Consider the following 72,089-nt stretch of genomic DNA (forward strand, 5'->3'; position numbering starts at 1 on the left):
AGTTCACTGCAGCACAAAGCAGAAGAGGACAGTTCACAGCAGCACAGATCAGAAGAGGACAGTTCACAGCAGCTCCAAGCAGAAGAGGACAGTTCACAGCAACACAGATCAGAAGAGGACAGTTCACAGCAGCACAAAGCAGAAGAGGACCGTTCACAGCAGCTCCAAGCAGAAGAGGACAGTTAACTGCAGCTCAAAGCAGAAGAGGACAGTTCACAGCAGCACAGATCAGAAGAGGACAGTTCACAGCAGATCAAAGCAGAAGCGGACCGGTCACAGCAGCACAGATCAGAAGAGGACAGTTCACAGCAGCTCCAAGCAGAAGAGGACAGTTCACAGCAGCTCCAAGCAAAATAGGACAGTTCACAGCAGCACAAAGCAGGAGAGTCCAATTCACAGCAGCACAAAGCAGAAGAGGCCAGTTCACATCAGCTAACAGCAGAAGAGGACAGTTTGCAGCAGCACAGATCAGAAGAGGACAATTCACAGCAGCTCAAAGCAGAAGAGGACCGGTCACAGCAGCACAGATCAGAAGAGGACAGTTCACAGCAGCTCCAAGCAGAAGAAGACAGTTCACAGCAGCACAGATCAGAAGAGGACAGTTCACAGCAGCTCAAAGCAGAAGAGGACAGGAAACAAGCATCTTAGGACCTGGTTTGGGCTTTCAGCCCTCATCAGCCAGGATAGCTTGACTCCAGTGGCATGGAGAGCACAGGACTCACGTCTGAGCATACCCGTCCCACTCGGGGTGACAAATGCAAAAAGAAGAAAGGGCCGGAAACCCAAACCCGGTCCTAGGATGCTTGGTTACGGTCCAGAGAGGACCTGGCTTGGCAGTTCAGGCTGGACCGTTCCCATGAGGCACAGGGTCAAGGCTGATTTGCATAGGGCCAGGTCTAAATTGGGGTGGCATGGTGACCAAAAGAATGATGGATTAAACCCAGATCTCTTGACTGTAGGTGAATGTTTTGATTTGCTCAGCATTCCGTCTATCAATTGCGTATCTTTTGCTTTCTTGCCCTAAGTTCGCCGGGTATGCCCAGACGTGGGTCCCGGGCTCACTGTGCCACTGGAATTAAGCTATATTGGCTGATGAGGGCTGAAAGCCCGAAACCGGTCCTAGGATGCTTGGTTCCGGTCCAGGGAGGACCTGGCTTGGCTGTTCGGGCTGGACTGTTCCCATGAGGCACAGGGTCAAGGCTGATTTGTATATGGCCAGGTCTAAACTGCGGTGGCATGGTGAGCAAAAGAATGATGGATTTAACCCAGATCTCTTGACTGTAGGTGAATGTTTTGATTTGTTCCGCATTCCGTCCATCAATTGTGTGTCTTTTGCTTAAATTCTTCTTATGACTGCACGTACATTAGCATGTGAATTCATTGTGCCTTTGAAACTCCAAACTACCACATTTTTCATCAATAATGATATAGTTCAGCTGGGTTGCGCTTTCCTCTGCGCTTGTTAAGTAACGTCAATGATACTTTGATCTGAGTTCATATGAACCAATGAGGCTGAGTTGCTCACAAAGATCGATGTCCTTAAATAATTAATCCTTGCACTTTCCTGGAGCTTTTGAACAAGCAAGCCTTATTTTTCTCAAAAGAGTTAATTGTTTTTGCAAAGGCTATTCAACATTTGAAACTGGAAGCAATTAACAGGGTTCACTGGTGAGCATGACAAATCCACATTATTGGAGCTTCTTGGTAAACATGGTGAAAGATAGTTAAACAAAAGTCACTGCCATGAGAGACAAATGAATTCACGGTAGGGGAGGAGTGTGGCGCAGCGGCCTGAGCGTCTGACTCAGGAGCACAGGGCTCACAGTATGATCCCTGCCGGCAGTTCAGCATCATGTGACTCTGGGCAGTAGCTCACTTAATCTCCCTGACGGCCCCCAGCGCCTTGAGACCTTAAGGGTTGATATGTTTGTGCTTTACAAATATGGATTCATTTTTTTAAACAGAAAACTGAAACAGATATTTCTAAGATAAAACTTTGATCTTCCCAAAACAAACGGGCTTCCACAGCGCTGCTTACCGCGCCTTACAAAGGCGAAACAGAGGCCAACAACTATAATATCTTCAGAAAGAAACTCAAAACACACCTCTTTCCCAGATAATAATTCCCTTCACCTGACCATCCCACCGACTACTGTCATTCTCAGCGCCGTGACATCCCTCGGGATAAATGTTGCGCTCTATAAACAAATAAATAAATACACTCGACAGACTTAGAGCGACTTGGCTCCACAAGGATTCTGAATGTTTGAGAGATAACAAACCCTTCATCCAAGGTTCCATGAATACAATTTAAAATCATAGAGAGAGCACTCCCCTTCTCCGTCCGTCAAAGGATTTTCCGAATGGTAAGGTTTGGTCACTGGGTGAGGCTACCTTATATAAAGGAGACGCCCAGCCAGGTCGGGGCAAAGGATCATTGTGTGTTTTCTCCTTGTCAATCAATCAATCAGGACATTTTTAAAGCGCACCCGTGTAGGTCTCAAGGTGCTGTGGGGGGGATGCCACCCCCCAGCACCTTGTTTATTACCCTTGTCCATGGGGATACACATGAAATGGTCATCTCATTCCAGATCATGACATAAACATTAACTTTCAGTTTGATGTTGCATGCTTGTTCTGCAGCATCCCAAAAGACTTGGTGCCAGATGCAGGTGGGCAAATGCCGGTCGGTAAAGCCGAAAGTCGGTAAATTTCTGTTTTACCAACCGGTATTTAGCCCTGTGCGATGTACGTATTACCGATTGCCTTCCAAGGGAAACAGTTACAGATTCCTTATTTACCGATCTGTGAACACCGAATCAAAGAATACCGAATCAGTAAATAACAAATCGGTAAAAATTCCGAAATGCGATGTAGCAAAATTCGGTAATAACGAATCTGACCAAAATCGGTATTAACGAATCAGTATTTACCACTGATACGGAGCAGGTGGTAATCAGGTGCAGTGCATAAAAACAGCCCCAAAATGCAACAGTGTAAACACAATGGCGGGCCTCTACCTCGTAGCAAGGCGGCTACGTTTGAGAGCAGGAGGAGTGAGGTTTTGGAGACGGGAAGAGCGTGTGTACAGACTGCGTGTCACACTGTTCTAATTGACTGAGCCTTAAATCCATGACAGGTACAGGCTACACCCACACACCATCCTTGACCTGATACGGGACTTGAAACCATATCTTGAGCATCAGACACCAAGGGCGCACGCAATACCCACCCATGTACAGGTGCTCTGTTGCCTACACCTCCTGGCATCAGGAAGTTATCAGGGTGTGATAGCCACAGTAGGTGGTGTGTCACAGAGCTGCCTATCCCGTTTTTTCAACACCTTCCTGGACGCCATGATGGACAGAATGCATCATTACATAACCTTCCCCAGCACACAGGCAGAGCTGCAGAAGACCAAGCTGGATTTCTACCAAAAGGCACAGTTCCCACACGTAATAGGCTGCATCGATGGGACCCACATACCAATCTGCCCACCAGCAGCAACAGAATACATTTACTGCAACCGCAAATCCACTCATTCCATAAGCGTGCAGGTGATATGTGATGCAAACTTCATCATAACTGACATTGTTGCCAAATTCCCAGGGAGTACCCACCACTCCTACATATTCAGGAACAGTGGCATCTACCACGTCTGGCTGCTGATGAATTCGGAGAAGGATACCTACTAGGTAAATCAATGTCACATACCCTGATGTATACCTTGGATTAACCTATTGGTGACACAAATTAATGGCACTTTCTTTCACATTTAGGTGACAGCGCATATGCCCTCCGGTCTTTCCTACTCACCCCATATCTCGACCCATCCACTCCAAGGGAGAGGAGATACAATGTGGCACATAAGGGTACACGCAACGTGGTGGAGCGCACCTTTGGACTTCTAAAAAGCAGGTTCCAATCGCCTCCACAAAAGTGGATTTGCACGTCAGTACAGCCCCAACAAATGTTGCAAAATAATAGCAACATGTGCAATGCTACATAACCTTGCCACAACAAAAGGAACAGCAGTGGAACTAACTGACTCTGAGGACGAGGGTGAGGACAATCCCCAGACAGACCCTGCACAGCTGATGTGGCAGCAGAACAGGATGGGAGACACAGACGGGCTGAGATAACACGCAATTATTTCTGAGTGAGTAAGGCGACAGAGCCAGTTACTGTATTTGTGTGATGGTGTTTAATAAGCACACCACCAGGATCAAAACCAGTGTCCATACAGACATGGGTTACATCACCCATCAAATGAGTCCCAAATCCTAGTTGGATCTATTTCCTGCGTCCACGCGCTGCATTTCTACGTTCCTTGGCCCCACTGTCTGTAATGCCTGTATGTTCCTGGGCAGCGCTGTGGCGTTCGCTGCGCCTCCTGCTCTAGGTGGGAGGGGGTGTAATGCTACTACGGCCAGTAGCTTCCTTACTGTCCCCCCCCCTGCTTCCATAGTGGCCACATTCTCATTCTGCAGCAGTTCCAGTGCAGAGGTCATTGACACCATCCCCCTAGCCACATCCCTACTACAATGTGCCATCTCCTCCTGCATGGCTATTGACCGTCTGCACATTAGGGCGGTAGCAGTGGACAGCCTGTTCACGGCCTTGGTATAAGCCTCAAGTCTCTGCCTCTCCCAGCGCCTAGAAAGACGGTCCTGCTCCAACTGGCTGCAGAGCTGGCTCACAGACGTCGCAACGTCTCTCATGCCCTCAGACATGTTGTTGTTCATTGCACTTATACCCTTTTCAATTCTGTGCATGTGCTTGTTCATGTGAGACATCTCTCTATGCATTGACCGCATCACTCTCCATTGCAGGGGCTGGACCTTAAGCATGTTCCCTTCGAGTCCAGCTAACACACTTTCACCCTGCTCTGAGGCTTGAGGACTGGCTGGCCTTGCCCTGCAGCGTCTTGAGGATGTGTGGGCGCGCTCTGATGGTGTCTCAGCCCTCTCCATGTTGCCGTCCTGATCGACTGGAGACTGTTGGCCCCCTGTGCCCTCCTCCTCTGACTCCTCCATCTGCTGGAGGGTGGCCACGGCATGCCTCCTGCCTGACTGTAGTGGTGGTGGTGATTTTGGCAGTGGGGATTGAGTTGGGGGAGATGGCGGCATTGTCTGGTGCTGTGGTGATGGTGGGGAAGGAGAAGTTATTGTTGGTGGTGCGGTGGTTGTGTGCCCTGCAGGCGACCTCGCATCCTCCTGTTGTCTCCCCTCTAGCCTGGGTGCCTTCACTCTGCTCCCCTCTGCTGCACTGCGAGATGTCTCGCCTGTAATGACAGAATGTAGATATACTCACTTCTCTGACTGCATATGCATTGCATTAAATGTCATGCCTGCCAATCACACTGACTGTCCTCTGCTTGCTAATTGCTTAAACATGCAATTGGGTTTGCTAGACTGACTGTTCTGAACATGTGTTTCCTAAGACTACATCTCCCACAATGCATTGTTGGTAATGATAAAAACAGGGCTGGAGTGGGAGTCCCTATGCCTCTATGGGGTGGGGTTGGGGAGGGGGAAGCACAGCATGCTGGGCATGCATCTTACCTTGTTTCCTGGCAGCTCTGGCAGAGCTGTCTGCGTCTCCCACGCCACTCACACTCTCCGGCTGGAGGGTGGACTCTACCATGAGTTCCAGTGCTGTTGGTGCAGGTGCTATGCTCTTCCTTCCACCAGTTTTGCCAGCCTGCCTCTGCCTCTCCGCCATCCTGGCCTTCGCTGTCTTCCTCAGGTCGTACCACCTTTTCTTGATGTCCTCAATGGAGTGCTGGGTGACCCCAATTGAATTGATTTTGCTCTGTATCCCAAGCCAGATCTGTCTCTTCTGAGACTCAGGCACATGGAGGGACTGCTTTCCAAAAAGCTTCTCATGGTTCTTGTTCACGTCTTGGATTAGGACCTCCAGCTCCTTCTCGCTAAACTTCATCTTCCTTTTTCTTTCTGCTTCCTCCTTCTCTCTCTCCTGGCTTGCCATTTCCAAGGTTCGTTGTTTTTTATTTGAAGATGAGAGGCTGTGTTGCTCCTGGCTCCTCTGCTCAGCTATCTGCCTCACAGTCAGTTCCAGGTTTAGTGCAGCTGCCTGGGTGTGTCCACTTCTGTTTCGAAGGTAATTGGGATGCACAAGATTGGCTGATTCATCAAAAATCAAATTTTTGAATTACAGATTCGGTATTTACCGATTCGGTGATGGATTCGGTAATAACGATTCGGTATTGGTGTTTCGTTTTTTTTTTTACAGATTGCTTCCGATTCGGTATTTTTTACCGAATTTTACTGAATCAGTAAATTTGACTGAATATTTACGTACATCGGAGATACTGATTCCTTAATACTGAATCTGTAAAATTCGGTATTAAGGAATCGGTATTTCACGTTTACCTCCATCTGGCCCTGAGCTTGATTCAGCACCCACTAGAGATGTGACAGGGACAAAGACCACAAGCTCACGGCTCCTTTTCCTGCCTGGAAGTGGAGCCAACACCAAGTGGGTGTGTTTAAGATACTGTTTATTCCTGTGGTGCGGGTTGTGGTCCTGGCCCGATGGGGACCAGGACCACAACCCCAAAGCTCCTTTTCCCGTCTGGAGGCCAAGACAATGGTGAGTAGGTGCATTTCAGGTAGCAATGATTCCCGCAGCACAGGACATGCCTGGGCAAAGACCAGGCCAAGCGCAGTCCCATCTGCACTCGTTGGAGCCCGGAGGAAGCTGGGTTGAGCCCATTCTCTTTCCTTTTTGACCCTGGTTGAGGAATGGCTGGCCCGTAGAGGTAACTTTTCTACTTTTATTTTTAGCAGCCTTCCTCAAGGTCATGCTATGGTTGGGTCACATTCACGGCCCTCATCATGCCTGACCTGTCTACCAGATGCAGGCTCTTTGTAGGGCCTCCATAACCTTGTGAAAAGTAATTGCCGCCACACTATGTGCATTCGTTGCCCATCACTGGCCACGTGCCATTGTCATGCACCTTGGATCCACAGTTGCCGACCGATGTCCATGCACTTGATGACAAGATCGCTGAGACATGCACAGAAAGTGTTGACAGACTCCTCCATGCCCTCCTGGGCCTGTCTCATAATGAATAGTGATTTGAGGCTCCTGCTGCCTTCTCTTAGCCTTTGCCTTCACTTTTTTACAGAAAATTCTGAAGTAATTTTGAAATCCCCTCCTCAACATAATGAGGGAGCAGAGAGTACTTCACCCCCATTTGTCTCATGAAAAGCCTTCTGAAAATCATTGCATCCACCCAGCATGACCCTTCACCTCAAGACCTCAACCAATGGCGCCTCCACCGCGCTGAACAATGGGAAAAGCGAGGAGCACAGGGCCGTCAGTGGCATCGCGCTGGGTAAGACTTCAATTCCTTTGGGTTCCTGCCCCATACTCTCCTTCTCTGGCCTTAAGCACCTCACAACTCAAACGTACCGCGAGCAGCATGCAGTCCATTGGCCGGCAGGGAGTGTGGTGCAGCTAATTCGAGGCTAACCTATCAAGAGGCGGGCGGCTTCACTCGTGGGCTTCAGCGGGAGAGTCCATGGTACAACCCACAATTGGTTGTAGCAGCCAGATCTGTCCCCGTCTGTCGTCTTAGGGTAATTAGCTAGAGTGGGGGCTGTGGAGCAGGGGGAGACACGCTCAGCGTATTTGCTCAGCTGGTAGCCAGGTTCCACCTGGTAACCGCAGTGATGCAGGATTTCTGCTCTAAATACGTTATTCTAACACAGGATGTATGCCCAGCGGCAACCCGTCCATCGAGGGAGAGGAACATCGCTCCGCTGCTGCCAAAGCAGCAAAAGATGATAAAATAAAATGGTAATAAAATGAATTTATTATCATTTTATTTTTCTCTTTCCCAGCTTCAGCCATGTTTGGGGGCGGGACCACTGCTGCTGACTGGCAGCAGGGGAATGGTGCTCACTCCACCACTTTACACTGCGAATGTCACTTTGGACAGTTGTCTTGGGACAGCCAGGCTGACGTGCGCAGTGTAAAGCTCTCCACCCAGATGCCTAAGGCAGCTAGGCGGAGAGCAGGCGCAGTCCCCCAGTGCCTGCAGGAACGTCAAGGAAGCCCGCTCCAGCCAATCCTGCTGCTGCTCTCATGCTGCTACCATTATCAGCAGCATGAGAGCAGTATTGGGATTAGTGAGAACTGCTGCAGCCTGCACTGAGGGACTGAAGCAGAATGACCGGAGGTGAGCCAGCTCATGCAATGGATGACTACATATTTATTTTATTATTCTTAATCCAATGATACCAGTGGCGGCTCCTCCATAATGGCGGAGGAGCGTCTCCCCGCTGGCTGGCGCAGTGCCAGCAAAATAAAAATAAAACCATGCAGCATCATTGTTTTATTTTTCGTTTGCCGGCTCTGAACCAGCTTGTGCATGGGGGGGCGGGGCATGGGAGGGAGCAGACCGGGCTGGAGAAACCCCACAGACTCCATGACCTGAGCAGAGCATCTGTCCTGCCCTCTCAAGCCAATCCCAGCGCTGCTCTGCAGCATGGGGATTGGATGGCAGTCTGTCCCAGGGGCTGCTGGGACCTGGAAAAGGCCAGCGGGAGGTAGGCGAGGGCATCAGGCAAGTTTTTTTAACTTTTCTTATTCTTATTAACAGGTCCCCCCTGCACTAGCTCTCCCCCTGTGTGCCTCCACACGCCCCCCCACCCTTTGTTAGTGGTGGCCACTGACTGATACATTGCAAGACTCGCACTGCCTTCTGCCTCAACACCAGAGTTCTCAGTCGTGGTTCATTATAAATAGGCTGTGGGGTTTTAGGTTTAAACCTATAATAACTGATAAAACCCCACTGAAAGAAAAATAGCCCCCACCGGTGAAAACATATAAACACTGAAAAAACACCTGCACAACCACAAACTAAATGCCATTCAAAGAAAGGAAAAAGAAAGTGAAAGAGTCATTTTGTTCTTACTGAAGGGGTCAATAAAATTTAACTTTGTTATACAAGCTAGTAGTAAGAAAGACTGGCTAACATTATTCTGCTTGAGTTTTGTTCTTTAGGGATGCCACTAAAATATTGTTTCTTCTTCCTTTTACTTTTTTCAGTTTTATGGCCTTTGGTCTAAAGATGCAGGGTTTAGTTTCATGTTTTAGGTTTAGTTTAATTATTTTATAAACTGTAGAGAATCAGGACATAGGAAACTCACATTTGATGTTTTGGCTGCATTTGATTCTCTCACTGATAGGTAAAACGGCTAGTTTCATAAAAATCTTTCCTAATGTGTCATCACATTTACCCACAGAGAATGGGTAAACACCCTTAATACATCAGACCATAGTTTCTAGTGGGAGTGTATTGATAGTAGGTGAATTGCCAACACCTCAGGCTTTAAACATTAAATGCAAGGTATAGTGACAAGTATATATATCACCAAGCATCTGGGATAGTTGTGAAAACGTGATACCAGACTTTTGGAAAACATGGAATGCAGTGTCACTTGTTATGCTCTGCAAAAAAGGTTCTTTCCAAGTTCAACAAAGATTGGAGTGATATTGTTTGTATTTGTAGTGATTCAGCTACGTATATAAAAAATGTGTGTGATTACCTGTCAAAATTGATACCCGAGCTGAAGTGATTCCCTGTAGGAGATCCTTGCCACTTGTTAGACGATATGCTGAAAGCATCTTCACAATCTTCAGTTAATGAGGGATACTATTGACTTTTTAGTCCATTCTGGTGCACTGTTTTCTTATGCCCAGGAACTAAAACGCAAATATTTATCAATTCGTGCTTTATGTGGCATCAAAGAAAGAATCATCCCAACTGTGTCCCTTAGCTGACGGTTCTCAGCCCAAGGGGCTATGAATGCTGAGAGGGCCTTTTCACAGAAGTTTACATTGGAAGGAAAGCACGAGCACACATGACCAAAGACTCACTGAAGAAGTATCGTATGGTGTACTACAATAAGTTTAATTTGCAAAAAATCTCTTTGGACCTCATATACGCTATACGTACACTGTCTATATACCATGTTTTTTCAGTGCAGAAAGCAAGCAATGATAAAAGCAAAACGTTCCATAAACCCCGGAAAAACACTTTTTCTGTTGTTTTTAGTGGCGTGGAAATGTGTAACCACTGATAACAACTGTTTTTTAAGATATTGAAAATACTGAAAAGACCCCACCAGAATTTACCAAAAATAGAAACTGAAAACAGGACAGCCTAATTATAAATTGTTTATAACGAACAATGACAGTTTTGGCGATGACCAGTCACTGCCGGTCTGTGATTGCCTCTCCAAATATTTAGAGTGCCAGCCGCCACTGTGTGTAACGCAGGGAAGGGATGAAAGGCAGCCCGAAGTCTACTTAGGCCTGGCCCGGTAGGTAAACCCTAGGCAGAACCAGGGGGCTCAGGAAGCTAAGGCTTACAGAAATAAAAGAGAAATATTGTTAATACGAAATTCTGGTAAAGGAACGTAGTGTTCTCAGACATTTGATTTACAACACTGTGCTGCAAGAAGCAAGGGCGGCATGTGGGGCGTGGCTAGCCAGCCAATATGGCGGACGTGTTCAAGTGAGGCTCCGATGTATAGCCCCTAATTATCCTGCAAACTTACCCTGCGGTGACGTTTCTACAGCCCGTGTTGTAGGGGGCTGGTGCTGGGACGCTGCGGGGAGACGGTGGATCCTCCCTTGGAGCTGCGGCGGTGGCTGAGGCCGTGGAGACTGCCGGCGGGCAGCGGCACCGAGGCCCGCAGCGGAGTGGCGCGCAAAAGGCCGGGCGGCCGTTGGTGACGTTGAGCGCTGCAGCGGGGCGTCGGGCGTTGCTCTGAGTTCTGACGCCCTGCGAATACCGCTCCGGTGCTGCCGGGGGGCCCCGAGAGGCACGGGGGCTGGCAGAGACTACTGTGAGGGGCCTCGCATGAATAAGAGGCGTGGCGGCTTCTGCGGCCGAAGGAGGCGGAGGCCCGGTGTTAACCCCTGAGGCGCCTAGAATTGGCGGAATCCTGCGAGCGACAGTGTCGGTGAGGAGGGGGACCAAAGGCGGATCCGGGGAGCCCCGTGGCAGTGTCCCACCAACCTGAGGGGCTGAAGCGGAGACAGTGGAGGCGGGCGGACTCTGGTGGTGACCTGGGTGCTTGGGGACTGAGGAGGGCTGCGGTGCTCTCCCCTGACCTAGACAACGTGCTGCATGAAACAGTGGGCTGTGGGGCTGGGATTCTCCGTGGCATATTGTGACTGGCAACACTTGGCACCTCTACGCTGCAGTATTCTGGGCGGGGCTGCATTGGACCTGGGCGGCATTTTGTCGCCAGCGCCATCTTGTCTGCTGTGGGCCCTGGGGTGGCCATTCTGGGAGCGTGCTTGGCGCTGCGCCCGGGGAGGATGCTGGGTGCCTACGATTACACGAGGCATACTGGACTTGATCACTGTAGTATCGTGCCCTCTGTTGCTGGGAGCCGTCCAAGAGTCGAAATTGTCGTTTGCTGTTGAGAGGGCACTGGTGTGAAGGCAGTTGGAGGGATGGAGGTGACGCACCCCTGCTGACTGGTGCGGTGCAGGACAGTTGATCGCCGGAGGCGCCTTAGGGGCAGACGAGGGTGGCTGGACGCCGAGGTTCGGTCTGTGCTGGCGCTTGATCCGGACTGGCGGTCCCCCTTTGGTCACAACTGGTGGCATCGGACTGGTGAGGCGTCCTTTCACCTGTGATCTTGGCAGGGGCCTGGCGCTGGGTGACTGTTGACTGGCGTGGATGCCTTCTGCGCAGCAATTGGCGATGGGCAGGCTTTGGGATAAGTCCCTGCAGAAGCAGCAGGCAACTGATGAACTGGGCCCCCCGCGTGGATCGCAGTGTGACGGCCTGGGCCCTGCGGCGGCTCTGGTGGCCAAGATGGATACCGTGTTGGCAGCAGTGGAGCGCATCGGCAACACACTGGAACAAACAAAGGTTTCTCTGGTGGCCCGGATCGGCAAGGTCACGTCAGACTTAACTCTGCTCCATGCCGATCACCGCAAACTGGTGGAGTCCGTTGCTGAGCAACGCCAGTCGTTTCAGGAATTGCAACCCGTGGTGCAGAACCATGGTTCGGCACTTCAAGACATCATAGACCGGGTCCATGTGCTGGAAGATCGCATGGAGGACGCGGAAGGGCGCTCCCGGCGCAACAACGTCAGGGTGGTTAGACTGCCAGAAGGTGAAGAAGGGAAGGACCCGGAGCGGTACACCGAGAATTGGCTGAAGGACCTCCTGACCCCTGAGGTATTGTCGCCGCACTTTGTGGTAGAAAGAGTGCACAGGGTGCCGACGCAGAAGCCCCGGGTGATGTTTTTCCCTGATTATACAGCGACAGTGCAGAGAAGGAAGAGCACCTACATCGCGGTGAAAAGGCAACTGAGAGACTTGGGACTGCTGTACTCCCTGCTGTTTCCCTCTTGCCTCCGAGTGATCACCAAGGAGGGAGCCCGCTTCTTTGACGCGCCGTCAGACGACTGGGAATCGCTGGAGGAGACAGGGCAGTGGAAAGGCGCACGACCCGCAGGCGCAGAGGAGGGGGAGTGGTAGGTGCAGAGAACAGGGAGACGCAGGAGACGGGGCGCTCGCCATGGCCGGTGCCCCGGCCCACTGCACCCAGCCTGGAGAAAATGCGGCTGGAACGGCAGGAAGCGCTTGAAGCGGTGGTGAATCTGGGAGCAGAGCAGGATGCGGCCCATAGGGCCTCTCAGAAACGCAGCGAACCAGACACGAGCGTCCCGTCGTCCCCATCTACAGTACTCTCTGAAGACGCGGCCATGCCGGTGGTGACGCCGCAAACAGCCAACCTCCTCATGTGATGGACCTTGTGGTGGGCATGCAAAGGCCTTCATTTTTGCTTATCCAATTGACTGGGATGTATTTCCCATGTTCTTATTATTTGCGCTGAGGTGCTAAGTTTGCTTTTTTCCACACGCACTTGCGTCGCTGCGGCAAGCTGCGAGGTGGGTTGAATGTGGATATTGTTATAGTGCCGGGGCTAGCGGGTGCTAGGTGCTTGCTCCGCTGGCGGGCTCCCCTGCAGGCGTCCCGCACTGGCCGGATATGGCTACAAGCCCTAGATACTCGAAGCATCTTCTGCACTTCTAAGTGCTATGAATTAGGGGTATATGGTATTACGGTTGTTGGCAGCGCACACACCCAAACAGCAGCCGCTCTGAGTTAGGCCTCCATTGTGAGGTGGATCTTGTTGAGGTTTGGACGTAAGCCCTGTTGGGGAATGGCCCTTCTTGTTATGCTGTTCACGATTGTTTCTACGTTTCAGTTGCAGCACACTGACTCCCCTTCCCTGTTGGCGCTCATTGGCCCTGCAGCAAGAAATCCACCGCGCTCTGACACACCATTATAGGCAGCTGTACCGGTCCCTCGGCACTGGCCCTCGGCATGCACTAGGCGAGTTCCTGGACGCTGTCACCTTGCCGGTGGCGTCGGAAGAACACAGGGGTGAGCTGGAGGCCCCCCTCACCCTGGAGGAAGTGGGAGATGCGATCCGGGTTATGGCGGCCGGGAAAACTCCCCGGCCGGATGGCCTACCTGCTGAATACTACAAGGCGAATAGGGATGTTTTGGCGCCCCTGCTTCTCCAGCTGTACAATACCGCTATTGGTGACGGCTCGTTCCCTCGGTCGCTGCAGGATGCGTTCCTGATCTCCTTACCCAAGCCTGACAGGGACTCTACTGCTTTGGGTTTGTACAGGCAGCTGGTAATTCTTAATGTGGACTATAAGGTCTTCGCCAAAATTCTTGCAGAGAGGCTTGCTGCAGTGGTCCCCCATCTAGTGCACTCGGATCAAAACGGGTTTGTGACGGCAAGATCCACATCCCTGAATCTCAGGAGGTTCTTTAGGGTGGCGTCTGAAGCGACCAAGGAATGGCCTCGAGCGGGCTGCCTGCTAATAGACCTGGAAAAGGCCTTTGACTGCCTGGAGTGGGGGTACCTAGCGGAGGTGCTCTCGCGCTATGACCTTTGTGTGGGTTTCCTACAGATGGTTCAGCTCCTCTACACTAACCCTGTGGTTCGAGTGCGGCTAGGGCCATATATTTCTGAGGCAGTGGCGGTGGGTCGGGGCACCCGGTAGGGATGCCCTCTGTCCCCACTATTGTTCGCGCTGGCTGTGGAACCACTGGATGCGGCACTGCGGTAGGATCTGGGAGCAGGAATCCCCTTGGGAGATGCGATCCACCAGGTTTCGCTCTATGCATACGACCTGCTGGTGTTTGTTAAAGATGTGACGCACATACTAGAGGGACTGGCCCCTTTGCTGGAACAGTTTGCGGTTGTCTCAGGCCTCCGGGTCAATGCGGGCAAGTCATCCCTTTATGCGTTTAATGCTGCGATAGAGGATCCGGGGTACTGCCTTGGCGACACGAGGGTCCAATGGAAGGCCGATACCTTCAAATATCTCGGGATCCAGGTCTATAGGCAGCCGGCTGATCTTTTTGACAGCAATTTAGGAAGAGCGGTGGAAGCGTTCCAATCCCAGATCCGCTTCTGGTCCTCCCTTCCGCTAACCACAACGGGCAGGGAGGCTCTCGCCAAAATGGTCATGCTTCCCCGACTCCTGTACTATTTTGTCAATCTGCCCCTCTATGTCCCGGCCTCCTTCTTTTCGTCGCTCAATGCGACGCTGCAGGATTTCATTTGGGGCACGTCCCGGCACCGATTGGCACTGGCGAAGCTGTTCCTGCCGACAGATGGGGGTGGGCTAGCCGCTCCCTGCATTGAGCATTAATACCTGGCTGCGCAGCTCCAATGGATTGCCCGCTGGCTGGCGGATAGAGGTAGAGACGATACTGCCACAGTTGAGCTGCGGTATTCCCTGGAACGTGTCGTTAGGCTTTTTCACCCTCTGGCAGCCCCTGCGAGGCCCACTCCGCTGCTGCTGGCGGTGGCGTATAAGTGTTTCCGCAGAGCCCTCTTTCTTACCTGACGGGTGAATCCGTACGCGTCGGCGGTACCTTTGGAGGATTTTCTGGGAGGCGAGGGGGTCCTCACGCGCCCTATGTTGGAACACTGGAGAGAAGCGGACATCCAGACGTTGGGTGACCTCTTTCGAGACGGTGCGTTGGTGGCGTATGAGATGCTCGTCTCCGAAGATGGGCTTCCTCCCCGGGGGTTCCTGTTACATCGCTCTATAGTGGCGAAAATGGTTGCCTGGTGGGGAGACGTGACCTCGGAGCCTGAACAGCACTTAACCCTGCAGTGCCTACATGTCAGGGGGAGGGGCAAGCACCTGGTCCATTGGTTTGCCGATTCGTTAAGGACACACACAGGGGTTAGCTTGGCTCAGCTCAGGGGTAAATGGGAGCGAGATTTGGGCCGGCAACAATCCGTTAAGGAATGGGAGAGAGAATCCTTAAAAGACCAGTGTGCATCCCTAGAAATCTGCGCTTCCGCCAGATACAACTTTATGTTGTTCATAGGGCCTACCTCACTCCTGCACTCAGTAATAAATACTTCCACCACGCAGATGCGTCCTTCCCCAGATGCATAGAGCTAGACGCAGAGATTCTTCACCTTCTATGGCATTGCCCTAGGTTGGGCACCTACCGGAGTGTAATAGGCGAGTTGCTTCGCAAGTGCACTGGACGCATTATACCCTTTGACTGGCCGGAATACATCGTGCATCAATTTAAGAGGCCGCCCAAAGACAGGGCCCCTTCCCGTTTTTTTAGACATGGGGACGCGCCTCCTCACAAGGCGTTGGAAGGCGAGTGACCGACCCCCCAAGTGTACAGGCGTGGACCTCCTCCTTGCAGGCATGGGCCCGGGCGGAATGGACGGCCATACGGAGGGAGGAAACGGTGGGGCTCCGAAAAGAACCAATTGCGGAGCGTTGGGAGCGCATGCTAAGCATCTTGCAGTCGCCTGGAGAGGCTGGGGACATGGGTGCTGTGGAGAGCTAGGTGGCACCCTCTAGGACTGAGGTGCACTGTGGGCTTTTCTCCTGGTTCAGTAGGCGGTTGCTGCTGTCTTCATCTTCTGGGGTCATGTTGGTTTCAAGTGCAGGCCCAAGTGTGATTGGAATGTGTGTGTGTGGCGGGGGAGGGTCGGCGGTCGTGGGGGTGGGGGAGGGGGGAGGGGACTGCCATGTAACAGTGCTGTTGATTATGCCGCCATTGTTTTCTTCCTTTTTCCTTTTCTTGCTTATTTACAGGTGTTGTAGTAAAGTCATGTTTGTGCATAAGTCAGGTGTTGGGATGATCCACCCCCAATTCAGCTAATGCCAACAAGCTTAGCGCGTGGACACTCATGGACCTAATTTGGGGCGGCTGCCCCGGCAACTTGCGCCTGTGCCAGTACTGGGCGGTTATCCTGTCTACCCATCACGCCCGTGACATAGTATTCCTCATTTGTATGTTATGATGTTGCTGGCTGTGCATTCATCATGCCCAATTACTGAGCTGACTCTGTTGAAATGTCTAATGTGCTGTGAACCTTTGTTTGAAATGCCAATAAACAGATTTGACACAAAAAAAAGAAGCAAGGGCGGCACGTATCAGATGAACTTGACTTTTTTTTAGTGGACTCTTCTATCCATAGGTAAAACAGAACAGTACTGGCTGCAAGCAAAGGCCTCTGTTTTGCACGAGTTGGCTATTCACATGATTAATTTATAGGTGATGCAAACTATCTAAGGCTACGAACCTTTTATCCTCAGGCACCAAATTAAAGCAAAAAAGAACTCTTTAACATGAGCAGGAATTACATTTTATGTGAGGCACTCTGCTTAATGTGAGCTTGACCTCAGGCAGCAAAGAGCAGCGCCATTAACGCAAAGCCTATCCGTTTAAAGTGACTTTAACTTTCCCGGGCATTCGTTTCAGGGTGATGCAATCCTCTTAACTGTAACCTTCCGCCCCCGGCAGAGCAGCAATGAAAGAGGGCGGCCGCTGCCTGCAGAGTTAAAGGAAAGTACCTGGAGCGTGATAACCTAGAGCGCGCCAGAGTTCTTTACGTCGGTTCTGAAGCGAGGAGACTCAGGATTGAAGCAGTACAGTCTTCCTGCAAGCTTCCTGATTGATAGTCCTACAGATGGAACATGATCATAAGGAAAAGCTAAGGGACCCGGATGCAGTCAGCTACCCAGGGTTACATCAAAGCCCTCCGCCTTCCGGGCTAGGCCAGCAGCTCCTAATCTAGTGCTTTGAAGCTTCCCTCATCTTTGTGAGGCGATGGAGTCGCTCACCTTTATTCACAAGACTGTGTCTAGTCTGAAGACGCTTGCCAAGACGCGATCTGCAAGGTTTGTTAAAAGGGGCATGTAAAAATATTCAGACTTTTAAGAAATTGGGTTAGTTTGGTTGAGGGGGTTGGAGCGCCACTTACGCAACAGCCACAATCCTTGTCAATTCAATTGTCTTTATTCGATCTTCCGAAGGCAGATCATAAAAGATACACACAATAAAACTAAACAACCTACATGGTGTACAAACATGTTAAAAAGCAACAACCCCATATTTAAAAATGATATAATTAATTGTGCAAATTTACGGTAAGTACCAGTCCATAAATTAAAGTTCCAGGTGTGTCAAGTCGAGTATAATAATAGATTACAAACGACCACATTTTTGCAAGAAAAATCGATATGTTGGTTTGCATTGAATAAAGTGACAGTGCAAAAGTTCTGAGTCTAGGGGCATCATAACTGGAGTAACAAAGTGCCTAGTGAATACAATTTGAGAGCAGCAATATTCATTTAAAAATGCAAGGTCAATGATTAAATTTAAAAGAGAATATAGAGGCTTTTTTAATCAAAAGAGCTAATTTTTCTATAGCACCGCAGTGGTTTCGTCAAGTAAACGCTGCACTGAGTCGGTTCCTCTGGGCCGGGGGAGTGGCGAGAGTAGCTCTCCGCACTTGCTTCCTATCTACGTACTGCGGGGGCCTGGCCACCTCTGACATTTTATCATACTATCAGGCGGCGCACCTATTGGTGCTTAACGACTGGTGGTATGGGGATCGGAGTGACCCGACCTACGCCCTGGAACGGTACTTGATGGACCCAGACACAGTACACACCATTCTTTACTCGGCGGCTATCAGGAAAAGGCTCCCCATGGTCACTCAGGTGGTCTTCCGTGTGTGGCGCGCAGCTCTGCGCCGCATGGGGTGGTGGAACAAATTGACGAGGGAGACCCCGCTGTGGCAAAACGGACGACTACCGGCGCTGGCGTCCCTACAGGGATTCAAGGGCTGGGACGCTATTGGCATCTCTACGCTCGGCCACGTCATGAGGGGCACCACCCTTAAGTCTTTCCAGATCTTGAGGGAGGAATATGCCATGCTCAAGACCCAATTCTTTAAATATCTGCAGTTGCGCCATGCACTATCTCCCTCGCTGGTGGGACTAGAGTACCTGCCCGAGTTTAGCCCCCTGGAGGCCAAGGTGTTTATGGGGGAATTGGAGGAAAAGAAAATTTCCAATATATACCAGACCCTAGTCACACACTGCTCCTCCTCCCTGGATGGACTACGTGCTGCGTGGGAGAGAGATGTTGGAGCTCTCGAAGAGGAGGACTGGAGGGAGGCCCCTAGGGGGGCTGCCATTGCGATGCGTCTCCGCTTTATTCAGTTTAAATACTTACATAGGGCCTATTTTACCAGAGAACGGTTGTGGAAAGCAGGTTTGATTGCCTACCCTGAGTGCTTGAGGTGCGGACGGGAGGTTGGGACGTTTGTCCACACTGTGTGGTCGTGTGCAAATCTGGCGAGATACTAGATGGGTGTCTGGGACTGCTTGGCTGAGGTCTTGGGCTGGGACCTTCCCCGATCACCGCAACTCGGCTTGCTGCATGTTATGGATCAGGTGGGGGGCAACATATACAAACGCCACCTACTGGTCTTGGGCCTGACTGTGGCTAAGCGAGATATAGCCAGGGCCTGGAAGGACCCCAGGGCCCCTTTACTGGAAGTTTGGAGACGGGGGTTGGACTTTTGCATGGGGCTGGAGCGTCCTGTCTTTGAGGCCAGGGGATGCCCTCGGAAACATTTTAAGATATGGAAAAGATGGGCGGACTACAGAGGACTGTGGCTGGAACCACCGATGGCCCAGGACACTGGAGAAGATCTTTAACTGTTGTACCCTGGGCGGCAGGGAGCGCACACGTTTTGTATCATCTAGCTTTATGCCTTGAGACTAGCAGACACTGTGTAGGGAACGGGGTGGGACTGGGGGGGGGGGGTGGTAGGGTGTTGGGGGTTGGAGGGGCGGATAATTAATCCAGTATTGTTTGTACTGACTGCATATCCTTTCCATGCCTGAGCTCATTAGTCCTGCGTTGTAATGCGGGACGGTGTCCCCCCCTTGTGTTTTGTCGGTACTTCAATAAAATTTTGTTCTGAAAAAAAAGAGCACATTTTTTTGTTTTACCTAAGATACACTTCAACAAACTAGCAACTGCATAGCAAACATTACAATCGTTGAGTTGCAATAAATAGAAGAGGGCGGCTTTGCACTTGAAGAATTTATGTCTGCGCAGTAACAGTAGTCCGAGTGTATGGCAGATAAAATTGACAAAAGAAAACAAAATGTAAAATGCTTTTGCTAGACTGCTCATCGCATGGACACATAGCAATAGTATCTGAGGAGTACTGGCATAAGGGAAAACATATCAACCAGCGAAAGGAACCTAGCCGAAATCTTGCCAACAGTGTTCTTTCATAAACGTTGCTTGCGTATAATAAATACCTGGCAATTGTTGGAACCGCTTGAATAATACAGTAATCTCTGACTGAAGGTTTAGCCACTTCTGTTAGCTCCCTGGAGGCTTCGGTGTGCTTACAAAATCTGTCCCACACCCATTTTCTGTCCTATTTTTGGATAGAATCGGGAAGCTCAAGCTAAGTGGCACAGCCAAGTGCCAAGAAGCAATTTTTTATTTATTGTAACTATGGAATGGCCGAACCATGAGCACAGGTTATGCAGTCTCTAGTGACTGCCCGATTCAATTTGGCTTCTTTGTTGGACGAACCTTGTCAGGATGAACCACAAAAATCGCTAAATTCTGTGCTTAACTCTCTGGTAGCTTGGCAGAAAGCAGTCAAGCTTAACTTAGTGTAAAGTACGTAGGCAGAAAACAAACATTAATAAAGTAAAAACATGCAAAAACAATTTAGAAAAATAGAGTACATTATAATAAATAAAATGACACCAAAAGGAATTAAATCCAATAAGTTAGGACCGGAAATATTACATTTAAAAAAAAGTTGTGAGCATAGCGCCTAAAGGAACAAAGCACTACTCATGGTCATCTAGTTGCGCTAGATGGGGGAGGGGGATCGTGATAGTATGTGGGCCGGATACAAGGACCAAGTTAGTCCTATTGAAGAGTAATCTTCTGAGCCGGTGCGAAGAGTTGCATTCGCGGTAGAGTAGACTGCGAGGAGCAGCGAGAGCATCCCGGATGGTCCTTGCTGTAACCTGAAGAGCAGGCTGGGCGTCGCCGGCTGTCTTGCTGTACCATGAAGAGCCGGTCAAGCGTCACAGACATTTGTTGATGGTGCTTCATGTTGGCAGTTCCCGTGGGCTGTTGTTACTGTAGCACGGAGTGCAGATCTTGCATTGCCGGTCATCGCTGGCGGTTGCTGTAGCACAAAGAGCAGGTATCACTGGAGCTTCCCATTTGCAGTCATTGTGGGCGGCAGTATTGGTGCGAGGTGGCCCATTTGCGGTCACAAAGAGCACAAACTTCAGGATTTCACCTTTTCTTTCTTGGAGCTGCTTAAACTGATGCCCGATAAGGGCCCAGGACCTGCGGGGCACCTCTTGGGGATCCGAAACTCACTCCAGCAGAGGCTATCAGGGCTTAGGCAGGTCTTGCTGCAGGTCCAGAGTAGCTGGGCAGTTGCAGGGAGGCCTCTGGAGCTTGCTATGTCTCTATAGCCCACACAGGAGGTCAGCCACGTAACCCTCGGAGTCATTCCGATGAGTCTGGGATGAAGGTAAGCAGGTCCAGTCTTTCTGCTCAGACAACAAGGCAATCCTCATGCAGAAGCGCATTCCTCTGCAGCAGGGCTGTTGATCTTCTGTAATTTCCTTGTTCTGAAGAGTGGCTATCAAGGTCCAAAGTGTTTACCTGTTGCCAGCCTTTGTGTGAGGGGATTCCCTGTCCTACCCCCCGCCCCCCACATCTGGTTTGGTAAAGTTCTTCCCTAGTCAAGGCTCCAAACTGTCTCAGGTGAAAAGACAGGGCAGGCCTGGTGTCAGATTCCTTTGTCTGTGTAGGAGGCATAACACTTTGAAGTGTAAATGAGGCTGGGTACAGCTCCTCCCAGACATTCTGCCACTGTGCCCTATCCTGTCCACACCCAGGCACCCTCTGTGTTACTGTCTGGAAGCAATACACAAATTCCAACAGCAGAGCCATTCACAGTCATGTGACCCAGGACACCGAAAGAAGGCACACATGGTGAGGTTAAGCGAATACTTTCTCAAAGTGGCATTTTGAAAATTGTTGTTACTTAAAAACTTTACCTTTAAGGAGGATTTTAAATTACAATTCATTTGGGTGTAAACAGAACATATCTATCTGCTCCAAAGCCAAGGTTATCACATATTAAATGTAATACCCAGTGTTAGTCAATGGGATGGATAGACCTTATAGCAGTGAAGAACGCCTTTAGGAGTTTTTCATTGTTAGGACATGTAAAATGTAAGCACACATGAGCCCTTAGGGCCTACCTTAGGGGAGACTTACAAGTATTAAAAATGAAGGTTGGGAATGATAAAAGGTTTATTGTGCCAGTTCAAAATGTACACTACCGGCTGCAGTGGCAGGCCTGAGACATGTTTTACAATTAAAGGTTACTTTAGGGGGTGGCACAAGGAGTGCTGCTGCCCACTAGTAGCATTTAAATGACATGTCCTGGGTACACGCAGTATCATTTTCTAGGGACTTACAAGTAAATTCAATGTAACAATCAGGTATATGCCAACTGGACCATGCTTTCAGGAGAGTGCACATGCCCTTTGCACCACTTAGCCATGGTAAAGAGCACAGGGCCCTAAGGCCAACAACAATTAATTCAGCAAACAGGAAGGGTGAAGGCAAAAGGTTTGGGGGACTACCAGACCAAAGATGCCACATCTCACACAGTACAAAGAGAATAAAAGCAGCGACCCAACAAATACACTTTACAATGCAGTGGGTAATTCTTATGATTCTTATGATTAGATAAAAAAATGTGATTGGACTCAAAAGTAACCCTGGGCGTAGCACTTCGCTACGCCCACGGAGTGGACGTAGTGTTGCCTACTTCGCTCGCCAGAAATGCACATGCACGTGCGGCCGCGCATGCGCATTACTATCAAAGACGGCGGCGTGAATAGCGCAATGACGAGAGGGAGCGCCGGGGACGCGGCGGACAAGGTAAGTGGTTTTTAATCATTTTCTAAAATGCAATTTAAGTATTTCAGGAGGGAGGCAGGTGACGCGTAGTGGGGCCACGCGAAGTGCGTAGGTGGACGTAGTGTCTCACCCACTTTGCGTAGCTTCGCGAAGCCCCACTACGCCCATTACGCCCACCCTTACTCAAAAGCCTCGTAACCCAGAGAGTAAACCTTCTGTAAATGTGCCTGTGCATCCCTGAAAGTAGAAATATGTGGGTCCATAAACAGGCACCCCTGGAGTTTGTAATGTGCTCATGGTAGCCATCCTTCGCACTGGAAGGTCCGTCTATATTAGCCCATCCATATTTTAACTACATTTGTACATTGACTGAGGGACACCTTCAAGGCGCTGCACTGGTGTTAACCCCCCACCGCATCCTCTCACAACACAATATTTCTACCATCTCATCTACCTTTCTTTGGTAGTGCATTGCAGCTTTTGACCGCAACACCGTCGACCAATCATGCATGTCCCACCCAACAACAAATCCAACAAGGAAATATGAGGAAACATGATTGGGGGCCAAGGGTTGGAGAGATGTGGATGGAAGAGTGATGGGGCAAGAGTGATGGGGCAGGTGATGCAGCAGGATACAGGAGAAGGCTAAGAGAGTAACAGGTGAGGGTTAGAAGGTGACACCATTTACACAACACATATTAGAACATTGGAATGTTGGGAGCGCCATTGAAAACAATGGAGTGCTTCGGGCTTACAATGGCTGGTATAAGCCCGGAGCTCCAACATTTTAATGTTTCTTTGTTCACAGCTCTGGCTATGAACAAAGGCTTCAGGGAGCCTGAGGGGATTCCAATCCCTTCGCACTCCCATAAGGCTTTGTTCTTTCTTGTTAGAACATTCTGCCCTCTAGTGGCAGAATGTTCTAATAGCTTTATAGCCCTTCGTAGCTGGGCTATACCGGCTATTAAAGTCCTGCTCCCTTGTTGAAGGCCCTCACCTTCGGCTCGGGCCTTTAACGCCGTAGAGGGCCTTTAATAGCCGATATAGCCCTCTACGGCGGGCTATAATACAAATACAAGGAGAACAAAACGCAGAGTTAGGGACTTGCAATGCAGTTTCACGAGAAAATGGATTAAACAGACGCCACAAATCAGAGATGATCATGTAACACAGCATTTATTAGATCAGGTTCATCTGATCCGAGTCAGGAGGGTTATTTACCAGTCTGACATTCCTCAGCATAGGATGGAGCTCTCAGCCTCTTCTCTCTGGTGGTTCCCTCCTTCGGCTGATCATTTAGGTAAAGATGGAGCTGCGTCTCTTGATATAGGTCTGTCGGTCCTGCTATTCATGGCTGGTGGAAGCTGATCGATTTTCGCCATGTCATTTAACCGCTGAAACCTGGAACGCGTGCGCCAAAGACCAGTCTTGTCATCCAGAATTAGGCAATGTTCCATGACATGGAAGTGTACAGCCTCTGCTTCACTGGGCATCATGTTTGCACAGCCCGACAGGTAACCAGCCTCATCCCCTGCCTCCTTCCAACGCCCTGCAGCCGGTCCTTTCATAACCTTCACTGTGATGGGTGCAGCTGGGATGCTGCTGAGGGGACCAAGAGGAAGAACATGAGCGAAAAATCAGAATCAGCAAATGTCAGTGAAACAATTATTCAATAAAAACATGCACACTTTGACAACAATTCTCTATTGTCCAAATCACAAGAAACACCGGATAATTTGTTTAGTGCACAACTCTTGGCATGATGGCATTTAGACAGGAGAAGTAGTTATTATTGGCTGAAAGTATGAAGAATGGAAAAGATGAATCACGAAAAAAGAAAGGTTTTCCTGGGTTTCCTGAAATGAAGCGGTGAAGGTTGGTTTCTCAACTGGTTAGGTAGCGTTGATAGAGTGCGCAGGACCACTAACTCAATTTTATCATACTCACCTGGGCCCATAACATTCACACTTTGGATTAGTAGTCTAGTCTGTTTACTACTAACAGTCTATCAGTACTTGAGTCCTTTAGGACTTATACCTGTAAACCATGACTTACCAATCCTTGTCACCTTAGCTATAAGTCCTGTGGATCGAATTGGGTGTTAACATAAAATAAGTAGCATTTGAATAATGTATCCTTCCTGAAATAACCACACACTCAGGGAAAGTTTTAAAGCTTATTATATGCAAAATTTAAGTGAGTCCTTGTAGGAAGGTACATCCTGACTATGGTTGCCCCCAACTTTTTGCCCTGTGTTTTAGCTGGTTTTGGACATAGTCGACCTGGGACCCTGCCAATCAGGACCCCAGGCCTACTGCTCTCTCTGTAAAATGGATTCCATGTACCCTAGGTACATTTCCAATTGGTACTGGGCCACCCTATCAGACCCTGTAACTCAGGGCATGGGTGTACCCAGGGCTGCCAGGGGCTGCAGCATGTATTATGCCACCCCTGGCTGGCCTCCTAAATTTGACACAACTGGCTGCATGACAGCTGGGGCAAAGTCGTGTAATCACCCTTTGCTGTAGGTATAGTATACCTATACCTAACCCTAAAATGGACACACAGATTCCTATCAGTCACTCCTATGGCAGGCCTTGACAATCCTGAAGGCAGAGTGCTTGGAATCGTGTGAGATGGTGCTCTGGCATGAGCTGAGCCTGTCTGCAGCTTGCGGAACCAAGTCCTAATAGCTGTTCCATGATAACGCATACCATATACTCTTAAGTGCATTATAATCCTCGCGGTTAAATGCTAACTTTGGTATTGCTTTATCAAAACATGCCGAGTAAGGTGTCATACGAATTGGAATACTAACCCCTCGCCAATTCTGGCGACGGGGTTAGCATTCCACCCTTCTAGAGGGACACGACATGTCCGTAACTGTGAACCCCGGGTAAAGTTAACTGAAGCCTCAGCTCCACAAAATGGATGCTGCCACCACAGACACGAGTCTGACCCCCTGCAGCTGGGAGTCCTTCCAGCGAGGGGAGCCTGGACAAAGGGTTTCCTGTCAGGGGCGGTGCTAGCACCGTCCCAGACATGGTTTTGTGTATCCTGGGTAGGCAGGGCTTTACAGGAAGGTGACTGCTGAGTGGCACCCCGGTGCTCACTACGCATAGGCCGGTCTGAACCAGTTCCAGGGGCACACCAGCCCCTGGCCTGGGGAAGCCCGGCATGGCAGAGGGGTGTAACCACCCCCCTCCTAGTCCCACCCATAGGCAGGACCTAGTCACCGGGTCAGCCCCCTTTTTTAGTATAAAGATGGGAGCGGGCCCCCTGTTCAGATTAGATCATCTTTGGAATCAAGACACGACTTTCTTCGAAAGGACTTCACGATTTCTTCATCAAGATTCTCCCTTGTGGCTAAGGAGTAGTCACCCTGCATCCGCAGGCACCATCCTAAAGAACACTGCGGTCTGCTGCAAGTCCTTCATCACGAATCCGACGACCCAGCTCGACGAGACCCGGCTTCCCTGGCACCTCTGACCTCTACTCACCTCTACAGCCAAGCTGAGAACCGTGAGTGCGACGAGACCTCGAGGGACCGACGATCGCCAAGACTGCACGACCTCTTTACAGCAAGCCCACCGAGTCTTCCACTGGTGAGTGCTTTGGGGTCCGAGAAGCCCCAACCCTGCGCAGCTCCAGCACCCAAGATCAGCCCCCCTGCATCTCCACGATCGGCGTGGGCCCCTTCTGCTGTTTGCTGTGCACCGCGTGGTTTGGCTACTAGCCGGCTGGCTTGTGGCCTTCTGAACGACGCCCGACGACATCACTGCTGCTGGTCTGGTTGCTCCAGACTGGCCCTTGCTTCCTTCTTGAAGAGAGGCACCCCAGGCCCTCCTGGTCCACTCCAGACGCCATTTTAGGTCCACCGCGTGGGCTTGAATTTGCCGAGGCTTTGTTGCCCAATCCTGGGTCCAGCGACGCCGACAGCTTCTATCTTCGTGGGACAGCTCGATCCTCCTTCCTGGTCACCGACAACGCCTCCTGGTCCGTGAGATCTCCGAGCCCAGCGTCACCCACACGCCTTGTCGAGGTGGCTACCATCCGGTGCCCTCCTGGTGCCCACTGACTACTGGCTAGTAGTCTCGAACTTGGTCCCCTCTGCTTTCAGGTGTCATCTTCCATCGATCCAGGCTTGGATCCACCGAACTTTCTTCACTGGTCGCCTGCCAGCAACTCCTTTCTTCCAGGCTCCTGGTCCGTCAACGAGGATTCCCGACGTCTTTTGAGTCCTATGCAGCTGCAGCCCCTGGGCTAGGTAACTTCGGCATTTCGGTGCCCCAGCATAGCCTCACTATCCAAGGGTCAGAATCTACTTTCGTTTTCTCCCTACCAGGTCGGGTTCGCCCGAGAACACTAACTTTGCAAATTCTAGCTACCATAGACTTTTGTCCCGCATCTCGCGTGAGAGTGCACACACTGCACCCGAGTCCCCTGGGTCTCCTAGAAGTAATCTAACGATTCTATAGTCAAGTCCTAGCGATTCCAAAGGCTATTAGTACTGTACTTACCTGCTAGTAATTTCGCATTCCACTTTTCAAGTATATGGTTTTTCGTGCCCCTCGGGCATTTGCTGTTGCAGCTCCTCAAGGCCTAGCACACCTTGGCTGCAACTCTTAGCAAGGGATCAGTAGGTAAACACATAGTGTAGGTAGGTGCATCACTTACACCACACTAGAATCAGCATGTCAGACAAAGGAGGAAACTCTGAGTATCCCCTTGTGTCAGTGGACCCTCCACAGGTCCCCTCTAAATATGCTGCTCTTAGCTTCCATGAGATGAGACAAGTGTGTACTCTCAGGAAACTAAAACAGGGGTCTAACCCCACCACTTCCTTTCTGATTAGTCTCTTAGAGGCTTATGATGCCAGTAGGGCTGGTAACCCAGACCCTTCTAATCCAGAAGGAAGTTTGCCCTCCTTACAGGGACCCTTTGATAGCCAGGAACATCCCCTCCAGGAAGCAGATGATGCTGAAGATGAGGATGAGGACCAGTTGTCAGGGGATGAGGCAGATAAGGGACAGGTAGAAGTCATTAGACTAACCAGGTCCAACTTAAGCAGACATGAGCTTGGTACTGGGGGACTCCTGGGCCCACTCTCAGGTCAGCTTAACATTGGGAATGGACGAGTTAGGTCTCTATCAAGAGGCTCTAACAGATCCTTTCGAACCAATGGCTCTCTCAACTCTTCTCACAGAGGGATGTCTTCCCCTAAGAGGAGAGTGTATGAAGTAGAGGAAAGGGCAGTCAAACTGAGGATTGAAAGGGAAGAACTTGCCCTGGCCAAAGAGAGACTTGCCCTTGCTAGAGAGCAAGAATTATGTGGGCTACAGCCCACTGGTGGCAGCAATAAACCTAGCAATAGGGAAAGGAGTTTTGATACAAAGCACCTGAATAAGATAGTGCCCCCCTTTAAAGAAGGGGATGACATCCACAAATGGATTACTGCTTTGGAGAGAGCCTGCACTGTGCAGGGTGTTCCCCAAAGTCAGTGGGCAGCTATCTTGTGGCTCTCCTTTGATGGTAAAGGTAGAGATAAGCTCCTCACCACAAGGGTGGAGGATGCTAACAATTACCAAATCTTGAAGAATACACTGGTTGATGCGTTTGGTTTAACCACTGAACAATACAGGATGCTGTTCAGAGACACCCAGAAAACTCAGTCTCAAGATTGGACTGACTTTGTTGATTGTGCCACTAAGGCTTTTGAAGGCTGGCTACTGGGTAGTGAGGTTACTGATTTTAAAGGATTGTATAATCTAATTATGAGGGAGCAAATCTTAAATAATTGTCAGAACCAGTTATTACATCAGCACCTGGTAGACTCTGATCTGACCTCTCCACAGGAATTGGGTAAGAGGGCAGACAAATGGGTCAGAACCAGGGTTAGGCCTAAAAACCAGGGTGGTGACCAGAAAAAGGAATCAACCAAGCCTCAAGAGAAGGGTGGGGATAAATCCACAGAGAAGACTTCCCCAGGGCCCCAAAACTCCAACAAGGGTGGTGGGTCCCAGAACACTCCTTCAGAACAGAAGAAACCTTATTGCCATTCCTGTAAACAGGTGGGCCATTACAAAAGTGATGCCAGTTGCCCTAAAAATGGCAATAAGGAAAACATACCCCCAAGTAACACTCCCAGACCTCCTGTTACCACTAGTGGTAATCCCCCAGGTGGTGGGAGTGCCCCCAAGAATGTGGTGGGCATTACTTTGGGCAATCAGGAGGACTATGGCCTAGCCAGGTTCCCTGACCACACTCTTGTCTGTGAGACTGGCATGGGGTTTGCCAACTTCACTACTGGACCCCACATTTTGGGAAAGTATAGACAAGAAGTTTTAGTGAATGGTCAGAAAGTTGAGGCATTCAGAGACACAGGGGCCAGCCTCACCATGGTGAGTGACCATCTGGTCCCCTCTGCTCAACTGACCCCTGGTTTTACTTATCAGGTGACAGACATTCATGGAGTGAAGAGAAGGCATCCCATGGCAGTAGTCAAGCTCAGTTGGGGTAATGTCACAGGGCCCATGAGAGTGGCAGTGACAGATAACCTACCTGTAGATTGCTTACTGGGGAATGACCTGGAACTCTCAGCATGGGCTGAGGTGGAGCAAGAAACTCACTCCAGGATGATAGGCCTATCCAGACAGGTTAGTGGGGCAGTAATAGCTACAGCCCCAGTCCAAGCACCATTCCTCCCTGAAAAGGTTGGAAGGGCAGTGGTAGCCACTGCCCAGGCTCAGACAGACTTTCCAGAACAGGATAGGAGGGCTGTGACAGTCACAGCCCAAACACAGACTGAGTGCCCTCCTGAAAAGGTTGGCAAGGTTGAAATGGTCTCAGCCTCTACTCAGACAGATAGTGAGGTTGTGAAGCCTGAAACAATGGATCACTCCACTCAAACAGAGAGCATTGAGGAGGAAGAAGAGTCTTCCCCCTCCCAGACACTAGGTGAGAGCCAGCCTCCTCAGGGAACTGACTCTACCCCTGTTGAAGGAACTGCCCCAGAGGTAGTCAGGCCTAGCCTGGCAGAGCCTCTGATGGCAGTGGACCCTTCCCAGGTGGGACCCAGTCTGGAGCAGGTAACCTGCACCTCTCTACCCTGCCTCAGTCAGCCCAGGGCTGAAGAGATCAGGGAGGCCAGTGGTGGACCCCAAAGGGCCCCCTGTCCAAAAGAACCCCTTAATCAGCAGATTAGTATCACTGAAGCTGGTAAACCTAGCCAAGTGAAAATAGAACAGACTCCTGAGGGATCCCCCTTAAAAATAGTTAGGGAACTCCCACAGCTGGACACTGTTGGGCACAGCCAAACATGGGGCCTAAAAACCCCAAACCTGACCTGTCCCTCCAGTAAGCCAAACAGAGGGACTCAGCCTCCAGCTTTAGGTAGCCAGAGGCTGACCCTGAGAGCTCAGTGCATCTCAGCTAAAGAAAGAAAGGCACACATGATGGATGGTGATTGGAGGAAGTTGAGCCCAAAGGTAGAGGTGCCTCACTTCAGTACTCCACCCCAGCATCAGCCTTCTACTTTCCAAAGACACACCGGAGACAGAGATTCCCTATGGTGGAGACCCTCAGATACCCTTAGGGTGAGGGGTTGCCTAGTGGACCATGACACAGGGGGAAACCAAGCCAGAGCTGGTCCTTCCTTATATGGCCACTTAGGTAATAGAGGCTTACCTGGACAAGGATAGCCTTATCTCCTTTCGTTTGGGGGGGGTTGTGTAGGAAGGTACATCCTGACTATGGTTGCCCCCAACTTTATGCCCTGTGTTTTAGCTGGTTTTGGACATAGTCGACCTGGGACCCTGCCAATCAGGACCCCAGGCCTACTGCTCTCTCTGTAAAATGGATTCCATGTACCCTAGGTACATTTCCAATTGGTACTGGGCCACCCTATCAGACCCTGTAACTCAGGGCATGGGTGTACCCAGGGCTGCCAGGGGCTGCAGCATGTATTATGCCACCCCTGGCTGGCCTCCTAAATTTGACACAACTGGCTGCATGACAGCTGGGGCAAAGTCGTGTAATCACCCTTTGCTGTAGGTATAGTATACCTATACCTAACCCTAAAATGGACACACAGATTCCTATCAGTCACTCCTATGGCAGGCCTTGACAATCCTGAAGGCAGAGTGCTTGGAATCGTGTGAGATGGTGCTCTGGCATGAGCTGAGCCTGTCTGCAGCTTGCGGAACCAAGTCCTAATAGCTGTTCCATGATAACGCATACCATATACTCTTAAGTGCATTATAATCCTCGCGGTTAAATGCTAACTTTGGTATTGCTTTATCAAAACATGTCGAGTAAGGTGTCATACGAATTGGAATACTAACCCCTCGCCAATTCTGGCGACGGGGTTAGCATTCCACCCTTCTAGAGGGACACGACATGTCCGTAACTGTGAACCCCGGTTAAAGTTAACTGAAGCCTCAGCTCCACAAAATGGATGCTGCCACCACAGACACGAGTCTGACACCCTGCAGCTGGGAGTCCTTCCAGCGAGGGGAGCCTGGACAAAGGGTTTCCTGTCAGGGGCGGTGCTAGCACCGTCCCAGACATGGTTTTGTGTATCCTGGGTAGGCAGGGCTTTACAGGAAGGTGACTGCTGAGTGGCACCCCGGTGCTCACTACGCATAGGCCGGTCTGAACCAGTTCCAGGGGCACACCAGCCCCTGGCCTGGGGAAGTCCGGCATGGCAGAGGGGTGTAACCACCCCCCTCCTAGTCCCACCCATAGGCAGGACCTAGTCACCGGGTCAGCCCCCTTTTTTAGTATAAAGATGGGAGCGGGCCCCCTGTTCAGATTAGATCATCTTTGGAATCAAGACACGACTTTCTTCGAAAGGACTTCACGATTTCTTCATCAAGATTCTCCCTTGTGGCTAAGGAGTAGTCACCCTGCATCCGCAGGCACCATCCTAAAGAACACTGCGGTCTGCTGCAAGTCCTTCATCACGAATCCGACGACCCAGCTCGACGAGACCCGGCTTCCCTGGCACCTCTGACCTCTACTCACCTCTACAGCCAAGCTGAGAACCGTGAGTGCGACGAGACCTCGAGGGACCGACGATCGCCAAGACTGCACGACCTCTTTACAGCAAGCCCACCGAGTCTTCCACTGGTGAGTGCTTTGGGGTCCGAGAAGCCCCAACCCTGCGCAGCTCCAGCACCCAAGATCAGCCCCCCTGCATCTCCACGATCGGCGTGGGGCCCTTCTGCTGTTTGCTGTGCACCGCGTGGTTTGGCTACTAGCCGGCTGGCTTGTGGCCTTCTGAACGACGCCCGACGACATCACTGTTGCTGGTCTGGTTGCTCCAGACTGGCCCTTGCTTCCTTCTTGAAGAGAGGCACCCCGGACCCTCCTGGTCCACTCCAGACGCCATTTTAGGTCCACCGCGTGGGCTTGAATTTGCCGAGGCTTTGTTGCCCAATCCTGGGTCCAGCGACGCCGACAGCTTCTATCTTCGTGGGACAGCTCGATCCTCCTTCCTGGTCGCCGACAATGCCTCCTGGTCCGTGAGATCTCCGAGCCCAGCGTCACCCACACGCCTTGTCGAGGTGGCTACCATCCGGTGCCCTCCTGGTGCCCACTGACTACTGGCTAGTAGTCTCGAACTTGGTCCCCTCTGCTTTCAGGTGTCATCTTCCATCGATCCAGGCTTGGATCCACCGAACTTTCTTCACTGGTCGCCTGCCAGCAACTCCTTTCTTCCAGGCTCCTGGTCCGTCAACGAGGATTCCCGACGTCTTTTGAGTCCTATGCAGCTGCAGCCCCTGGGCTAGGTAACTTCGGCATTTCGGTGCCCCAGCATAGCCTCACTATCCAAGGGTCAGAATCTACTTTCGTTTTCTCCCTACCAGGTCGGGTTCGCCCGAGAACACTAACTTTGCAAATTCTAGCTACCATAGACTTTTGTCCCGCATCTCGCGTGAGAGTGCACACACTGCACCCGAGTCCCCTGGGTCTCCTAGAAGTAATCTAACGATTCTATAGTCAAGTCCTAGCGATTCCAAAGGCTATTAGTACTGTACTTACCTGCTAGTAATTTCGCATTCCACTTTTCAAGTATATGGTTTTTCGTGCCCCTCGGGCATTTGTATATACTGTGCTAACTTAAGTATTTTTGTAAGAGTTTTGGTTTGTGCTTAGTACCCTGTCCTCATAAAGAGTACAGGGCTGTTGTGATCTTTAATAAATAACTGTTTATTTTCATAACACTTGTGTGGTGTCCTTTCACTTGGTGTTCAAGGGGTATATGTGGTATAACAGCTGGCTTAACACGCCCTCTCGAGTCTTTAGCCTTAGACTGCTCGTATCCACGCTACTAGGATAGCTGGTCTATAAGGTTGACTTACAACCAATCATCAATAAGGGTTGCTGGACTGATACATAGTGTTCACTAGAATAGTGACCACTGCATATCAGGCCACCTTCTCACAGTCCTCAACCAAATTACAGACATCATGAATTTCAGAAGCAAGAATATGATTATTATAATGTAAAGGTTGCAAGAAATCACAGTAACACCTTTAGACATTGGTACCTGGGAAGGTTGAGAAAGGGAAATAGCCCAAGGACATACCACATGGATTATATTTACCTAGAATGGGGAAATGACCAATCCTGGCCACGGGCTGGGACAAAAATCAGGACCAGGCACCCGACTAATCAGATGCCCACGGGACAAGACAGGTGCAGTTCAGGACAGGTGACCTCTGCTAAAGTGCAACGCCAGCGTCACACCCCCCTCTCTGTATAAGCCAATTGGATATCGATAATTTCCCCCACACCTCGATTCGTCTCACAGAGTGCTCCGCCAGCAGCTCTGCTCTCGATCTCTTATAGCAGTCATTGGGTCAGTGACAGGTCAGCTACTCGGACAAGTTGGACAATTTTCTCAATCTAAACCTACCTTAGTTACACCATTTCGAGGGCAATGTAACACCCCTAAATGTTGCAAATCTATGTGTTACCCTTCAGTGATTGGTTGGAAAGACGAGGAGAGGTCATCACACCGTACTAAGATGAGGTCATTTCAATATTGGTTTCAATTGATTCCGGTTACTGCCCATAATTTATTTTCCCTTGCACTTTTATTCCACCCAGCGATATTGATTACCATTTGAATACAATGTATTTGTTGCTTCCTCTCAAGAGGTCAGTTGAGCAGGTTCCCAGGAACATCGTGGGTAAGAAGAGTGCTGGCTGGGGTTCAATTACAATGCGTCAGCAATTTCGAAGTTTGAGTGCGCACGCGCAGCTATTCAAAGATGGGGATTGTCGCAGTATTCAGGCCCAAGTACGAGCTAGCAGTGAAATCAAAAAAGAATTATATTAGAATACAAAAATAAATGAATGCACTGTATACCACTTATCTCTATTCTAACCCCATTACTTTATTTTACCGTTTGCATTAATAATTAAGCAGAACGAATGAGCTTTATTACAAGCTGCAGCATAAGCATTAGCATGTGAGGTTTAAAGCGGCCATTTTGGCACTAGTGCGCAGAAGCAGAAAATTCCCCCCAAGCAAAGGACGTGAAACCACATGAGTGTGGCAGACGCATGCGCAATACAGTTCCAGCGTTTTCGGCTGCCATTTTAATACACTCTGATTCATGTTAGTAATGTTAGTAAAAGCACATAGACTTTCCTTCGTCTCTCTGCCGTATCTCCCTCCTACCTCTTTACCCTTACCCCTTCTTCTCCACACTTCACTTATCTCGTCTTCTATGTTCTTGTAATGTTTGTCTAGCAACTGATAAAAATTGTAACTGATGTAATTTTTTAATTTTGTGGAACCTCATGTAAAGCGCTCTGATACCTCCAGGTCTAGCCAGCGCTATATAAAACTCTTCAAAATAAATAAATAAATAAATTAAATAAATAAATAAAAACACATAGGCGAGCTTCCTCTAGATACTAGAAATGTTGTGTAATGCAAATATTAGTTAACAAAACATGTTGGTTAATATATTACAGGTTATTTAGAGAGGGATGAATACAAGCAAGTTTCGATAAATGTGAAACCTTGCTCCATCAGCGTGTTCCATCGTTTTTCAGAGGCGAATGAAAATAATTAGTCATCAAAAATTACAGCTCCGACTCTAGGTATTTGAAGCAAAAATGTATTCTCCTATGGGAGACTTATAAGGAGAATTTCTAGCCAGGAACAATGTTTTTTTATTTTTTTTGCAAAAACAAATATTTGTGCACTATCGTCAGGTTCTTAATGATAGTGCATTTGTGACTGGTGGCCAAAGTAAATCTTTGAAAGTAAGTGAAATGCTGTTGTATTTCATAAGGTTACAGAGTACATGAGCTACCACATTCTGCACAAGCTGCAGTTGAGCAATTGTACCCTTTGGGGCATTTAGGACTATTGCGCTACCAAAGTTTCGGCTCCATCGAATTAGAGTGAGGATCACTGGTGTCCTTAACCCGTTGCATGCTTGTGACGGAACCGTTCCGTCACAAGCCTCGGGTGAGCTGTGCTCGTGACGGAACGGTTCCGTCACGGCCCGCTCGCCGCGCCAGCGTGGCGTGAATTCCGCGCCTGCGCTGCCAAATTAATGGGCGGGCGGGTTCGTGACGGAACCATTCCGTCACAAGCACAGCTCGCCCGCGAGCCGTGACTGAGCGGTTCCGTCACAAGCACGGAACTGCCGCGCGGCCACTCCACCCCCTTAGCGCTGCAACGGAATAGCCGCCGCAGCGAAGGGGTTAAAAGGATCTTTTCAGAGATTTCAGATTATACAAACAGGTCTTAGTGAATTTGTGACATGGGTTTGAAGTCCAAGGTTGGCCTCAATTTGAATTCCTAAGTTTGCACTTCGGTGGCAGCTACCGTAGGGGTTACTAAAGTGCTGGGTCAGTTCAGGCCCTTTTTCTGAATTTTGGAAGAAGGCAATATCTCTGTTTTGCAGGCACCGAGTTTAGGAAAGTTGATGGCCATCCGGTACTATCTCTGTTTTGCAGGCACTTAGTTTAGGAAGGTTGGTGGCCATCTGGTAATATCTCTGTTTTGCAGGCACTTAGATTAGGAAGGTTGGTAGCCATCTAATATTATCTCTGTTTTGCAGACACTTCGTTTAGCAAGGTTGGTGGTGACCATCCAGTGATATCTCTGTTTTGCAGGTTCTTAGTTTAGAAAGGTTGGTGGCCATCTGGTAATATCTCTGTATTGCAGGCACTTAGATTAGGAAGGTTGGTAGCCATCTAATATTATCTCTGTTTTGCAGACACTTCGTTTAGCAAGGTTGGTGGTGACCATCCAGTGATATCTCTGTTTTGCAGGCACTTAGTTTAGGAAGGTTGGTGGCCAACCAATAATATCTCTGTTTTTCAGGCACGTAGTTTAGGAAGGTTGGTGGCCATCCAATAATAGCTCTGTTTTGCAGGCACTTAGTTTAGCAAGGTTGGTGTTGACCAACCAGTAATATCTCTGTTTTGCATGCACTTAGTTTAGCAAGGTTGGTGGCCATCCAATAATAGCTCTGTTTTGCAGGCACTTAGTTTAGGAAGGTTGGTGGCCATCCAATAATATCTCTGTTTTGCAGGCACTTAGTTTAGCAAGGTTGGTGACCATCCAATAATAGCTCTGTTTTGCAGGCACTTAGATTAGGAAGGTTAGTGGCATCTACCAACGAATTACCAGCACAGTCAGGGAGGAAAGAGCGTGAACAGGACTGAGGCAAAAGACTATGATCAGCTGGGAGTTATCAGAATACATGTACAGTTGGACACGCAACGGATGTACCAGAGATGCCAGAGCTCTCAAATACAGATTCAAAAGCAGGGGACACAGCATGCTCCCATGAGGAAGGCCACCATCAATTGGTCTCCATTGAGATGTGAGTGGGTAATCAAAATTATTTGCTATCGATTGCTCAGAAAGTCTTTCAACCAGGCTAAAGTCCCCCCGTGGATACCAAAATCTGCTAGTCTGAAAAATAAAATGTTGTGGTTCATGGCATCAAAGGGTACGGACCGCCCCACATCCATCATTCGATGAAGATCAACCAGACGGAGACCGTCACCAGTTCTGTACTCATCCCATGCCCAAAGCCAACTTGGAAAGTAGCCAAGTTTCTACAAACTCTGTTAACTTTAGGAAGATTCATTTTACCAACAATTTATAAAACGTGACAGGAGGGAAATGTGGCTGAAATAATTAGTTTCACAGTGATCGAGCGAGGGTTCCTTCCTAAGGGGCTTGACTACAGCCCTCTCCCATGCTTCAGGGACAGGGACTGTGCCAGTAGTTAGTGAATAACTGAAGACTAAAATAAGGCCTTTGGTAAATCTAAGTACAGGTTTGCACATATATATATATACGCGTCATGCCCATGGTTTAAAAATAAATTGGTTGACACCACGAACCTCGAGTGCCGCCTAGTCTTCTTCTTTTGGAGCAGACTTCTTGGGAAAACATAACGTGTCTGTGGCAAGCGCGTGAGGAGAGCACCCCCCGCAAGTGTCAAAGGGGGTCGCTACATGGAAGACTCTCTGACCGCCCCGCATGAAGTCTGGATCGGATGTTGCTGCGGATGCGCAGTCCATACTTGAATGGGACAACACTTTTACTTTAATTGTGTTCTCTGCTCCGCGACGGACTGATGCGCGAGGCAGGGGGAGAGGACCGTGACTGCCAACAGCGAGTTCCCAGAACAATTACCGCAATCCCCGCCTGACTACATGGCACATCGGTCATTCACCTGATAAATTGCACCGATACGGGGACCGCCACCAGCGTGTGATGGACGCTGCATGCTGGGAAATGTTGTCCACTTGTGGTAATAGAGGCCGTGTCTTCCAGGCTGCCCACACTACTTGAGGAAGTGGGAAGGACACTATTTGAAATGAGGGGAACTGTGAGTAACAGTGGCGAACTGAACCAGGGGGGCATTTGAAAAAGGAAGTAAACCCCGAAACGCGTCATGCCCATGGTTTAAAAATAAATTGGTTGACACCACGAACCTCGAGCACCGCCTAGTCTTCTTCTTTTGGAGCAGACTTCTTGGGAAAATATATATATACATATATATATGTATATATATATATATATATGTCCCACAGGACACCCAGAGGGTTGCCAGCTTGATGTTAAATTGATGAGCTGAATTTAATTTAGGAAAGAAAATTGTTCTAATGATGCTTCGACTTTCTGCAGAAGTCCAAAGCCCACAGTGCCATCAGGCTTTGCAATGACTTGAGTCCCGGTCTGTTCTCCAACTGCAGTTATTTTGTCCAAAAATAAATTGGATCCATAGTCACATGGCTCGGGGAGACAGTAATGCAATTTCAAGTGGAAATGGGATTTTGAACATAAGCTTCATTTTGTCTGACTTGAAGGCGGCCATTTTTCAGTGTTGGGTGGGTATAAAGATCTTAGGGAAATGGCAGCTACATACATGTAGAGGGATCGGCTTCTTTTATTTATTTTTATTTATTCATAAAGTTTTATATAGCGCGAACTTGACCCAAGAGGGTATCAGAGAGCTTTACATTTAGAATTGTTGCGTTACAATTTACATCAGGTAAAAGAGCATAGTAAGGTACAGTAGACATAAACACTGTTTCAATAATTCGTATGAGGGAGGGGAGGAAGGAGTAATAGCGGGGAGACGAGGAAGAACAATGCCCAATGTCTGGCTGGGTAGGTGACGTCAAGGGAGAAACCAGGGCCCATCTCCTCATTAGCTGTCAAGCAGCTCCACCGGTCATCAGCCGTGTTGCTCAGGTCTCAGCGTTCAGGAAAAAACAGTTTTAGTTTATTTGATTTGCGAAGGTTATATAGCACTATCTAGACCCGGAGGAATCAGATCGCATAACCAGGGGAACGTTGCATTAGAAGGTACATCAAAAGGATTATAAAGCGATGGCTTTACCCGTAGGTATCAGAGCGCTAGAACAGAGGAAACATTGCGTTATGAATTGCAACAGTTAAAATAGCGTAGTAAGGTAAAGTAAACAAACAACAAGGTTGAGAGAATTTATAGGAAAGGAGGGGCGGAAGGAGCCATAGCAGGGAGACGAGGAAGAACAGTGTCCAGTGTCCGGCTGGGTAGGTGACGGTCGATGGGGAAACCAGGGCCAATCTCCTAATTAGTTGTCTAGCAACTCTACCGGGCATCAGCCATGTTGCTCAGGTCTCAACGTTCGGGGAAAAGAATAATCATTATGCGTCCTTTCTCCTGTGCCCCCCCTTCTCTGATCAGGACTTCCATTGTTTCTGCTCGATTGTGCCTATGACACTGCCATGACGCGCCTGATGTCTACATAAAGTGGATGGCTGTTGTCCCTGCAGTCCCTTGATGGTTGGTGTAGCCGCTGATTGCTGTTATGAATAGTTAAAAACACAAGTGGGAGAAGTAGTCTCTTTCCAATTTCTTGTTTTCTTCATAAACATTATTGAGTTTTACTCAGCAGGCAGCGATGAATCAATACATACATATTTCTTCAATACGGGTGCATCTATCCAGCTCCCTCATCCACTGGTCCGATGGAGGGGCGAGCGCAGACTTGCGCTCGGTGGGATTTCAACTGTACTGGAATAATCGGAGTAATTTTGGTAATTCTGCATTACTCTTGGACGAGGAAATATCAATATTAACGTGATTACGACTGCTTGTGTAACTAAGATTAATTTGAGGGGAAAAAATCCTGTTGCTAGAGCACATTTAGCAAGCATGAATGGCTGCTCACGCTGCAGATAATGTTCTATTGCATTAAGCGTTACTTTCATGGTGCTAAATGAATCCTGGCGTCCATTTTGGATGCACGGGTGCATTTTGAGCTAAGAAACTAGAGTTAAATGCTGAGAATGTGTTGGGGGTCACTACTACCCCAAATGCACATTCAGCGAGCATGAGTGAATGCCCGTGCACGCTCTTCATGTTCGGTTGCATTTAGTGCTGTTTATTAGTACAAAACGCATCCTCGTGTCCATTTTCGGCGCAGGCGTATTTTGCGCTAAGAAAAAGCAGGAACCAGGAGAATGGTTGAGGAGGAGGGGACAAGACAGAAGGAGTTTGGAGAAGTAAGGCAGAAAGTGAGGGGGTGGTCCACTTTATGCCACGTTACAAGACCCAATAAGGAAATAATCAAACACACAAGCATCAACAAACTCAATGGGTCTGGACCTTAATTTGTAAATAAACTTTTGCATATATGAATATTTATAAATTATATTTCTATATGAAGACTTGCATATGGTGTGAAGGATACTGGCATTGTTGAAATAGAGGCAAAGCAAGTATTGTTAAATGTTTTTATCGTTATTTGTAGTTTAACATGTAGCAAAAGAAACGAAATGAAGAAATGAAGTAAATTCAGTAAAAATGCAGGCATTGCAGTGTTATACATTCACTGTTGCTTGTGTGTTATTTGTAGTAATTTATAAATCCACAAAAATAAGACTATGTTGAGAAAGGTACTGAAAAGATGCTCATGAAGTTCACTGAGGCTCAGAAGTAGAAGAAGCCCAGCCTACATCCCACTCAGAAGAATCTTGCGTTGCTGCTGCACGTGCCACACCGTGAGCGCGAGGAAGCACTGGCTGCTGCACGTGCCACACCTTTAGGGCGAGTAAGCACTGGCTGCTGCACGTGCCACGCCGTGAGCGCGAGAAAGCACTGGTGTGGTGTCCTCGTGTCCTACGCTCTTGTATGGAACTCGGAACACTCGGAGTGAAGAGTATTCCGCGAGCTCCAGTTGTAGCGGTTGGCCCAGGCTCACTAAGATGTGACTTCTACTTCTTCTTCCAATAAATTACAATACATACAATCCCTTGGATTACTTACTCGTTATTGTGGGATTTCTTCACTGGCGACGATCGGGTGACGAACCGGCAGAAACCCAGAGCCTGGAGCCCTGCGTCTCGCATATCACGAGTACCGCCTTTGTGTTTTCTTCATCTGCTGTGCTGTCGGACGACGGCGAGAACATATTGCTGCATCTTCACGAAAATTCCGCACTTGTAGCGTGAGCGGTGAGACTTTTATCCATTTTCGTCTTGTTTGACGTTTCTGAAGTTTTCAACGCTCTCCTTCAACGCGAGCTCACGCATGCGCATTCTCGCGCACATCGCATTTCAGCGCGTGCGCAACAAACCCTTTGTGACGCTTTCTCTAACGCATGCGCACAACCTCAATTTCATCGGATCTCTGTTGAAGTGCATTTCTGTCTCCTAGCTGTCCTCGTGTGTCCTCGTGTCCTACGCTCTTGTATGGAACTCGGAACACTCGGAGTGAAGAGTGTTCCGAGAGCTCCAGTTGTAGCAGTTGGCCCAGGCTCACTAAGATGTGACTTCTACTTCTTCTTCCAATAAATTACAATACATACAATCCCTTGGATTACTTACTCGTTATTGTGGGATTTCTTCAACTGGCTGCTGCACGTGCCACGCCGTTTCCGCGAGGGAGCACTGGCTGCTGCACGTGCCACGCGTGAGCGCGAGGAAGCACTGGCTGCTGCACGTGCCATTCCTTGAGCGGGAGGAAGCCCTGCCTGCTGATGCTTGCCTGGAACTTTTCTTTGTGTCGGATAAAGCTTGCTTTGCAGCCGGCCATGCTGTACCTGAGTTGTAGTTAGTGAAGCTTGGCAAACCCCTTCTTACTGCACAAAAGCTCAATTGATCGGTGGTCTGGTGAAGGAGTGCAAATACGCGAAAAGAGGTTAGGGTACACCAGCGGCACAGTATATTTGGGGAAAAGCAAATAGCAAGGGAGAACAAATGCTTCAAGGTGTGCAAACGTCATTAAAACACCAACCAAGTACAGCATAGGCAGCAAAGGTGCATTCCACCCCTCCCACAGAACAGAACTAACCCAGACAGCAGAATGGACACAGACACCTGCGCACCAGGTACTACTCGGTGGCCAGCAGTGTAGATTTCAATCATATGCTTTAGAGGTGTCAGTATGTGTTGTGTGTGTATGCATGAGTGTCCTTGTTGTCCGACTGCATGGATGCTTGAATACATGTTGCCCTGAGTCCACATGGATGCCAGTATCTGTCTTGCATGTCTGCTCACGTATATTTGTTGGTGCATGTGCTCATTGGTGCACATGCATTTTACGAAAGCCACGTCCATTGGTTTTGATGATGCTTTTTAAAACATGTTGGTAGAGAAGGACAGGCCCTTAGGTTTAACAGGTAATCTAGTGACACCAATTTCAATGGTGAACAGCGCACGAGTCGTGACTTATCCTGCCGCAGCCAGACATCCCGTAAAAGCCACCACCATTAGCGACAACATCCTGCCTCCGCATTCCAGAAATCCCTCCATGCTGATGGACCCTCTCCTGCTGAACATTGTCAAGGCCTCCTGTACTTAAGGAACCTTCCCAGGTGAGCTCAAAGCATGACAGATCCTCCTCTACTGTAAAGTCCACTCTGAGCCTTGAAGATCTAGTCTGGCAACACCCACAGCCCGCTTTCCATCTGTTCAACTAATCCTAGCGAAAGAAGCGTTCATTCAGCTTCAAAGCCAGATGAGCAAGAATTTCCTTCTCAAGAACTACTAATCCGGCTTCAGTTCTCAGCACTGAATAGAGACCGACCAGCACCCTTCACGTAAATGACACTTACAACCTGATCACCAACAAGTACATCCCATGTGCCCTTTTCCTGCTCGACCTCCATTGCCTCTGATGCTGTTGAGTACCATGAACTGCTTCACACACTGAGAACAGGCATGGGCCTCCCTCACGTGGTCCTGGAGAGGGTCACCTCCTGCCTTTCAGACTGGCACCAATTCATCCAGATGAGGACATAAATAAATTCATCCGGTATTTGTAAAGCGCAAACTAATCACCCCTAAGGGTCTCAAGGCGCTGCGGGCCATCAGGGAGATTAAGTGAGCTATTGCCCAGAGGCACATGATGAGGATCTGAGCTGCCACCGGGGCCATGGATCCAACCGTGAGCCCCGTGCTCCGGAGTCAGCCACTCTGGCCGCTTAGATAATCTCCACCGCCTCAGGAGTCTTAGGGTTCCCTCCGACCCCAATCATCTTCAGCCTCTACACAGAACCTCTTGGAGCCCTGCTGCTTGGCAGCACCAACAACAGCCATCGGTGCTCCAATGCAGCTCTACCTGGAACTCTGCACCACACAGGACATTCAACAACTTCCTCAACGTCATTTAACTGGATGTCCAGTGCCTACCTAAAACTCAGCCTAACCAATGCAGAGCTCAAGCGCAACACCACAAGCCTAAAGGAACTACACTGGCTCCTTCACCAGGCCCACACCACCTTCAAGAGCAGCTGCAATATAGCACAGCTAAAAGAAATGATACTCCTGCAAACCTGGTGGAGAATATTGCCAATTCGGGGAATAGAGCCCCATCAGAAGTCAATATGTCGCCAGACTAAAAACTACACTTAAAGAAAACAAGAAATCAGTCCTTTCCCATCTGCTCTCCTAGACCAGGAACAAACCCCTCATCTACACCCGAATCCCCCCAACCCTCCTCCATTTGAGAAAGGATCCGAAGACACGTCCTCAGAAAGTGCTACATCTGTGGGCAGTAGGATTCTCGCCTCCCCCACCCTGAAGAATCTACCGCCAGCATCACTCAACTCTCTTTAGGCTTGCCCCAAAGTGTTGCATCTCTATTTTTTTTCTCTTATTAAAAGATAAATTAAACTTGTTGGCGTGCACTGGGTCTCAAGAGTAATTTTTATGTTCCTTGATGCAGCCACCTCAAAATAGCAACCCCTTTTCAGCAACGTACAATTTTCCTTCACAGTCTCCTGTTTTGAAAATTAATTTTGATGACAAAGAAACCTACCTTATTTAAGGCTTGCCCTGCATCAGCGTGAGGATGTACATCACTAGGAAATAAATTGACTGCTGCAGGCCGCCTATGGAAAAATGTATCAGTGATTTCACCCTCTCCATCACTCTAGAGTGAATCTTCAATCTCTATGCTATGCCGAACATGTCTAACAAATGTTCCCTACCAGTAAAACAGATGAAATAAATGTAACCATCCTCAAATCTATGACATTGATGGACAACCTGTTTAAGCAATGGCAACCCATGAAACACACATAAATGCCAATGGTTGAATGGGGCTGACCCAAAGCCCAGTCTCTGTACGTCCTATTACTGTACCTTAATGAAGGCTTGATAACATGAGGTCATCCTTTGCACAAAAGCGTTAGCCAGACCCAACAAAGCAGAAGTGAAGTAGCTTAATGGTGCATTTTAACAATAGAGAATTTCAAAAAGTAAAAAACATTTCCGGGATGGAATGTTATTGGGGTTGACTGCTAGGGTCTGTTCAGTTATGTATGGTTTCTATTTGCTTCCATTTTTTGATAAGCGCATCCCTCTAATTCAGGCCTATTGGCTTTCTGATCACAACTTGGATGCCTTGTTCCTTACGGAAACTTGGCTAGCTTCTTGCTCTGATCCAGATATTGTTAAAGCCCTTCCTTCGGGATACTTTATTTATCATCTGGATAGGCCGGACGGGAGAGGGGGAGGAGTGACAATAATGTACAGAGATGAATACGTATGCAAAGCGGGAGATTGCAGCATTAATAACTCGGAAAACTGTCAATTTTCCCTACGCATATCTTCTACTATCTCTATATCTGGCCTTCTTGTGTACCGGCCTCCCGCAATGCTAGGTAATTTCGTAGACTCTTTTATTGAGGCAGTGATACCATTGGCTGCCGCGTCCTCCAACTTTGTAGTCCTCGGGGACCTCAACCTACATTTTGATGATCCCTCTGATGTAGTGGCGAGAGACCTACAAAGTATGCTGGCTGCACTTGATCTCCATCTTGTGAATGTCGGTAGTACCCACAATAGGGGTCATCAGCTGGATGTAGCCTTTGCCAACTCTGAGAACCTGCAAGCCCTCCAGCCGTTGGCGCTCCCCTGGACGGACCATTATCTAGTCCCTCTTAGATGGCAGCTGGGGAAGTGGAGAGACCCTGCTCCTAGACAGCATACAGTGGAACGACTCTGGTCGAGGCTGCCAGTGGATAGTTGGGCGGCAGAGTTAGCAAGAACCTGTCCTCCCCCTGCCACTGACCCCATTATTGCTGACCAGCATATGGGAAACTGGCTGACCGATACCTTGGACTCACTGATTCCAAAAAAGAGAAGGCTCATTAGGGAAAGAAGAGTTGGTTCCCGGTCCCTGGTACACTCCCGAACTCAGGGGTCTCTGAACACTATGCAAGAGACTAGAACGTGCATGGAGGAGAAAGCGGATGGAAGAATGTCGATTAGACTATAAGAGAGCGATGAGGAAATATAAAAACGCGCTGAAGGATGCCAAAAGGAGCTTCTTTAGCAATAGGATCGAGAGTAACTCACCAGGGGAATCCTTTAAAATTTTTAAGGAACTCCTGAAAGCCCCAGTCCCCCCAGTTGTGCATGATAACCCTCAGGAAAAATGCGAAGAACTCGCGGACTTCTTTCATTCGAAAATAGAGAAGATCCTACTCTCACTGCTGGCGACATCTCAGCTCCCGGAGTTGGACCTTAGCCCAGTAATATGCCCCGCTGAGTTTTCCTCTTTCGGCCCCTTTTCTGAGGAAGAGGTCACTAAAGTTTTGAAGGGGATGAAGAGTGGGTCTCCTAGTGACCCAGTGCCCATGAAATATCTTAAACTAGTGGCAAACACTTTGTCCTCTCCGCTTACTGACCTCATCAATCTTTCACTCTCCCAGGGCACAGTGCCTCAGAGATGGAAAAAGGCTGTGGTAAAAGCACTATTGAAGAAACCAGAATTAGATTCTTCTAATTTGGCCAACTTTAGGCCTATTTCACTTCTGCCCGGCTTTTCTAAAGTCGCAGAAAAGTTGGTCAATCGTCAGCTTTCTTACCATCTTGAGTCCCATCATCTGCTGGGAGACTCCCAGACGGGCTTCCGCCCTGGTCAGGGAACGGACACAGCTTTACTGGCAGTAGTGGAGGAAGCGAGGAGTATTCTAGATTCAGGAGGGTCAGTGGCAGTGATCCTCCTGGACTTGAGTGCTGCCTTTGACACCGTAAGCCATCAGGTGCTCCTCCAACGCCTGTCAGAGGTGGGTGTGACAGGGCTGGCCTTGAAATGGCTCGAATCCTTCCTCTCCAACCATTTTTACCAAGTCTGGGAAGGGGTAGAGCAGTCGGCCTTGTTCCCTCTTCAATGTGGAGTCCCGCAGGGCTCATCTCTGAGCCCTACCTTATTTAATATTTATATGACTCCGCTTGAAAGAGTGGTCGCCCCTTCAGGAGTGAAGATCATCAGCTATGCTGATGACACTCAGCTGGTGGTAGGCCTCACCCAGTTGGTGGAACAACCTGAAGTCTTTCATGACTGCCTGGCTAATGTCCATCGTTGGATGTCCCACTCTGCCCTCAAGCTAAATGGGGAGAAAACTGAGCTGATGCTCCTGGGTAAATCCACTCCCTCTATCATTGCTAGCTGCTGGCCTCGGTCTCTGGGTGATCAACCGTCTCCCAAGAAGGAGATCAAGACCTTGGGAGTATGGTTGGAGGAAGATTTGTCCTTTAGGACCCACGCCAGGAAGACCGCAGGGGTGTGCTTCGGTTTGCTTCGGTCAGCTCGCAAGGTTTTACCACTGCTCCCTGATTCAGCGAGAAAGCTTCTGATTCGTGGTCTAATCTTGTCGAGGCTTGACTACGGGAACGCGGTGTTTCTCGGTGCTCCCGAAGCGACTTTGAAAACCCTCCAACAGGTACAAAATGCAGCCGCTAGAGTGTTGATGGATGTTCCCAGAAGACATTCAGCTGCCCCGGCCCTGAAAATTCTTCACTGGCTCCCGGTTAGGGAACGGGTGAAATTTAAAGCGCTGTGCACAGCCCATAAAATTTTGCATGGTAAGGGCCCACCGATCCTTGCCCCCATGGCACGCCCCTATAAGCCCACACGCCTACTGCGTTCGGACCAAAGACATCTCCTGCAGTCAACGAGAGTAAAGAGAGCTCGCTCTGGGGGCAGGCGTTTCTCAGTGCAAGTGGCGGCACTGTGGAACTCCCTTCCCTTTAAGATCCGTTCAGAGCCTAAGATCCTACTCTTTATGAAACTTCTGAAGACCCATCTGTTTCCAGTGTAGTGATTGAGCGGTGCTTCTTTCTTGTTCTGTACTGCGCCGGGATGCCCCTGGGTAACTGAGCGCGTTATAAATTTTATATAATAATAATTATATAATAATTTCTGAAATCAGTCGCTGGGCAATACAGGCGCCTCACAAGGACCAACAGGCAAGGTGAAAGGTTGTTGCTATCCCATGGGCTGTTAACATAAGTTACTGGTGTAGCCCAGGCCCACGAGCTGTTATCACCTGGTACCTGTGCTGAGACCCGGAAGTTTTACATTCTCAAGATGGCTGCCCGGATGACCTGCAACTTACCCCAACCCCTGTTTGTTTTGCTAAACTTGCAACCACGGATCTACCACTTATAATATGAGTTCTGACGTATTCTTTCTTTGTCGCCCAATATATCTTGATACTGCATATTCCAATGCAGCTGTAAGGGTCGGGCGAGTGCCAACCACTGCAGGGGCCTTGCGAGTGCCAACCACTGCAGGGGTCACGCGAGTGCCAACCACTGCAGGGGTCGGGCAAGTGTCAATATTGTTAAACAGTAAGCTGCTAATTAAACCTCCAGGTTCTAAGAATGGGTTACTATGTAGTAAAAACTACCCGCTCCAATTTTGGTTATGTCTGCTAAGGCTTTTGAGAACCGGAATAAACCACCCTTTTCTGAAAAACGGTATAGCTACCCAAGTGCAAATGATCATGAAGATTAATTGTTTGTGTTTCTTTTATCCTCATCCTCAATATGTTAGGCTTTATCATGTCACAATGAGTTATGCTGTGTTATGTTATGCAAAGCAATCATGCATGTAGCAATGCCTTTAAAGAAACAACTTCCAAAGTGCACAGTGCTCCCCAACTTCCCTGCAGCTGAACGGACATGTACCTCCCAGGGTCCCAGAAGCAAAGTGAAACGTGTTGCTGTAGCATGCCCGGGCCCAGCCATGTGTAAAACGCTTCTAGAGGCACCGTTGTAAAACTAACCCATGGGGTGACGTCCTGTGCCATCTCACTGCCGGGGGCTTGATTTAGAGCCTGTCTGCAACTGTCCAGCGGTGGGGGCTAACAATAACACCAGGCAGAGGATGCGTCGCCTCCCGCAGCTGTGAAGTCCCAGGAAAAACAATGAGGCAAGATGAACCGAAACCTGCAGCATAGCCTGCTGGGGCTCTGGCTGCTATTTAATGGATCTAAGATATAAATTAGGCGACGTATAATCTAAATGGATGCCTAATGCTCTTTAATCCTGGATAATTCTCATGCTGCTGCATAAAGACAGAGGGTTACCCCAGGCTTGCTGTCGGGAGAAGGTTTGATCAGGCCTTCAGCGCAGCTGCCTCTACCGCATCCTCTCGCTGTAAAAGCTGCAGTGCACGGACGCTTCTGGGGAGTTCTATTGTTTGTGGTACAGAAAAGGAATGATGGAAAAATGATAAAAAATTAAGACTGTGAAACAAAAGGCTGACTTTCACTAGAAAGGACAAGGAAAGAGAGAGGACCGCAGAAGCCGAAACCTTAGCAGCCCCTTCAGCAAGCCCCCCTGAAAGGCTCCTCACCCCTCCCTGACACTTCTAGCACATGAAAATAAGTGACACGTTTTTTAAAGCTTAATCCAAGTAAAAAACAAGTGCGCCGGTGGGAGCGTGTGAAGCAGAGAGGAGACACCATGTGCGTGCACATCGCATGTCTGTGCGCGCACATGGTTTGTCTCCCTTCGCTACCAAAAGCCACAACAATAGAGGCTTGCCAAGGCGAAGCACCGCATGTGCTGCGTTCGCTAGGCGAGACCTAAAAGACATACATGGCTGGCCCTGTTTGTCAGCCTGGGGTGATCTCGGGTAGTGCTATTACAAGAGGAGGCGAGTCCAGGTGCATTCATTAAGCTTCGTTTACAGTTTTACACACAGCAATTAAATGCAGCACTTTGATACGAGGCACACTGAGGGCCTGTCCACAGGGACTCATTAGCAATTAAAGATGGCTGCTGGTTTTCAGCACTGTCTGCGTGTTGTTTCTTGTGTCTGGGACATAAATTAAGAGCTATTAACAGAGTCCAAGCAGAATGTATGGAGGGGACTACGAGTGACCCACTTTGAACCTCCTGCCCCATGAAATATTAGTGTCACTGGAATGAGAAAAGCCTCTTTGGGCGAGCAGGGTCAGTGCTGCCGCGAATGGGGTACAGCTGTACATGGCCTCCTCACCTGTGCTCCAGGAACAGCAGTGCAAGGCTTTGACAATTAACTCATTTGTTTTTCTGTATGTATCAGCGTTTTCTTTAAAGTCTCACTGTTCATTAATAATGCAGAATTTCCTACATAAGTGAAGGAAAGTCATTATTTTGTTAAACAGGCAGTGTCAAGTATTACCCTTCACTTTTAAAGAGACAGTGACAAGTATTATCCTTCACCTTTTTGTTTTATTATATTCATATTGCAGAGTGAGAAAATATTTAAAGAAAAAATGATAAAACAGGAAAACCCCTATAACCGCCATGAAGCCCAGGCTCAGAACTAAAGCCCAGTGAACTGGTGGCTGATATGAAAGAGTTGTACATAGCATAAATATTCTAATGAGTCGTAGCCTGTCATTAGCGATGCTAGGGTCTTGTGAAGGTCTGCGGAGAAACTGGTCGCCTTTGGGACCTTATAGCTGTTTAGCCATGCAACAGTTGAGGTTGTTGCACCAAGGATATTGTGCTGCATAACCAAATACTTATAAGGTCCCAAAGGCGAGACCTATTTGCTAAGCAATTTTAGAATGGTTGTATGGTGCAATTTGTTCATGTGATTACGTTTTCTTTAGTCCCTTATGTCAGCTTCTGGTCAGTTCAGGGCACCTTAGAATGTGGCTGCACACACAACAAAGACTAGCACTGTTGAGGTAGGTATATTAAGGGAGAATGTTTGGTGAATGTAGCAGCAAGGCTATCACAAGGGCGCAGTGGTCAGAAGGGGGCATTGTGCCCAAGGATTTTCTCTTTGCAAAGCCCCGCTTACTTCAGCACATACATTCAAAGATTGCTCTACCTAAACTTTCTGGCTACAATAATATTGAGTCATTTACATGGGTGACCACTTGATGGCGACATGTTTTTTAATACCTAGAAACCAGTGCTTATAGCACCTGACAAAAATGAGAGAAGCATTCTGAGGGCCACGCATCATGTTTTGGCCCCAGACCTCGTAAAAACGTAAGACACACCTAACTAGTAGGTTTAAGGAGTGGAGGGAGGAGGAGTGTGTTTATCAGTCTTGGCATTGTTTATAGTGGTTATTTACTCTATGCCACTCAAAAACTTCCTGTAAAATATTCTGATTTCGTCTTCATTGTGAAGATGAGTGAGTGCGGATGGACTCTCGAGCCAGCCACATAGCTCTGGTCCTGGTAATGTAATGTAATGTAAAAGCGTACTTGTATAGCACAGCTATCACTCCAAGGAGCATCTTGGCGCTGATACGGAAAACCAGAGATGGAAACAGAGCTGGTTTGCTGCTACTAACAGAAAAAAGTGGGCTTTCAAATCAGAGTTTTACAAAGTATGTCTGGTGCACTATAAATCCAGGTTTTAAGTACCTTCCTAAACACAGACTCAGATGCAATCTGGCGATGCTGAGGTGGAAGTTTATAGGATCAGAAATTATGTATAGGGAGCTACCCTTTCTGACAGGAAAAGGATTGGGTCAACAATCTTATAAAAAACAGAGTTCCTTCTCCTGAGTTCAATAAGTCAGAGGTGGTGTTAGAATCCCACAAGGGGACGTTTACATCACTGGAAGGGATTAAGATGTTACACCGGTTACCAAATTTACAACTTAGTGCTAGTAGGGCCCAAAGGTACCATGAAAAACATGAAACAATTTTTATAAAACATTTTTCATTCATTTATTTGAAAACAATTTTTAACAAGCATTTACAATGCAATGGTTTCGCCTTTGGAAAAGTTTGAGCTATTGGCATTGTAAATGACAAAATTTGTATTTATGTGTTGGTTTTGAAAACAGATAAATAAATGCCATTGTCATTTACATTGCCATTAGCTTAATCTCTCGCAAATGTGAGACCTATTGTACCCTACGGACGAGCTCAGCAGACAGCAATTACTACCACACACACACACACAGAGCCACACAAACACACCCAGAGCCAGCCACACATACAAACCCAGAGCCAGCCACACACACACACCCAGAGCCAGCCACACACACACACACACACACCCAGAGCCACGCCACACACATACAGAGCCACACACACACACACACAGAGCCACACACACACACACACACACACACACACACAGAGCCATTGGTGTATTTTCTGCACCACCTACCATGACCTTATGGGAAAGTTAAATACACCAATGGGGTGAAAGCAATTTTGACCGTACCATTTTAGAACCAGAGAATGCGCACAGTGGCTCTGAACAACAGTGTCACAAAATGGACACAGTGATTAGATCAGCACCCATAGGAGCACGATAAAGGTGAAAAATCTGGAGTGACCGCACAGAAAAGGCAGACTCAACAGCAGATTTCCTACCATTGCCTGGCGGCCTGTTTACACTTATTGTACCCGAGTAGAAAAAGCATCAAAGCAATTGATTCACAGTGTTTCAGAGGAGTTTCCCCACACTGACGAACCCCTGCACATCCAGGGATATCAGAATATGTTGTGAAATCCTGCACAGGCCAGTCACACCCCCCACTGCCTTCCAACCACATGGAAGTATATCCCATGAGGGAACGAACCGGAAATAAAAAACACAAAGGTAAATAAGCTTCCAGGCAGAGGGATTGGTGGTGGAGTCTCTCACACACAGTGTGGCACTACTCCTGAGAACTGTTTCATCACATCAGGAGCACTGAGCAGGTTTAACATTGAAGAAGAGTGGGGACTCCTCTTAAAAAATAAAAGCCAAATCATGCTTAAATAAGCAAATAAAATCTGCACTATGTTTAAATAAACAAATAAAAGCCAAACCATGCCTAAATAAGCAAATAAAAGCCAAACCATGCTTAAATAAGCATAAATCTATTGTTTGCGTCTTTTACTCAATTATTAGATGCTCAACACAGACAGGTTTGCTCCTGGGCGACCTGCCAACTATAAGGCGCCCATCAGTGACACACTGGGCCAGAGACTAGAGTCCTCCCTGCCTTGGCTGTTGCGACTCACCTGCATGGGCTTGTTCCGATGTGGATGGCGAGAATTCGGGTCAATGATGACTTTCAATGCCCGCACAAGCTTCCTGCAGTGTATTCTCACTTTCAGTTACAGAGGACGACATCTTGCTAGCTGATCATGGAGACACCAGCAGTCCAGGAGGCAAAGACAGCACCATTTTACAGGCCCATAAGGGAGCCGTGGACGGAAGTGAGTCGTGGAGCGCAGAAAGGGGCAGGCCGCCGCTCAGTGCAGTTGCCTGCGAAGGATACACCTTTCTGCACAAGTGCTTTGAACGTTTGTCAAAAAAACTTTTTGTGAATAGCTACCGCCCTGTATATTAATTTGCTGATCCCATCGCAATCTGTTCCACGCATCTGGGTTAAGCCTGTGATTTACCTCCCTGTGCACATGGGTGCTGTTTACTTAGCATCCCGTGAGTGTCCCACATCCCGCGAGTGGTGTGCGATGTGTGCGTGGGCTCTTCACATTCCTACACACTCCTTGAACCTGTTTTTTTATAGCTAGGGAATGGGTTGGCATGGGAGATTTGGGCTGTTATCTGCACAAAAGTGCCCCATCCTGCCTTGTAGTGAGTGCAGCTTGGCTTCCTTGGTTTGTATTGCCAGCAAAGGTTTTTTTTAATTCTGCCCAAAAACACGCAGATATCAGCGTAGTAGCCTTGACAGGGAAATAAATCATAATCATTTCTTGCCAGTGTATTATGCACCTTTCTGCAGACCCTTCCAAACCTAACAATGGTTTTCTGACAAATTACACTATTTCCCCTTTACAGACACTGCACTCAGGCACTTCTCTGCACATGCTTTTAACTGCTGAACCATTTACATAATCTTGAAGCAATTTCTTGTAGACCTGCATTAAACACAGCTTAATAGTGGTATGTTGCAGTTTAATGTTTTGCGCCTGGGCGTCATATATGCCTGCCATCTGAATTCTTTTCAGAGCAGCGTCAAATCGGGGCCGACGCCCTATGACAGAAAAACGAATGAAGTGACTTTAACCAGAACAAATCAAGTCCTTGTCCACAGTTCAATCACATGGGTTCATGTGTGCAAATCCGTTTACGGGGCCATGGACAATATCCTAGTAGGAAAAAACAATAAACGCGGCTGCTAAAAAACATGTGATTAATTTGACTTCGCCTGTTACACCATGGTGGTCTTGTCTATTCATGAATATTGCAAGGAAGGCCTTCGAAAGTTTCACACAGACCTAACAAGTTCAGAAGAGCACTGTGCCACCCAGCCATGACACATTGCTGAACCGTGAGTCAGATCTTAAAAACCAATTAGTGGCTACATGGCGTGTGTTCCCCGGTTCAAGTTTCTAGGCTTCCCTCACCATCACGTCACTGGCACTGCTTGTGTTTATTGCTGGCAACCGGATTTGACATATCTTTGAAAAGAACGTTGCGCAAAGAGATATCTTTTTTTTAGTTTTTCTTCCAAACTTGGGTCAGTCAGCGTTACTTTAATGATTTCCCATTTATTCAGCGTCCGGAATTCGAAGTTTATGGTACTGTAGGTGTTAAACGTTTTTCTCTGCTTTTCACAGATACAAGCTAAACAAGCACAACCGGCGGGGTGGGGGGGCAGGTCAGAAGCACAGTGAGGGGGGGCGATGGAGAGGGAGCAAAGGTGGAGCAGGCACGGGAGAGAGAGGCAAGCACAAAATCGCTGTTGCAGGGTGGGGAGAAAGCAGGAAGTCAGGCATCCTTGCCCGTGACATGGGCGGGCCTGTGACGCAGCCCAAAGAGGCCGGTGTTGCTCGCTGATGCGGGCTCCAGTGAAGAAAGGAGAGCTCCGTGGTATCGGTGGAAATCCAGAGAAGTCCCGGGTCCCAGGAGGGGGCCCGGGTGAAGTGGAGAGCGGGGTGTTTTGGCGTCGCATTGCCCAGCAGCCTGGTGAGTGGGGCGCGCCAGTGCACGGACACGTCTTGGGCATGGAAAGTGAAAGTGCCTTGCCTCTCAAGAGGGACAGGAGATGCCCACGGCGCACGTGTCCACATTCACAGTCCGGCCTGGAGCCTGCGCGTGCCCCAGTACGGCCTAAAGCGTGCGCGTGCCCATCTCCTGTCCCCATTTTGGCTCCTTGTAAGCAGAGCCGACAGCAATAGGTCTCGCAGCTACAGGGCTTTCGCCCTGTATCGCAGGTGCGAGACCTAAAAAGGAACACAAAATGATTTTTAATGTGGAATATAGAAATATGAAAAGAAAATGAAATATGAATTTAAAGAATAGAGAGAGAATGAGCGATGAAAGGAAAGGATACACAGACAGAAAGATGGAAAGAAAAATAAATGGAGGATGTAAAGGAGAAAGTAGAGAACAAAGGTGGATAAAAAGAAGGACATAAGGAAAGAAAGAAAATGAAAAGACGGAAAGAATAAAAGACAAACGTCAATATAGGTAAATGCAGTTTTTGACTAAGTTTGTTTCCTGCTGTAAAAAGCATAATTTTCAAATTTTCATCAGGGGAACAATTTTCACAGACTTCAACGGGAAAGACCAGTTTAGCTGACTTTGCTCCTTTATTTAGTGCTATATAAAGCAGGGGGTATTTTATTTTTCTGGCTACTCCCTTACAATTGACCCTTGTGTAGTTGCAGCATGTGGCGTGACGTCCTCTGTATAGGCCTAGGGCAAAGCATGCTGCTTTTGTGGATGAGCCGTGCTGGAGAACTAAGCTACATTTTGAAATATCCGACAGGATGAAAGGCAAAGACGTCTGAGTGCTTTGCGTGCCTGCAATTTTCAGGCCATAACAAAAATGTTTATTTAACTCTGGTGATTAATGAATCTCTTGAAGAGATCTGAGTTTTCACTACTCCCGGTTTTGACTCATCATAAAGAAGCATAGAGACATAATGCGCCTATTGAAAAGCACAAAGTGTAACATGCAGAGCAAAGTATTCATTTGTATAATAATTTTGAAGACAACCCCAACCACTATGTTATGTGTTATATCCTCAGTTTGTATTTCGGGGTCACTGGAATTATATGATTGTGCAGCTTCAACAATTTTCGCATGATTATGAATTTGCTGCATATGCCACATAATCCATCATTAGCTGAATATGTCTGAAGGTTCTAATTTAAAAACAGTTTCAACCTCAAATGGTTAAAAAATAACTAAAAAGGCAGTGATGTGTTGGAAAGGCCCTTTGTAAAGGTTGACTGGTCACCTTCCTTTGCATATTACTATATTTGGGTGTTATACGGGTACTAGTAAGGTGCAACCTATGACCAGAAAGTGTTAAAAAGTGCCTAAATTAGAAAATAATATGGGAATACTATGACAAAATTTGTAGCATCACGCTGCATGAATTCCCTTTTCTTGCCAAATAATTTAGTCAACTCTGCAGCATAATTTGACCCTCCCTGCTGCATAATTCCAGTGGCCCTGCATATAGTACCTAACACTATGGATGCCATGTGACTCCTACACCTTATAGCTCTCCTTGCCTTAAGTGACATTTCCTATACATTGATTTACATACTTATGAGTCATTGTCTCCGAACAATAAGTGTGTGAGCTAAAGCGCTCAACACCCTACATTGGGCTAAGCAGCACTGTAAAATAAATGACATACACATGACCGAGGGTCTATATTGAAATGAGGGGTACCATGGGAGGTTGATAGTGAGGGAATCGGTGCAGAGGGAGGTCTTTGGTGAAGGGGTGCCATGAAGGTTGAAGGCCTCTGCATCCCCTGCAGTGCGGGTGGGACAACACTTCAAAGGAACCCCAAACTGTAAACAAAATATCATATGAAATACCACAAACAGACCGGCACAGTTGCTCAAAGCTGTGCACATACCAAAACGGTGAGGTGCACAATTGTCTCAACTTGATATAACCTTATTTTGACATGTACTTATGTTGGTTGTCTATTTACTTACTTATACACTATTGTACGACCTCCTCTGATGTGTCTGAAAACGTACCTTTTCTCCCAGATTTCTATCCTGAATTGTTGCCTTCTGTCCTGAATTTTGACCCTTTGTCCTGATTTTTACACTCACTGTCCTGAATGTGCACCTGTGGCAGTTGGTCACCCTAAACATAGCAGGTCTCTGTCTTCGACCACCACTCCCCCCCCCCTCTTTGATTCATTGATTTCTATTCCTCCTGACTGATATATTGGTCTCTACCCATTCTGACATTTCGCCTCTGCCTTCCCTCTCAGCGCGGACTCCAGAGTCTGCCATCCTGGCTTCTTCTCGGGTCCCTCACTCTCTTCTCGGGTCCCTCGCTCTCCTCTCGGGTCCCTCGCTCTCCTCTCGGGTACCTCCCTCCTCGGCTCCTCTTGATGTGTGCCTGCCCCCTCTCTATCTCTGCCCTCCGGCGCTCCGTGTTACCTGAATCGTGCCGGCTGCTTGCTCCGTGTCTCCGAGGGCCGCCGGGCGCCGTGTCGCCGACCCTCCTCGGTCTGTCAGTCGGTCGCCGGTGGCCTCAGGTCCCCTAGAGCACCCCCGCGTGATAGTGCTGTGGACCTCTGGAGGCATGGAACGTGCCCGTCACTCGTGAGTGCCGGACTTCGGGGGTGTCCTCTCTGCGCGTGCTGCGGGTCCCCGGCGCCCACCTGTCGGAGTGCTGTGGGTCACCTCTGCTGCTGTGGCTCCTGTGCACCTGCAGGAGGATCGCTGCTCCTCGCTGGCGTCAGAGGCGTGGCAGGAAGTTTGGGAGGATCGGATGTCAGCGCGTGCTGCACTCGGGCCTTGTTCCTCCTCAGATTAGTGCTGCGCGGCAGGTCGCTTCACCTGAGAGCAGGAAGTTGGGGCGTTGCAGGTTTCGTGACCCAAGGCAAGGACACGAGCTGGAAAACCCTCATCCCAAAAAGGGACCAGTTTGGGAGAGGATGGATAGAGTCCGTACGGTAGCTTAATATTTTCCCGGACAGTGGGGGTAGAAAGTTCAGTGGGGCTTGGTTGGGAGGGCGGTTATTAAATCGGGGTGTGTACGAGTGGGTTTAGGGACAGGACGACTGTAGCGGGACAAGAAAACCGGGTATTTATTTATGCATTTTTATATAGCGTGGACATTACTCAAAGGAGCGCTATACCATAAAAAATATGTCATTACAAGAGAAACAAAATTACAAACAGTTGCTACTTATCATCTTTATAAAAGGCACAAAGTAGAGAGTGAGTCGAAACATAGGGATTATTTGCTCGTTTCGGTCGTTAAATACGGATTATAACAAGTCAGGTCCCGGGCCGCGCTGTGATTGGCTGACGTCACGGGGGTGTCCCGGGCCGGCAGCCAATCACAGCGCGGCCCGGGAATGACGTCACGGGGGTGTCCAGGGCCGGCAGCCAATCGCAGCACGGCCCGGGACAAAGGGGCGGGGCTTAAAAAAAGCACCAGAAACGCCCCCGAATCGCGTTTTCAAGAGAAAGCGCGATTGACAGCCTCTGTCTCCCAATGGCTAGCCTCCATTTATGGAGCTAGCCAATGAGAGGCAGAGGCGGTGCCGACATCCCTACTGAAAACAAAAGTTTTCGAACTGGGAGGGGCTGTGCCCCTCGCCAGGTCGAAACCTAAAAATGTGATCATAACATATTAATGCAATTAAAATCATATACACAAACGTTTTTCGTGAGGTTCAGACATTAAAAAAACATACAATATTCTTTAAAAATTGCTAATCTAGCAATATTTCATATAGACATTACAACATCAAGTTTACTAGTCAAAGGATTTCTATAGGAACGAAATTGTCGACGCTGCGTTTCGGTGCCTCTTTATTATCTTGCACCTTCTTCAAGGACTCGTTCACAGCTTTATTTTATCTACAAAAACATATCATAATACATATCATTAGGCCCATGCTTTTTTTCAACACTTACACTTAGATTGCTATAACATTTTAGATTCTGTCCTGATATTTGGTAACCCCGAACACTTTACAATCCCTGATCTGTTTCTACCTTGTAGTATATTACTACATTCTCACATCTTGAAGATATTGATGGTGAGGTTATAACAGCCTTAGTTCATCGCTGATATACAGTGTCTTGGTTCTATTTGCTAGACACAATTGGGCTTTTTACAAAAGTTCACAAACAATCCACAAAAAGGGGGGGGGAAAGATTTTAAAGTCATTCTTTACTATTGTGTCCCTCCCCTTGATTTTTTTAAAAACTCACCCAGGTTGGATCTTCCCTGGTATTGTTTAACAAAAGGGGAACAACATGTTTTAAAGTCATTCTTTACTCTTGTCTCCCACCCCTTGGTTTTAAAAAAAAACTTACCCAGGTTGGTTCTTCCCTGGTTTTGTTTTACAGGTCTCTCTGAGCACGTATACATCCGCTCATATTTCTTTTATCCTTTTATTTTAAGAGAAGGGAATACATCTTGTTTTAGGTTACTCTATTTGTTATGTATTCACTCTATTTGTGGTGAGCAATCTTAGATTTTTATTTATTTTTACCTTGTGTGTAGATTTTATCCAGACTTCACTCAGGTTAGGGAAGAAAATGGACCAACTTCAATCCTATTAAGAGGATTTATATTTGTTGTAAGAGTGGTTTACATGTTTGTTATTCACTTTGTTTTCTATTTTTATTCTTTATTTTTCCTACACCCCTAATGGGTATAGGTGGACAACTTTCCAATGTTGACTCTAGTCACATATTGATAGCAACATTGTATTTTGAAAATTCACTTATCAAGTTATTACTAAACTTTTTCTCAGTGTTTGTCACTACTCTGCATCCATAGTTCCATTCACCACTTTATCTGAGGAAAAATTAAATTGTTCCTCAGATAAAGTGGTGAATGGAACAGCGCAAGGTAGCTCCCAGAGGTGTCCCCCCAACCATTTAAGACAACAAGAATATAGGACTGGTAAGCCTTTTAAAATCTCTTTTTTAACTATGGATGCAGCAATTGTTATAGCAATCTAAGTGCAAGTGTTGAAAAAAAGCATGGGCCTAATGATATGTATTATGATATGTTTTTGTAGATAAAATAAAGCTGTGAACGAGTCCTTGAAGAAGGTGCAAGATAATAAAGAGGCACCGAAACGCTGCGTCGACAATTTTGGTCCTATAGAAATCCTTTGACTAGTAAACTTCATGTTGTAATGTCTATATGAAATATTGCTAGATTAGCAATTTTTAAAGAATATTATATGTTTTTTTAAATGTCTGAACCTCACGAAAAACGTTTGTGTATATGATTTTAATTGAATTAATATGTTATGATCAAATTTTTAATTTTTTTTTCAAATAAATGAATGAAAAATGTTTTTATAAAAATTGTTTCATGTTTTTCATGGTACCTTTGGGCCCTACTAGCACTAAGTTGTAAATTTGGTAACCGGTGTAACATCTTAATCCCTTCCAGTGATGTAAACGTCCCCTTGTGGGATTCTAACACCACCTATGACTTATTGAACTCAGGAGAAGGAACTCTGTTTTTTATAAGAGGTGGACGTTTATTCCATGCTTTTGAACCTATGACCGCAAGTGATTTTCCTCCCTTTGACACCAATCTGAAAGTTGGAATGATCAGCAGATTTGCGTTGGATGATCTTAAGCTACGGGTGGGAACGTAGCGCTTAAAGCCAGTTTGAAGGTATTGGGGGCCTTGTGAGTGAAAGGCCCTGCAAGTAATGTTAAGGACCTTAAACAAAACATGTGTGTGAATTGGCAGTCAGTGCAAGATGTCCAATGCCGCAGAGGCAGATGATCTCCTGGGCCACTCCAGTACCAGCCGTGCAGCCGCATGCTGGACCATCTGGAGCTTGTGCATCACTGCTCTGTTGGTTCCTGCATAGAGGCTGTTACAATAGTCCAGCCTAGATGTAATAAGGGCAACAGCAACGGTTTGCCTGGCTGAGTAGGGGAGCAAGTTGAACAATTTCTTTAGTCTTTTTATGATATGGAAACATGTGCCCGCAACTGCCAGGAATTGTTGCCTAAAGGATAGGGTGGTGTCAAATTTTATTCCTAAATTCCTAGCTGCAATTATTGTATTAGGGGAGGGGTGGCATTTTCTGGCCACCAAAGTTTAGGAACGAAGGGGTTTTGTTGGCCAAATGGCAGGATCTCTGTTTTCTCCGAGTTGCACCTCAGATGGTTGCCATTCATCCATTTAAGGTTGCTATGAGGCGTTTTCTGAGATTTTCGTCTGCCTCAGTCGTGTCATTGTCCAGGACCAAGATAAGCTGCGTATTGTCCGCATATGAGATGGTGTTAATATTGAAGGACGATATTAGCTTGATCAAAGGGGACATATATGCATTAAAAAGGGTCGGGCTCAGGCTCGATCCCTGAGGTACCGCTGATATGAGTGCTTTTTCTTCTGAGTTGTATTGTCCTAGCGTGATCAGTTGGCGTCGATCTTCCATAAAGTTCTTAATCCACTCTAGGACATTACCAGATATGCCAGATGATGCGAGACGGTCTAAAAGAATGGCATGTGAGACCGTGTCGAAGGCCGCGGACAGGTCTAATAGCACCAAGACTGCTTTCTTTCCCTGATCCAGGGCTGCTCTTAGGGATTCCATTGTATACAGTAGGTGGATTCTGTCGAGTGTTGGGCTCTAAAACCTGATTGATTAGAGTGCCATACATTTGTTTCCTCTAGAAAAGTAGTGAGTTGGCTATTAACACATGTTTCAGTTAGCTTACACAGGGTAGGTAAGAGCGAGATGGGTCGTAGGTTAGAGAGGGTCATAAGATCTGCCAGTTGTTTTTTTTTGGAGCGGTTTTACTGCCGCTAGTTTCCATTCTGTTGGAATCTTGGCGGTGAGAAGCGAGGAGTTTATTATATTATTAATAATGGGGTTTACAATATCAATGAGGGAGTGTAGTAGAGTAGGGGGCAGGGGTCGAAAGCAGAGCCTGATTTGATGGGCAAGATCATCAGACGTGATTCCTCCAACGTGATGGGCTGGAAAGTTTTCATACAAGCTGTGTCTGTGCCTGCAGAGGTTCCCTTATTTATGGTGAAGGGAGTAGGAGAGAGAAAATCTTTTAAGAGTGTCAAAACTTTTTCTTCAAAGTAGTCTGCTATGTTATTACAGAGGCTCTGCGAGGGAGGGATCTCTTGGAGTGAGCTATTGTAAACAAGTTAACTATTTTAAAGATCTCTTTCTGTTTGTTATTGATGTTTTTAATAGCCTCAGTGTAATATTTTTTGATGTTTTGATCAAGGCATGATATTTTCTGCGTCCAATTTTGTAGATGTTTAAGGTAATTACTATCGTAGTTCCGGCACCATCTGCATTCTAACGGCCTAACGTGACCTTGCAGTTCTTTTAAGGATTGTGAAAACCATGGCGCCGAGGGTTTCTTTTTTGGTGGCCCGTAAGGTGAAATTGTAGGTGCCAACCGGTCTCTTAGTTCGAGCATCCATTGCCCAAGGAGCTTGTTGAGGGCTTTTGGGTGGGGGTATCTGGAAGCCCTATTAGTGCCTTCCAACTGGCTTTACCCTGTTATAGGATTTTTATTTTCTCTTTAACTGGGGGCCTAACCTTTATCAGGATTTCAAAGGGGTTTAGTTTATGGTCGGTCCATGTTTGAGCAACAGGGGACTTCACTTTGAGAGTACCCAAGTTAGAACAGATGCAGTCCAGAATATGGCCTGCGCTGTGTGTAGCAGATAGCGAGAGTTGTTGTAGGCCAAATACATTGATTATCTCCTTGAAGCAAATTGCTCCCGGGTCCTTATGGGAGTCAAGATGCAAATTAATGTCGCCTAGCAGAGTAAAATTAGAGAACCTAAGAGCTAGGGTGCTAAACACCTCTCCAGTGCTTTCTAAAAAGTCATTGTGCTGTCCCGGAGGGCAGTAAACTAATGCCCCTGCAAAGGTGAAGGAGTCATGAAGCTGAATGCAAAAACTGATGCTTTCTGCTCCTTTAAGGTCAGGTAGCTGATCTATTGTGCACCTAAGAGTGTCGCGATAGATAATTGCGAGACCACCCCCACGTTGCTCAGGTCTGTCTGCCTTTTTAATAAGATAACCGGGGGGGGGGGGTGTTCACGATGTCTGGATTGCCGAAGGCCTTTAACCATGTGTCAGTCACAAAGAGGCAGTCCAGGCCATTGTCAACTAATAGGTCATATATATGAAGTGCATGTTTGCACATTGATCTTGCATTTATAAAGCCCCCACGTAAACTGCTTCGTAAGCCCTTCTCTAGAGGTAAAGGTGCTTGTGTGAGATTAAAAATCTTTTTACAGTTTTTACAACTGATCGGTCCCTCCCATTTAGCAGCGTTAAGAGACTGATGGCATTTAGGAGGAACATTATTTAAAGATAATATGAGATCCCCTGAGAGGGGCTGTTTTTGACATGGAGAGGCAGCATTTCTGGCCCTGGGCCTGGTCCAGGCGCGAACGGGCCCAGACGGGCTTGCCGTTGGCTCGCCCACTGTGTGTCGGCGCCATCGGCGCTTAAATTAGGTGAGAGATATCGATCCTAGTCAGAAGACTAGACCGTCACATTTTCCAAAATGGCTCCCTTTAGTGTGCCACAGGAAGTGAGGATTTATCAAAGTGGGTCGCGTTTTGGAACCTCCCTCCACACAATCAGCACAAGCTGTGGTGGACCAGGGAGAAAAACTGTGCCCAGCAAGGTAGGAGATCAAGATAAAATTATTTGTGTAACACAAAAGAAACGTGCTTTAAAAAACAGATAGCTGTGCAGAATTGTAATCATTCATGCAAACCAGTTACTACAGTGCGATGGGAAGGATATCTCTGGATAGGTATAACAGGTGCCCCTGTAGCGTGAGCTCTGCAGAATACCAAGGTTCCTATAAAGCAGTCAGTCCTCATGTTTTGGAACATTTCTTGACAAATGGGTTACAAAGTGGTTGACTGTAGGAAGCTGTTTCCCAATTGATGTTGATGTTTATACTAACCCCTGTTCTTTCCCTCTGCCTACTGTAAAGCGCTCTGATATTCTTCGGGATCTTGTTCGCGCTACATAAAACTTTATAAATAAATAAATAAATTAATAAATAATAAGAGACCGCCTTGTGAAGGGAACCATGACCATTTGCAGAAAGCTCTACATATGGACTGAATTCCCGATGACGCAGAGAGCCAGCTGAGTGCTTTACGAACAGTTTTGATGTCATTCACTTTAGGGTAAGATGCTGGTGGGTGTTCAGGCAGCACAGGGTGATTGTGTAGTCGGATGTAGAAGATTAGGATAGAGGTGCTTTGGCGGCACCATAAAGGGTTACAGTAGGATTCTAGTCAGGCAGTGCAGGGTGGTAGTAGAGTTAGATGCTGCAGGATGGTAGACGGAGTCCCTGGCAGGTCATTGTTTATAGCAGAAAGCCAAGTTAATGCTGAAGGTGAGTCATACAGTGATAGATGATGAGGGTGAGAGATACAGTGACAGATGTTGAGGGTGAGTGATACAGTGACGGATGTTGAGGGTGAGTGACACAGTGCAGATGTTGAGGGTGAGTGACACACTGATAGATGCTGACGGTAAGTGACACTGTTAGATGCTGAAGGTAAGTCATACAGTAACAGATGTTGAGGGTGAGAGATACAGTGACAGATTTTGAGTATGAGTGATACAGTGACAGATGTTGAGGGTGAGTGACACAGTGCAGATGTTGAGGGTGAGTGACACACTGATAGATGCTGACGGTAAGTGACACTGTTAGATGCTGAAGGTAAGTCATACAGTAACAGATGTTGAGGGTGAGAGATACAGTGACAGATGTTGAGGGTGAGTGATACAGTGACGGATGTTGAGGGTGAGTGACACAGTGCAGATGTTGAGGGTGAGTGACACACTGATAGATGCTGACGGTAAGTGACACTGTTAGATGCTGAAGGTAAGTCATACAGTAACAGATGTTGAGGGTGAGAGATACAGTGACAGATTTTGAGTATGAGTGATACAGTGACAGATGTTGAGGGTGAGTGATACAGTGACAGATGTTGAGGATGATTGACACACTGATCGATGCTGACGGTAAGTGACACTGTTGGATGCTGAAGGTGAGTCATACAATGATAAATGTTGAGGGTGAGAGATACAGTGACAGATGTTGAGGGTGAGTGAAACAGTGATGGATGTTGAGGGTGAGTGATACAGTGCAGATGTTGAGGGTGAGTGACACACTGATAGATGCTGACGGTAAGTGACACTGTTAGATGCTGAAGGTGAGTCATACAGTGACAGATGTTGAGGGTGAGAGATACAGTGACAGATGTTGAGTATGAGTGATACAGTGACAGATGTTGAGGGTGAGTGACACACTGATAGATTCTGAAGGTAAGTGACACTGTTAGATGCTGAAGGTGACTCATACAGTGACAGATGTTGAGGGTGAGAGATACAGTGACAGATGTTGAGGGTGAGTGGTACAGTGACAGATGTTGAGGGTGAGTGATACAGTGACAGATGTTGAGGGTGAGTGACACACTGATAGATGCTGACGGTAAGTGACACTGTTAGATGCTGAAGGTGAGTCATACAGTTACAGATGTTGAGGGTGAGAGATACAGTGACAGGTGTTGAGGGTGAGTGATACAGTGACAGATGTTGAGGGTGAGTGACACACTGATAGATGCTGATGGTAAGTGACACTGTTAGATGCTGAAGGTGAGTCATACAGTGACAGATGTTGAGGGTGAAAGATACAGTGACAGATGTTGAGTATGAGTGATACAGTGACGGATGTTGAGGGTGAGTGACACAATGATAGATGCTGAAGTTAAGGGACAGTGTTAGATGCTGAAGGTGAGTCATACAGTGACAGATTTTGAGGGTGAGAGATACAGTGACAGATGATTAGGGTGAGTGAATTTGAATTTGAATTTAAGGGATTTATTAAGCGCTCGTACACCTGGCGGTTTCTTGGCGCTAAACTGGCAACTGCTACTCGGCGAGTAGGAGAGGGGGAAAGGCAAGCATTCAAGATGGGAAGGCTTGGGTGAATAGGAAGGTCTTAAGGTCTCTACGAAAGAGGGGGTACTGAGTGCAGGATCTGAGAGAAATTGGGAGAGAGTTCCAAAAGGCTGGGCCCGCTGTAGCAAACTTGGAACCACCCCACTTCTTCCGTTTGAAGCGGGGAACCACAAGGAGGTGGTGGGAGGAGGATCGGAGGTCTCGAGAGGGAGTGTAGGTTTGAATGGCCGAGTTGATGAAGGAGGGGGCAGAACCTGTCCGGGCTTTAAAGATGGTGCAGCCGAGCTTGAATAAGACGCGCTGCCGGGCAGGGAGCCAGTGCAGGGAGAAGAGAAGGGGAGTTACATGATGTGATTTAGAGAGGTTAAAAACCAGCCGAGCTGCCTGGTTTTTAACCAATTGGAGGCGCCTCATAAGGTAGTCGGGCATGCCATGGTAGAGGACGTTGCCATAGTCTAGGCGAGATGTTACCATGGCCAGGAGAATTAGCTTGAGCGCATCTGGGGCAAAGAATCGTGAGACTCTGCGGATTGTCCTGAGAGAGAGGAAGGCTGAGGAAACCACAGCAGAGACTTGGGAATGTAGGGAGAGCCGGTTATTGATTTTGAATCCAAGGGTTTTAACTGAAGAGACAGGAGTGGGAGGGGGACCTAATGAGGGGGGCCAGAAAGAGGAGGACCAGGGACTGGAGCAACCACCTGTCAACACCAACTCCGTTTTATCGGGGTTGAGTTTCAGGTGGTTGAAATTCATCCAGTCCTGGATGAAAGTCATGATGGACTGAACATTGGACATGGACTCAGGGGAAGAGGAAAGGGAGAAAATGAGCTGGAGATCATCTGCGTAGTTGTACACAGAGACCTCCAGTTGCTGTAAGGCAAAAATAAGGGGGGCGATGTAATGGTTGAATAAGAGGGGGGATAAAGAGGAACCCTGGGGGACACCGCACTGGATGGGTTGAAATTCCGCAGAGAACTCTCTCAGGCGAACCGCCTGAGTCCGACCACTCAAGAAAGAGGATAACCATAGTAGGGCTGTTCCTCCGATTCCCGCCGCCTCGACACGTGACAGTAAGATGGTGTGGTCCACCGTGTCGAATGCGGCGGAGAGATCTAAGAGGATCAGGGCCTGATGTTGATTGGTGTCCATTCCTTGTCGGAGGTTATCCAGAACCGATGTTATAACGGACTCAGTTGAGTGGGATGGGCGGAAGCCGGCCTGTCTTGAGGCCAAAACCCCATGACTCTCCACGAACTCGCTCAGAGTTTTTACCACGTGTCGTTCCAGTACCTTTGCCAGGAAAGGCAAAAGGGATATGGGGCAGTAGTTGACTGGGTCGGAGGGATCCGCTCCAGGTTTTTTTAGGATCGGAACGATCACTGCCGATTTGAGAGCATGGGTAACAATGCCCTGAGCCAGCGAGCTGTTAAGGAGCATTAAAGGTGGTGAGGGGTTGTTGGTGTAGATTTGCTTTAGAATGTAGGCAGGGCGGGGTCCAGCGGGGAGCCGGACTTGACCAACGGAAGGATGGAGAGAAATGCGTCGGTCGAGAGGGGGGAAAAGAAACCAAATGTGCAGTAGCTGGAGGACGGCGGGGGTCAGTGAAGGCCGGGGATGGAGGTGGAATTTTAGTTTTAATTTTGCTGATTTTGTCTATAAAGAAATGATTAAGGGAGTCGCATAGTGGTTGAGAAGGTGATGGTTTGAGTGAGTCAGAAAAGGCAAGGTCTTGGATAATAGAGAAAATTTCTCTTGGCTGGTGATACAGTGACATGTTGAGGGTGAGTGATACAGTGCAGTTTAATAGCAGGATGCCGGAGATCACAGTGGGCGCAGTGAGATTCTATATTTCGGTGGAGATTCTTGGCAGTAGGCTGCTGATGTTGGGTGTAGAGAGGCTTTGGTATCTCAATGTTTTTGTAGTTAAATCACAGGGCTACGCCGGTGCTGCAGTTGTAGATTGTATGGTTATATAGAGAGTCTTTTTTATGCACTAGGCTACGGGTGCTCTTTGTCAGCACGGTATTACCAGTTGGATTCTGGAAGTCTGGGTAGAGGTGCTTCGACGGTGCCTCCAGCTCTGGTCACTCCGGTCCCACCTCCCCCCGGTCCATGCTCTCGGACCTCCGGTTCTGACAGCGGTGGTGCTCATTGGAGGAGCAGCGCAGAGCTTCGCTTGTCTGCGCTGGGGAGCAGCGGGGGCGTGAATACTGCGATAAAGAATAAGAACCGTTCCCAGGGTTGAAAATTGCAGAATATGGAAGTGAGCAGCTCGTCTGCAGCCCCGGGAAAGAGAGAATAGAATATCAGCATCGCGTTTCAGCGCTGCAGGACCCTGGCGGCCCTGGAGCAAAACCATCCGTCGAGCGCTGCTAGTTAACAATAACAACATTAAAGGCTTGTATAGGAAGCACACAACAACCAACCTGCTTCCTTGGTCACCGATAAAACAAGCTCTGAAAGACAAGCGCAGCCCGCGGCCGTGAAAGTTAAAGCGACTGGCACTCTGGACTTCGGGCACGTTTACGTGCTTCTGTGGGCATGTACAGTAGTTACCTTGCGGGAGCGATAATTGCAAACAGATGGTGCAGATGCTCGCTCCCACAAGGTAAACGCCATAAATGCAGGAGTACTAATAGGAAACAGTGCAAAACATGCACGAGTTTCAACAATAGCCTGGAGCGATTCCAAGAGGTCACTCCAACAGTAGCGCTTGCGCGCTGCTTAGGCAGAGTCTAAAAACAAGCTAACAGTAAAAGGTAGAAAAGGGCTATACATTCAGCGGAATATTCATGAGCCCATTGTGCAACCCTTGCATCTCTTTTTGTCACTCAATGGCGGCGCAAACCACCAAATCATATTTATGAGGCCTTGCAAAGTCACTTTTTGAGACTTTGAATGCACTCATACACATGGAGTAAGGCAAGACAGCGCAAATTGCTGCATTGCCTCACTCTGTGCTCGGAGGCGTTCCATGGGCATTGCGGTGGGTGTTCCCCCGCAACTCAGATTGTTTTTTGATGCATTCCCAGATTTGCAAGGACCTATAAATCTGGGAATGCATCAACAGCTTACGTCTCCCTAGTTGAGGCATAAAGGGGAGAAATGTTTATTTCTCCTTGTTTGTTCCTCTTTGTATGTGGGCTACATTCTGCAGCACACATAGAAAGAGGGAAACACCTCTGGATTGTCTTTGTGCAGGAAGGCTCCCCTTTGTTTATGTTTAGTAAACAAAATGGCGTGTATAATCGTGGCCAAGGTAACGGAAGGCTACCGAAACGTGTTGATTTTCTTCGTACTTTGAATACATTTGTCACCAGTAAAACTTTAATTGGAGTTCCCCTTTCGTGTTCAGATACGGAGAGGAACTGAGTCATAATATAGCATGTGGACTTTCAATGTCTAACGGAACCCACTGGGGGAATATTGAGCCATTCATCATGACTACAAGCACCAGCATGCTTTGCACTGAGCCCACCTGGGAGCAATTTACGAGCGTGTGCGCTATAAGTGCTTGGGGCAGCATTTCCTGTTTCATTGTGACTTTCCTCTGAAGAAGAAGCCGCAAGGCTTTGAAACGTGTGAGGAATGATGTAAAATGACTATGGACTGGGCACGCTGATTTAATAAATTTGTGGTGAAAGCCACCCTGCAGCAGGCTCCTTCTCGCCTCAGAGCAACTTTTTGATGGACATATATATATATATATATAAATATATATATATATATATATATATATATATATATATATATATACTAGCAGCCCGTCCCGACGTTGTCCGGGCATGAATTGCTGCCAGCCAGTAGTATATTGTTTTGTAGGATTTCGTTTTGATAGCATTTCTTATCTATGACAGGACTGTGAAACGCTCCGATTCACAATGCACTGCTGATGCACTTAAGAGTGCGCATTCATTAGTGTGTGAACTCGAGTTTCCCTACTTTATTTTTCCTTGCAATATTATATAGCGCGAACTCGACAACATGGCATGAGCACAATTTACATTACAGAAGAACACATTCATTTGTGGTAGGCACGGGGAGACAAAGCGATTTGCCTGGAATCACAGAATGTTGAGCTGATGCAGAGATTCGAACGTAGCTCCCCAGCTCTAAAGTTCGCAATTCTAGAACTTGTGGCGGGAGGTGTGTCTAAAAGTGTATGTCGGGGCTGGCCATCAATGAGAGAGACCTGTGCATTTTTCAAATGGGTGGTGAAAAAATATGAGTATGTTGCTGGAGATGTGGGCCGCCGTGCCACCAATGTACTTACCGGGGGAGGGTAAACACCCATTATTCCGCAACTTTCTTTCCGCATACCATCACTCTGCATACTTTCATTACGAAAGTACCATGACTCAGCAATGCCATTATGACGCATGGAATTACATTTTATATGCTTTTACCAGGCATACATTTACAACGAAATTCGTTGTAAATGCATGAATGGTAAAAGCATGCTTTTTTAATGTTTGGATAAGGTAAGATTGGGTATAGGGGTATACGTTTTGGGGTACTGAGGTATATGTTTTGGGGTGTTTGGGTATTTTAAGGGTTCAGATATAGTTTTGGGTTATGGTACAGGGGTAGTTTTAGGGTTTAGGGATAGGTATGGGTTTTGGGGTACAGGGGTATTTTTAGGGTTCAGGGCTGGGTTTGGGTTTTGGGGTATAGGGGTATTTTTAGGGTTTAGGGCTAGGTTTGGGTTTTGGGGTACAGGGGTATTTTAAGGGTTCAGGGCTAGGTTTGGGTTTTGGGGTACAGAGGTATTTTTATGGTTCAGGGCTAGGTTAGGGTTTTGGGGTACAGGGGTATTTTAGGGTTCAGGGGTAAGTTTGGGTTTTGGGATACAGGGTTATTTTTATGGTTCAGGGCTAGGTTTGGGTTTTGGGGTACAGGGGTATTTTTAGGGTTCAGGGGTAGGTTTGGGTTTTGGGGTATAGGGGTATTTTAAGGGTTCAGGGCTAGGTTTGGGTTTTGGGGTATTTTAGGGTTCAGGGGTAGGTTTGGGTTTTGGGGTACAGGGGTATGTTTAGGGTTCAGGGCTAGGTTTGGGTTTTGGGGTACAGGGGTATTTTTAGGGTTTAGGGAAAGGTTTGGGGTTTGGGGTACAGGGTATATTTATAGGGTTAAGATGGGTTAGTGTTTAAGGGTGTTGTGGTTTTTTAAGGAGTAAGGATGGGTTATGATTATGGGGTGCAGGGGTATTTAAAGGAAGCAGGGTGGACACCCAGAGCTGGAATGTACAGATCCTGGGAAGAAAAAACAATGAAATATTGGGCACAACTCTCGCTTTTTTTCTCTCCGTAATCCCGCTCCCCGCACAAGGCCAACACCCCCAGCACACACCCACAGCACACAATATGAGACATGGCATGAAGGGCGAAATGTACCGCACGCCCCCAGAGTTTGTCAGGCCCCCTGCACACGCCCACAGCACAACGCAGACACGCCCACAAGGGACTACTTTGCTGGGACGGTTCTTTTACCTTTTAAATGTATATGGTGGGCGTCTGCATAGCCTATGTCCTTCTGCTGCAACTGCCCTTTCCAACGCTGTATTGGGTGTTGTTATTGGTGCTGTGGTTCCTGAGATTACCCGCCTCAAAGGTTTGGGCTCTCTCTTTATTATATTAGTATAGATATATTGATTACCAAAGTGCCTGAAGCTTTTCGGGAGGCACACGACAGTCCTCCACCCTCCGGGCTTCTCGTGCAGCACACCTCAACCGCCGTAATCAGAACCTCCTTACAGCGGTTTGAGGCAGCACTTCCAAACGCTTTGGAAGCTGAGCCCAGAACTCCTGTGTCTAAAACCAGCGCGCCAAACTACAAATGCAGCCTACAACAGGCAGTACAAGAAGCACAAATTTTCAGAAAACGCTCGACTTTACTCTAAAGTGTACCTTGCAATCTGCACCAAAACGGACTGTGCTGCACGAGAAGCCCGGAGGGTGGAGGACTGTCGTGTGTCTCCCGAAAAGCTTCATGCACTTTGGTAATCAATATATATATATATATATATATATATACTAGCAGCCCGTCCCGACCTTGTCCGGGAGCAATCAGGCTTCCCCGAACCCCGCCAGCCCCAACATTGTCCAGCATTTCGGGCCCCCGCCGCCCCGTCCCCCGCCTGCCCCAACATTGTCCCCTGGAGCCTTAAAAAGGCGACATATGATAGTCAAAGCAGTGCATTATAATGTAAAACCGTCTCACTGTATTGCAGCTATTACTCCAGCCTTCGCCTGGAAATTACCATTTCCATGTGTTTAGAGTGGGGATAAACCGAACCAGATTTCCTGGCTTTCCTTCGGGCTGCTTGCTTTCCCCGTCCCGCCCACCCCGTCCCCCGCCTGCCCCGACACCCGCCTGCCCCGACACCCGCCTGCACCGACATTGTCCCCCGGAGCCTTAAAAAGGCGACATATGATAGTCACAGCAGTGCGCTTCGGGCTGTTTGCTTTCCCCGTCCACATGAAAAGTACCACGAAAAGAGGGCACATTTAAACACGGCTCCGAGGTTGACGGATCACTTTCGCCTGTGGGGTCTCTTTGAGCGGGGTTTACCCTTGACGGAGCTCGGCGTGCCGAGATTCCAGCATGGTAACATAATGCCCCCATGTCAACCTAAACCCTTACAGCTGAAACGCTGAAACACTGGCGCTCTGCAGTTCAACTTCCTGAGCTGTGTTTGAGGTAAAACTAATGAGCGTGATCGTGGTAGTTTGAAGCCTTACATCACCCCGTCCCCCTGCCTGCCCCGACCCCCGCTGCCTTACCTCAGTTGCCGTTCCTCAGTCCACCGCTCCTCGCCGCTCATCTCCGCTCCTCCCCCGTGCCATGTTTGCCGCTCCTGGACGCCGCTCCTCCCTGTGCTCCTGACGTCAGCACGCAGGTCGCGGCCGGCGCTACTTCGGGGGGACTACTTTTTTTATAATATAAATTTCTTTAATATAATGTATTTTTTAACTTTATATAGCCTATGTCCATCTGCACACCCTGAGGATTCCAATGATGTATCGGGTGTGTGGATTGGCGCTGTGGTTCCCGAGTTTACCCACCTCAAAGCCTCAAAGTTCTTCCTTTATAATAGTAGTAAATATATATATATATATATATATATATATATATATATATATATATATATATATATATATATATACTATAACTCAAGTCCTCATCATGTACGTCTAATGACCACACATATTACATATTTATTTTTTTGCATTTATATATTGCTTACTACCCCTGACGAGGCATTGAACACTTTTCTGGCGAGTAGCATGCTACGCCGGAATATATATATAAAATGCAGCAAAACACGAATAGCGGGTGCAAGCGGCTACTTGTGCATGCTAAATGTACTCTCGTGGTAGAATTTGTTTCCCCCAAATAATCCTCTGCAATTCCCCTTCAAAGAGTAAGGCAGAATTATCAAACTTACCCTGATGACTCTGGCGTAATTAAAATTCTGCCCAGACCTAGAAAAAAAGATTTAAAAAAAAACATATCAAATTCACTAGTTATAGTTAACTAAAGTAACTATAACTCAAGCCCT

The sequence above is a fragment of the Lissotriton vulgaris genome, chromosome 6 (assembly GCF_964263255.1).
Source record: "Lissotriton vulgaris chromosome 6, aLisVul1.2, whole genome shotgun sequence".
Taxonomy (NCBI): domain Eukaryota; kingdom Metazoa; phylum Chordata; class Amphibia; order Caudata; family Salamandridae; genus Lissotriton; species Lissotriton vulgaris.